A 69,688-nucleotide genomic window follows, 5' to 3' on the forward strand; every position below is an offset into this window, starting at 1 on the left:
GAGCCTAGTCCCACTACTATATACTGCAAAGGCTATCAAACATCCGACACGAGAGCATTACACAAGTACGCTCTAATTGTCTGTGAAACTCAGATTCAAGTAGTACGTAATTTGCTTCAAGAAAGAGTCTGGTTGTCCATTTGTGAAAACTATAATGTTAAAACGGCTAAATGATGAAAGCTAAATTTCCTATTTTAGTATGCTAGCTTAATCAGATGAGGTAAATTTTGTGCCATGGAACTGAGTTGATTAGCAACTGATCTTTGCACTCGGCTATACAAGAGATCTTGTGGAGTTTAACAGAGAGAAGAACAAAAATATCACAATCGGGTTTCCTAACATGATGACAGTCCCACTAAATCAGCCAACCGGCTGAGGAAGCGAGCCGACAGGAAGAATAACCATATATAACCCACCTACAATCACTAAAAGGATAATCCTGAATCAGGACGTGATTTACATTTCAAATAAATTTTCTGGATTAATATCTGTAGGCGAGTGTTGCAAATTGCGACAGCAGGTTTATGTCTGTATAGCTTTCTGGGTAAACTTACCGGGGAGAATCAGATATTCTCCAAGTAATTATTCAAATTCTATGGAAGTAATCACCTATAGGTTGTGTTTGATCCATGCCAATGAAGTTAGGTCGTAAATAAGGTTGGAAGTTGCCTTGACCAGAGTCGCAAAAACTGATAGAAACTGGTCACCCTGCACTTGAAAGCACTTGTAGCTAGACATGCTATTGAATTTCAAGCACATGCAGCTGCCAACACTAGTATTGTTAACTATAATTTTCCTATCTTGGCAGCAATATGCCTTTCTCATGATCAAAGGTGGAGCCATTCAGGCTGATAACCTTAACGAACTCATTAAGACTCGACATTCAGAAAATCCTCCAAAATTCGGAGCCATGGCTTTATCTAGATCTTGCAGTTAAAACTATGGCCCCAGTGTACATTAGCCCTCAAGATGGATTGATGGAAGCTGATAATATTGATTCATTGCCAGGGCAGCCTGCAGAAGTTGATTTAAACCAATATTCAAGTTACGTAACAGTGAATCGGGAGGGCAGAAGAGCTTTTTTTTATTATTTTGTGGAATCACCTGAAGATTCTTGATCCAAGCCTCTAGTCTTGTGGCTCAATGGAGGTAAGCGGATTTTTAAACTACTTCTACCATTTGGATCTTCTTTCTGATATTCAGTTTTTTCATTACTGTCCCTTATTCTTATTCCTCCCCCCACAACCCCCTTCTTTCCTTTTAATGTAACTACCAGCCCGTTATTAATCACAAAAAGAAAATGAGGCGTTGTACAAGAGATGAAAATGCTATTCAAACCAATTACAGAGATATCTTATGAGCCTAAAATGTCGGACAGGAATATAAAGCATATAGTAGAGGCCAATAATCCGCAATGGACCACCCCGTTCATCTAAGACTACCTCCCAAGTAACTTAGGCCCCTGAGGCCCAAGATACCGAAACAGATATAGTTTATTATCTGTCCTCTCATTGATGCAGAGCTTACCACAAATATGACAGCATGATATGGCAATGATCAGGGCCAGGATGTTGCTCCCTGGGAATTGGAGCCATGCAAGAGCTTGGACCTTTCAGAGTCAAGAGTGACCGCAAGACCCTCTTATCGAAATGACTACAGCCGAAATAATGTTGCAAATGTCAGATTTCTAAGAGTCCCCAGCTGGTGTTGGCTTCTCATATTCTAATAAATCCCTTGTGCCGGGTGACAAAATCACAGCTTCAGATTCTTATGCATTTCTTGTAAACTGGTTTGAGAGATTCCCACAATACAAGAACCACGAGTTCTACATAACTAGGGAGAGCTACGATGGCCATTATGGCCCTCAGCTTGCCCACACCATCCTTGCGATGAATAGAAAATCCCCTAAAACTTTCATTAATCTCAAAGGCATTGCAGCAAGTCACTACTGCATTTTGCATTTTTGTTCCATTGCTCAGTTTTTTCCATGCAAACCCGCAGACGAGCAGTCAGTTCATTCCATCTACGATGACAAAGGGGAGGTACGACTACTTATGGACCCATGCATGCTTTGAGCTCGGACGAAATCCGCATGCAAAAATTGACAATCGAACTGGGAATTATTCACCCGCATGCAAAGCATACATGGAATAAGCAAGGGTAGAACGCGGGGAGATCGGTTTATTTAACATTGCTGCTCCAATTTGCAGGTCTTCAGAGCCAAGCAAACCCTCCGATTCAGTTAGTGTGCACCGTGCATTATTAAGCATTGTACCATGCATGCGTTTATCAACAAAACACTATCATGATTTGTAATCACATCAAATTATTTGAGAGAAATAATGAAGAATCCGGAATCCGTAGAATCTAAAAATTATTATAATTTATTTTTCACTCTCTCTCAAATTTGAAGCATTTGCGCGAAATTTGCACTCAGAAGTCAGAATCGAATCCATTTGGTGGAAACTCTGCATGTTATTTGGCATTTTGAACATCGTATACTCGTAAATGTTATCCAAACATAAACACTGCCGTTGTTGTCTTATCCTTATTAGATTGAAGAGTGGACGAATGCTCTAAGAATTATATAGGGCGGGGCATACCTGAACCGAGTAGAAGTGCAACAAGCTCTTCATGCGCGTCCAACAAGCTGGGATTTTTTGCGGGTATATTTGATATTTCTCCCGTCACTCGATTCAATCCTCAAATGGACAAAACATTTTAAAGACGTTGGCAAAGCAAGAGCCTGACATCTGTTACAAATGTTAATATATATGGCAGCGGACCGTATAATTGGAGCGACAGTCCAGATACCATTCTTCCCTTAATCGAGCAGCTACAATCGCAAATGGCATCAGAATCTGGCTGTATAGGTACATCACCTGCTAATTGTTACAAATTTGCGTGCTCGAGTGCCATACAATAGATTTAATTGAAAATTCACATTCACTTCTCACCAAGCTCATGCTCAACGCACAATACTATTTCGGAAAAGCACAAAAGCAACTGAAAATAAACCTGCTCAAATTGCATCATCCAACAAAATAATAAAATAGAAGCAACCTCTTACTTCATTAACTTCTCATGAAAATAGCAGGTTGGAGGCTACGTAATTTGGCACAGAGGACTGGTTTTACTTACTGTTAGGGACGCAGAGCATGAAGTTCCAAGCCATCAACCAGAGCGTTCGCTAACTATGATCGCATCTTTCCTTCAAGGGAAACTTCCTCCTCCCAAAAAAAAAAAAATTCCTCCTGAACTTCGATAGCACTGCTCATTCGACTGCCAATCCTACAGCAGTAGAGATATATAAAGCAACATGCTGAATCAATGAGAACTGTATCCTCTATTTGCGATTGCACAAACTTAGCTTCAAGGGGAATTAATGGCATATATCCAGCTAATCTCCTCGTCAATGAGACACAACATGCCACGAGACTTGTATACGGAAACTAATAAATTTTTGGGGGACAAGATCGGCCAGCCAAAATATATATTATTTATTGCTCAATTTATTATTAGCAGGAGGATCAATAGTTTATATAAAGTCAAAGCTGAACGCATTGACATATGATTTCAACCCCAAAAAAAAAAAAATTAAAACATTTACACGACAAAAAAAATACTATATACAGTTTTAAGAATTTTTCCAGTCCCCCCCGTGTCTCAGATCTCTAAGCTACACCTTCCTTGTCCCATAGAAAAATGGGCTTGCTCATAAGCAGAACAATCAACATTTTCCCGTTAAATTGTCCACAATCTTCTCGCTCTCTCTCAAGTGTTCCTAGAAGCATACAGTCCATCCTGAATGATGCACTACTTTTACAGTCTTCACCTGCAAAGTTCATGGTCAAATCAAAATCACAGGTTTGAGCTACATATAAGGAGACTATTATATATGTCGTCTTATGTTACCTGGAAAGGTGGAAAAGCCATTCAGAAAGGACTATTAGACTCTCTGGACTTGCTCCTGAACTTTCAAAGCTTCCACAATGCTGTCAACCCAGCTGCAAGGAGGCATGAAATGAGATTGCTTAATGTAGTAGATGTTACTAGTCGATCTCTTGTTTTGAAAATAAAAGATGAAAATATTACGTGGAAGACCACAATCGAAGAGGACTTGAGAATTGGAGAACTGTTTGAAGTTGATAAAAAAAAGAGGAGGAGGATATTAGTGGAAGCCAACTTGCAGACCAATGGATCACTAACACAATGGTGTAGTCCAGGAAAGAGTGAAAAAAGGGGGTCAATACTTGGCATAGATGAGCCTGGAAAGCTTTAAAAGTACTGGCTTCAGACCATTGCATAGCTGAGGCACTGGGGTGACTTGAACCTATATCGGAACATATTTCTGCCTTCATGCCACAATAGATACAGCACCTTCACTCTACTCATAATTAAAGACGTTGCAGAAAGTAAATTCCCTTGAAAAGAAAACTATTACCCATCAAGACCAGGATCTACTGGATAGTATACATTTGTTAACCCTAGTCTTTTTGCAGCCGAAGCAGTTGTCTCGCCAATACAAGCAACAGCATTACCCCACCTCTCCAGTTCTGGAATAAGATTAATCCAAGCCCTATTGCAGAGCAGATGCAAAATGAATATTAATAACAGCAAAAAATGCAGGTAAAAGGTAAAGCACTGACTGCAAAAGTAGATAAGTCTTGCATTCATCTCATGTAATATACGTCATTAAAGTGATATTACCACAAAGCCAGAACTAAATGTTGATCTATTGTCCAGACCATCCAGAGCAGTCAATGCCAGTAATAGAACATTTTTTTTCCTTTTACACACATGAACTGACATACACAACATTGTAAGAGAAAGAACCTCCTGCTCTGCGGTAATTTAAAAGGGCAAAAGTTTTACCGCAGAGCAGAAGGTGATGCCACAGCAACAACAGGAGCCGCAAGTGCCTGTCTCAAAACCATCTGATCAACTTGATCCACAGGTACCTACACATTTGCTAGAGCTCAGAGTCAGCAATATGAAGCAGGCAAACACAAAAAGAAAAGGATATTTGGCATTTGGCATGACTTGAGCAAATGGAGACTACACATGCAATAACCTGCTATTCCCCAGGTAGCAAGGAACTGGGAAGTTATAAACATACTGAATAGCTTCCATGATAAAAATCCTAATTAATATCTATCCAAAACTCATTTCCCCAGACAACAGTTAAATGAACATGGAAATCCAAGCCCTTGGAACCAGCATAGAAAATTATTGTATTATGAAATTTTAAAATCAAAGTGAATGACACAGCCAAACTGAATCCTTAACTCCATAGACATGAACAAGTTGTATCCCTAGTTCCAGGCAACAAAATATTGAGATGCATGCCAATCCCACCCAAAAAAAAAATCATCTAAACAAAAGCACATAAGGAACACAATGCAAAAACAGTAGCAGACAACTGTCACTATTGAATTCCCATCATGATATCTACAAACAGCAAATCATACATTGCCATCAAGGCATGAAAGCAAAGACGAGAATTTATTGATAATTTCACACCATATTTACCGTTGTGTATGTATTAAGCCGAATGACCTCAAATCCACGCTCCGAGAGACCTTCCTCTGGAAATTATTAGAAAACACATCTACTTAGTATTGCTTTTATTATATATAATCACATATGGAAACAAAGAGCAAAAGGAACATGCTCTGCAAGGATGAACGTAACTGCAAAAACAGATAAATGGTATCAAAATGCTGGGAAAGAAAAGCTCAAGGAAATGGCTAAACTCCACCGAAATAGAATCCCTTTATGTAGAGATAACCTTCAGCATCATTCATGATTCGACAGAGAATCACCATATTGCAAAATGAGCCATAACTTGAATACATAAAGTTTCTAAAACTACTTAGTATTGCATCTCTTCATTTATGTTGTCCATCTCTCCATATTCTCCTCTAATAAAACTAGAGAAAAAAATCTTCAGCAATTTATTACACAGCCTCTCATTATCTTCAAAGATGCAGAAGAAATAGAACTGAAGTCGCTACATAAGAAATATCCAACTCCAAATCTTTTCAGTTAATAAGATTAGCTTAATCTTAATTAATATAGATCAGTTCCAGGAAAATGGAAAGTGAAACATAACTTACTGATGATTATGCCTGTAGAGACAGCAAAACGGAAAAACGGCATTACATAGGCCACCAATATGGCAGGTGATGAAGCGATGATTGAGATGAGTTTCTTAAGTGCTTGTAGATGTTATTTATACTAATCTACAATGTGCTTAGATGAAATAGAGTAAGTTTGGTATCCAGTAAGTGGAAAAGAAAACCAAGATGCCTGTTCACTCAAAGCACTTCTAGTGCATACATGTTAACTTATGTGGTGTCTTTTCACTTTCTAGCATATCAAAGGATAATATAATACACCTGTGCATATAGATACTTGTCTGTGTGTATGTGTGTGCACAGAATCTTTATAGATGAAAGTAACACATACCAATATCACTGCTAGCTTTTGCTGAAGCAGGATATAGGACACTACATCTTTCATTTCCATGCTTTGGAAGCTCTGAAGCCAAAATTTTGCCGGTAGCTGAAAATTACAATTGAATTCAAGTTTTCAGGTTTTCAGCAAGCAAAGGTGGCTGCCCATTTTGGTGAGGAAATAGACACACAAGCAACAAGCAGTAACAATATACAGAAAAATATTTTCTGTGGCATACTGTCCAAGGTTGAGAAATACTTTAACCGCAAACCTTTTGATGGTGCAAAAGCAACATGTAGGTACTGTTTTGATTGTTGTGCAGCGTTTTCAAATATACTAGCTGTACCACCACCAACGACACCAACCTTAACATTTGGGGTACCTGCTGCTCTGTAACAGAAATTTGTTACAAGTTTATTGACCAGGTATCTTAAAAGATCACGATCAAGAGTAGCAGAAATAAATGGCTAACTCATGCGCATTACTTAATTTGAAGAGGGTAATTCTTCTGTCAAGTCAATTTTCTAGTGGATTTCCTGTCCACTAGGTGACTTTGTCTTGTTATTATAATTTCCTCTAGCAGAAAACTGACATGCTTGAGTGAAATCTTCACCCTAAAGGCGATTCTAAGATATGCCAACAGAAAATAAGAAGTCTGCTGTAACAAAACTGCGAGTTCTGCTGTGACTGTCTTTTAAAATGCTTCATTTTGGAATAATTCCAATTACCCTCTTTCTCCAGTGGGCATAAAGTTCTGCAGACAAAATCCTGACTCTCATATATTTTAGAATTGGCTATTGGATTCAATTCACATTTATCCCACTATTACTAACCTTATCCAATAGGTTATAAAGCGATCGAGACATATGCATAACCAAACTCTCCTCTGATTCTCAGCTTTAAATTAAAGGGGAACCAAACATAAAAAGTTCAGCATTCAAAAATGCGGTTATAACCTAGGCCAAGGCAAAACTAGCATTGCATAGTCATGAAATGGGATCACAGGACTTCGGAAATGTGGTTAAAACATAATTTTTGCTTATTTACTTTCATAAACTCAAATGGCAAAAAAAAATGTATCATGAGAATCTTCAAATTTCATTTGTCATCAGATACATTCTTTGGAGAACCATCTTTGTAGGTTACCAGATAGGGCCAGAAGCAATACTTTTCCAAAGAATGCAGAAGTACTTATCAATTAAGAGATGGATCATGTTCAAAGATAACCTACGTCTTCCCACTTCAGCTACAGTCAGGAAAAACTTACTTCCAAGCATCAAGGAAAACTGTTCCTGCTTCCGGTGAAGTTACGATGACCCAGTCAAAAGCAGTCTCTGTTGCCACAAGGAATAAGAAAGGCATGGACTTGGGATCAATAAAGAATCAATACTAGATTTTACTCTTTCTTATTATGAAATCAAAGTGTGAAAATAAACTAGGGTGAAGCACACAACGGAAATAAATACCAGAGCAATCAGGCATATCAAACACTATCGAGTATAACAGTTAAGCAATCAACACTCAAGCAGCAGGCTGATGGATGATGCACACAGCTTTAGCTAACACTCCCGTCGCCCTATTTCCAAAATCTTTCCCTCCCTCTCCATTCGTAGTAACCATGATTATCACATGAACAAATAAATTTGATCACGTAGACATTCCCAGTAAACTAGGCAATTGGGTGAGTTTCAAACTAATGCAAACCACGAATGGGGAATGAACTCACCACTTAACAAACACGACAGCCTGTTTGAATCAGGTAACAGCTCATGCTGGATAAGAGGAAGCTCTAGACAATCAATTCCATGTTTCCCCTGCAGCACATGATGAAAATTCCATCTTAATCCCGGGTTTTCTAATTTATGAATCCAATCAGGATACTACCTTCAGCATACTACACTTATGATGGTGTTAGAAAGGCACTAAAGGAATGCCAGTACACTTGCAGTATACATTTGGTGGAAAATGATGCTCGATAGTGTTTTTTTTTTTTCCCAACAAACAGCTGACTTTCAGCTCATTTCTACAGAAGCAACAGTAAGACAGTAAACAAAGCCACATTTCAGCTTAGTATATGATAAAAAACCTAAAATGCATGAAACGACGCCCATAATACAGCATTAAAACTCGTAATTCAGGTCTACATACTTTACACTGAAACCAACGGCCACACTGTTCCTGGAGGCAACCAGAAGATTTACGAGTAACTACATCAAATGCAAAATGCTAATACACATACATTAACATAATTGCTGCTACAGAGAAAGAGAGAGAGAGACAGAGACAGAGAGAGAGTGGTTACATACCAGAGCATTTATGAGTTTCGCGTTTTTGCCACGCTCTCTAGTGACCACGACTTTCGGCTGCGACGTTGAAGAAGCAGACGACGCCGAATTAACTGAAGACGAAGCACGCAGGCACGTTATCCTGCGAAATTGCAGAGAGGACGACGACAACGACGGAGCAAGAGGAGGAGGAAGATGAAGAGAGGAGGAGGTGAGAGAAAGCCAAGGCATTATTGTGCTAAACGTGGAGCTAGGAAAATCGGGCGAAAGAGCCAGCTGCAACCCCCTACCAAATTTTTTATATTTAATACTGCTATTGCCATATTTATCCTAGTCCTGACCCACCTCAGTCTCACTCAATTTAATTCCTAGTGCCTTGACAATTGAAAAACAAACAACTTTGGGCAAATGTCCAATTTGGTCCTAAAACTTCATCTCACCAATATTTATAAGTCTTTCGAAATTTATTTGCTTTTATTTCTGTAACAATCTTCAATCGCTCAATATAGTAGTATTCAATATCAATATAATTAATATGTATGCGTCACACCGTACAATTAGGAATCATAAATATTCTTTTCATCTGTTTTTCTCAATTAATATGTATGCGTCACAAATCATAAATATCATAAATCGCTCAATACTAGTAGAAGTGTTTGGATAGCAATTTTTTTTAAATAATATTTCGTTTACATCAAAACATATTTTTTAATCCATCTTTTTATCTCACATATATCACATCACAAGAAGTATCACAATAATTATTACAAATGATATTTCAAATAACATTCTATCCAAACAAATTATTTGAAATCATAAATATTCTTTTCATTGCTTTTCTCCTACTAGTTGAGTTAAAGTTAAGTTTAGTGGAACGGGTAAATAATTTCTCAGTCGATGACAGAGTAAAATGGTGCAGAAACTTTAAAGTATAGGGGCCAAATGGTTGGGATCAAAAGTTTGGGGACTAAATCTATCTTGGTAAATTAGTGGATGACTGGATTCGCTATTTCCGCAAGAAAAATTGATTAATTAAGCTTGGTTGATTGAATGATGGCCTAATCCAGATATTTTGGAATAAAAGTGGTCTGACTTCGACGTATTAGTGGTAAGTTGGCCCCCCAATGGCTCGAAGGGACACCGCGGCCCACCTCGTGAAATGATGGCTCCTGCTCCTTTATTAGGAAACGAAGTGGAATCGCGATGCTTCCCAGAAGGGTTGATCTGGGCCGTCTATCGGATTGGGAGGATAATAAAAGGAGTTGTTGGGGGAGTGATCTTACGGTGAGATCTGGGACTGGGTTCCCGTCGGGTGCGCGTCAACGTTGCTGATTGATTGTTGTGGTGCAACCCAACTCCCAACATCGCAACCAAGCTCATGCACAATCTGCTGATGTGTGCCCTCTGATGAGGCAGGCTCGTACAAGCTGGAACATGCTTTTGCCTTATGAAAGATGAAATGATATTTGAATTGAGTACGATTCAATAAAATTTAATTCGAAATTGATTCTCTAATTATTCAAATAATAATTAAGATTGAGTAGCATTTCTGTGTTTACCAAATATTTAAATTCCACTTGATTAGCATAAATTAAAATTTATGATATTTTGATAAAATTAATATCTGAAATTTAAAATCTAAAATCTGAAATTTGAATCTATTAAATTATTGAGTCGTTAAACACTAAAACTCTAATATCTGAATTCTTTAAGTTTTGAAACCCTAATATTCAAGCATATTCTGCATTAAGTAGTAAGTGTACCGCTATCACTAATTTTTTTTTTAAAATAAGATGTTATATTTTTTGTTGTCAAACAAGTCTAAAGCTTTTAAACACTAGATTGAATGATCAAACAAGATCTAATACATGTAAAAACTTCGGTTGTGTTTGGATTGCATTTTCCGTGATTTTTCATGGAAAAATTACTGTAGCGATTTGATATATGTGAGGAAAAAATGTAATAGGGAAATGTGATCACGGAAAGCGACGTAATTTTTCTACGGAAACCGGCAATCCAAACAAGGTCAAGTTACACGAACTCGAATCGAGTTTAGTTCAATAAAAAAAACTCATTTAAACTTGGATTAGTAAATTAATTAATTAATTAAATTTAAATACAATTTTAACCTTATTAAACTAGGCGACTTGAGTGTTCGATTTGATTTAACTTATTTATACACCCACTTGTAGTTCCATTTTTGGTAAAATTCATACTCTCTACTTAAACGAGAAGATTATCCGATTTGGCATTATAGTCTTCCAAAATGCAACCTTTAAAACGTATTTTTGTGCTTGATCTCCTAATGGAGCTCACACTTCGACAATGGTGCATGAGAAATGGGGCCTTTATCAAATCTCAAGAGCCCTGAAATTTCACCTCACATGAAGATATGGGCTGTCAACAAATGCTTAACAAGAATGTCTAGTACACTAGTTGTCACTCAATGGAAATGGGGCAGTGACAACCGTTCCTGAAGGTTCACGGCCACGATGTGACCTCAAAAATTTGTGCGACTCAGATTATACCATGTAACTCGATTTTCACGTCATGTGTGGGACCCAAAAAAAGTGTTATAAAATTATGTCGTGTGCAAAGTAAGTTACATAATGTACAATGGAAGTTACGCACCGTGAAAAATGAATACAACCCTGCAACCGTTTGTGCCCCTTGTCCCTCACTCAATTGGGCCTGACAACATTGTACCACTAGCCTTGACACCAACGTGGTATGTGCATCAATAGTAATCGACCATCACTTCTTGCACATTTATTATTTTTTCCTTTTCCTCCAGTCCACAGAACGCCGACCTCGGCCGGAGTTAACTTTTCCGAATGGGAGGAGCATTCTGCGAGCCATTAAGGTTTTTATAACTTATAGTAAGTGTGGCACATTTATCAGAAGGAACTGAACACTACTCCAATTCATAATTGACCAAACTCCTCAACGAATGTATAAAGTATATAGCAACGTGAACACCACAGAATTCGAATACATCCCTGCCTCTTTATCGTCATCATCAGAGGTGCCAGAGCAGCAAGTGCTCGGATGAGCAGGCTAATAACAAATAAAGAATTAAGTGCTCACAATCCATATCAATGTTATTTATTCAAATTAAGAAGTTCCAATATTATGCTCACACTTCTAAACAAATGTTTAATCAAGCCCCTAGAGAACAACTACCTGATTTCTAGTCAAAATTCAGTTCCCCTCTCAGATTTCGGAGGGAATAACAGGGTTCCAAATTCCCACAAGCTCAACAGAGAGACAAAAGCACCCATGTGCCTCATCTGCTGAATCGCTGTGAGCTCGGCCGTCTAGCTTACTTGTTGCTGGTGGGTTCCGTACATGGGATAGGCTCCATAAGCAGCTGCTGCATACATCCCTGGGTCATGAGGTGGTGGCATCGCATACCCATAGCCATCGTAAAAGTGACCTCCATAGTATGCCCCCGTCCACTGGTTTCCAAATTCAGCTCTTAACTGCAAAATAACAATTCATCAATTATGAAATAGTTGCAGCCAACAACAAAGCAGATGAAACAGCATTCAGACTGCCAACTACTCAAGATGCAGCCTAACAGAATATTTCTCCACCAGTACAAGTTAGTAATGGCAGGAACCAAAAGGAGAAAACGAAAGGAGAAAACAAAAATGAGCAAATGGCTAATCGAGGGCATTTCATATACACAATTGTAGAACTGTTACTAGCCGACCTTTTGCTGCCACTAAATCACTCCAATGACGACATATTAGAAGCAGATGACACACTAGGAAAACAGTTAAGCATGCATATCCTGATTGTCTGGATTTTTTCACAAATTTTTCATGAAAAGCGAAGGTGACCTGTAATAGAAGGAATTAATTTTTTCAATCTCAATTATTGAAAGAAACAATGTGCACAGGAATGAACTGATATAAGAGAAAGTTGCTACCTGCTTATTTGCTGGATTACGCCCCCAAGAGAGCCTCACAGTTTGCTTTCCAATCGTGGTACCATTCAACTTCTGCAGTGCCTCCTCGGCATCATTTCTGTCCAAAAAATGGCCACATTCATTCCGTTGTAACTGAACTACCAGCGGAAAATCTCTGTATAAAATTTGAAATATAATGAATTAGATTGGACCAGAAACATACCGATTAGCAAATTGTACAAATCCACATCCTTTTCCAACTGGAATCTTCACCGAAACTATTTCCCCATACTGCAAGAACGGTTGCCTCAGATCCTCATCACTGACATTTGGATCAAGCCCTCCAACGAATATCTACAACCATAATATATTAGCCAAAGGAAGTGGGGGAAAAGAAAAGGAAAAGTATAAAGGCTGAAATCAACTGTTGTATTAGGAGAATCTCCATCAGATTGAGAGCCCTGGCCTGATGAACTATTAATGTATCCACCTGTCAAAACCAATCCAAAACAATTAGAACTTCTTGAGCAAAAATTTCAGAGCCGATGCAACTGTAATAGATCAAAAATGTCCATGGTCAAACTAGAAAACAAAAGGGTTTGAGATATCCCATTACACAAGCATCTGTCTCATTTCAAACTAAACCAATCACCCAAGAACTCGATGTAGAATGATATCTAATTGATCAAGCCATGTATTAAGGCTTTGAAATGAGAAGACAGGCAAAATCACTTGGCATAAAATCTTTCATCCTAGGGCGGCTTCACAAGCAAAAAAGACATCAAATGTTCTCTTTGATTCCAAATTTCATGGTCGTATAAAGTCACATGCTTCTGCCACTTAAGTTGCAGGTTGTCGTGCATCTATTTGCATAATGGAATAGGAAAAAGTAACCTTAACAGAATTCCCTTCTGTATCTTTGTCTGTATCTGTAATTTAACATAAAGGTAATCATTGTAGGCTGAGATAAACATATAAGTTCTTATCAATAGTTACTTCAACCTTGGATCAACATAAATGTAATCCGTAACCCAAACGCATTGTAGAAGAGCACAATAAATAGAAAACACCTGACAGGAAAAGCTTGAATATCTAGTCAACAAACTTGATCGCATTGATACACAGCATCAAATCCAATCATCAGCAAAATCAATGGAAGTTACCTTGTGAAGAATACTGCTGTTGGTATCCAGATGATTTCCTGGGGGTTGCAGCACCAATACGCATGGGCCTGCTTGAACAATAGATGCCATTCATTTCAGTCATAGCCTGTGATCTCTCATTATCATCTCCAAACCTTACAAAACCATAACCCTTTGAACGTCCAGTATTTGCATCAATGACAACTTTAGCAGCTTTAACAGAAGGATATCTACTGGCAAAAGTATCATGCAATAAGCTATCAGTAACATCTGCAGCTAAATCTCCTACAAAGATAGAAAGATCAGAACCATTATTCGAACGCTTGTCGCCCGTGCTAAATGTAGCCCAATTCAGACGAAAAGGTTGTTCTGTGTTAGGCATGATAATGCATGGATATGCTTGCAGGACTTTCTCAGCTGCAGCATGCGAAAAGAACTCCACAAATCCATATCCCTCAGAGAAACCGGTTTGCTTATTGCGAATGACCTTTATAGAGGCAACCTGCAAGAAGATTACGTAAATTGGGGGAAGATGTACAACAATTATAGATGTAAGCACATGAACAAGTTACTAATGATGAAACATCAAGAATATATTTTGCATACCCTAAAGCCATATTTTAGTTGTAGAATTGGAAACATGTTTGAAGATGATAACAAACTATGCGAAGCAAAATCACAAATTTAATGTTCCTGACACGATTGCATCTTAAACTCTCCAGGAGCAACGTCACACAAATATGCTGGATTCTAACAAAATTTGGACAAGACAAGTGCTTTGGAAAGAGATATTCTATCACATTTTCGCTCACATGCTTCATGCATGGTGATTGCTATATTCATTTAAATTACTGAATGCTTAATTATCACCATTCTTAATTTGTCTGTCTGAATAAGTAAATCTTGTAAAATTTGCCAGTTTTAGAGGGGCCTAAGCCTTTACTTCCACAGCACTTTGTTCAAACACACTGAACCATCTAGCTGGACAATTAAAGCAATTAATGAAAAGTAATTCACCACTAAAAAATGTGATATGAAATATTTTATCTCAGTATATAGATGTACAAAACTAAAATTGCTACCTAAAAATGTATACTTAAAAAAAATGCCAGCTTGGCACGGAAAAACGGAGCTCTGGTAAAGATTTGATTTGGTCAATTGAATGAACTTTCCTTGTTTGAAGAAAAATCCCAGCTTCGAACCAAGAAAGAAACCTATAGTTAAAAAATCATCTAGTCATTCAATCTGACAAACTTAGAAACTACATTACATATTACCTCAAAAATTTTAGTTTCTCTAAGAAATAATACCAAACATGGGCACTAATATCCAGCTGTGCGCATCAAATCATCAGCATTCAATTCTCCTTTCTCATAAGAACTAAGCTGTTTCTCGCCACAAACTACATCACCATGGATTCATACTCTCTTTCAAAATAAGATTTAGTGTAAAAAACAAATAACGAAGACGAAAATCATTCTTTAAATTCATCGACAAAAAAATCTACCGACCGACATTATAGACGTAACGCGTGTGAAATCTCAATCCATGTTTACCAAACAAACGTTCAAAACAATTAAAGCCCAGAAAAGGCATGTGAATGTTGAACAAGGTAATGTTCAGATTAGACCTCGCCAGTGGAAGCAAAGCAGCTGCGAAGATAGTCCTCGTCCATCCAATTATGGAGGTCGCCGACCCAGATCGTTCTATTCTCACCATTAGATCCTCCACCTCCTCCTCCTTGCTGCTGCTGTTGCTGCTGAGGAGGCCCTTGAGGCTGCGGAGGAGGAGGATGGTGGAGGTGGTGATGATGGTACGGCATGTAGTGCGGCGGGTAATGTGGGGCTGGCATCATATGATGCGGCATTACCATCGCGGCCGCTGGATACTGCATCGCCACCCACTGCTGCTGGGGTGCAGCCGCCACCGCTGGTGTCACCGCCGCAGGAGTAGCAGCCACCCCCTGCTGCGGCGGCTGGCTATTGCTGTTATTATTATTGTTGATATTACTATTATTAGTATTTTGTGATTCCGAACCGCTGTTGGCTTGCATCTTCTTCTGCAGTGGAAGAAAAAGAACACAAACACACGCACTAAAAAACACACTTTCTTCCTCCTCTATTCAAACCCTAATACTGTATTACTACCCCGAAAAAAAAAAAGAATAGTGTGTATGAAAATAGATGCTTTTTAATTTATTTCAGATTGACGGAGAGATAAGCTTCGAATACGTACAGGATGAATCTGGGCTCTGAGAGAAAAAACACAAGAAGAGGGTGGAGGCTAAAGAGAAGATTTTAAGTGAGGACGGCGGATCCGTGGGAGAAGCCTTGGAGCAACGCGTATGGTACGATAGCCGTTGGATGAAACGGTGGATTTTAATTAGATCCGTTAGATTATTGGATGATGTGGATACTTGATAGGGTAGGGGGTACCAAAAAAAAAAGAGAGAGAGAGAGAAAGAAAGAACCCGGATGGGATAGATATGTACGAGTAGTTAAAAAGTGGGGGTATGCTGCTGTTTTTGGGCTTGGTCGGCGGTCGGCCGCCAGATTTGGGAGAAGTTAGAGAGAGAAAGGGAATGAGAGATTTTCTCAGGGCTTTTTGGTTAGTGTGGATGATTATTGTTGGTTATTGTTTGTTTTTTGTTGGGGTAGGAATAGGTTACCCTTTTAGGTCTGGGTTTGGGCTTTCGGATTTTGGAAATTGGGGAATGCTGATGTATGATAGGTAACAGAGCTGATACGGCCTGCGCTACCGTATTCGTAGTACTGCTTAATTCCACTACTATAAAGGGGAGTGACTTATTATTGTGTCTTTACCTTGGTTTTTGGTGTTGCTAATGATAACATGGCACCTTCTAGTCCAACCAAAACAAAAAAAAATATATGTCCATCGGAGACTATATGGGCCTGTTTGGAACCTGAGTTTTTTGGGAGTTTGTCTAAAACTTTACTGTAGTACACTGTAGAAGTTTTTGAAAAAATTTGTGTAAAATTTTTTGTAAGGTGAAAATTTTTTTTGTAGAAGTTTTTAAGAGGAAAAACTTTTTTTTTTCTTTTTCTCTTTCTCTTTTTCTTTTTCTTTCTTTTCTTTCTTCTCTTCTTCTTCTTCTTCCTTCCCTTCCCCCTTCCCCGTTACCAGCCCCCCTCCCCGCAGCAACGCAGCACCCCCTACCCCTCCCCCTCTCCCTCCCTCTGCCGTCACCCTCCCTCTCCCCTTCCCCCTCCCTTCCTTTCCCCTTCCCCTTCTTTCCCCTGCCACTCCTCTTCTCCCTCTCCCGCCACCCCCCTCTGCTCTCCACCCCTTTTCCTCCACTCTCCTTGCCACCCGCCACCCATATTCCTCCCCTCTCCCCCGCCACCCGCCACCCCTTTTTCTCTCCCGTCTCCTCCACCCGTCACCTCTTCTCCTCCCCTCTCCGCCGCCGCCCCTCTTCTCCCTCTGCCCCGCCAACCCCCTCTGCTAGTCACCTTCTTTTTCTCCTCCCCTCATCTATCCCCGTCACCCTCAGCAGCCCCGTCACCCTCGCGCGAACAGATCGCAGCTCCCCTCCCCTCCACTTTTGCGATCTGGTAATGGGACCAGATCTGGTCGCGGGAGGGGGAGGGTTGCGGGGGACACACAAAAAAAAAAGAGGAAGGCAGTCAAATTGGGTAAAGGAGGAGGATGGCAGGGAGAGGGAGAAAGGCAAAAATAAAAAAAAAAAGAAAATGGCGCCAGAGGTGGTGGTGGTCGGCGACGGAGGTGGTGGACTGGGTTGGGATGGTAGAGGAAGAAGAAAGCCAAAGGGAAGGGAATTTTTTTTATGTGTGTTTTGTGTATTGGGTTGGGATGGTGGAGGAATTTGTGTGTGTTTTGTGTATTTTGAAGTGTGTAGGTAAAAAATTTTGAGAAGTTTTTTGGGTTCCTGTAGCAAAAGTTGTTAAAAAACTTGTAGGTAAAAAACTTGCCCAAAAAACTAGCTTCCAAACAGGGCCTATATTTGTGCCCGTTACTCATTAGACACCTGTTAAAAAAATTCAAAATATTTATTTTTGTCCTTTCTACATTATCATACAAGTGAAAATGTTCTGCCTGCCATGCACTTCATAGTTCATACAAGGAAACAATACCTAGATTAATCCAATCTAAGACTTGTAAAATGATGCAATAATTAGTACCTAATGACCAATCAAGTTATTTTCAAGCAATAAAAGATATTTTCTTGGAGAGGGTACTGTAAGGAAATGACATCTTACAGTAGGTGAAGAAATTTATAATTGTATAGTGCGTATTTTAGTTTTTCAATATGTTTTTCAATATGTTTTAGCGCTAGATTATATGTTCAGCGGTGATAGAAATGGGGTAATGAAACTTATAAAACCATGGTAACTATGTCATGTATAGAAGTCAGGTCCGAGGATCACTAGAGTGGCATACAAATTAAACTTTAAACTTTAAGAATGTGCCTACACACTCTATTATTGTGAATCGAATAAAATTAGATCATGATTATAAAATATTTTTGTCTATAGTTAAAACATGTTAGTACTATTTTTGGGCATGTATTGGTTATACGTTTATAAAGATTAAAAAGAAAAGTGCTATATTATGTAAATAATGACTGGGGTTCCGTATGAATTAAGTATTTTTAGAGGTATTTTTCAAATACTATATTGTAGTATTGAATATCAAAAACTTGACACTACTATATATTTTAGGGGATTTTTAAAATTTTAAAATTTTATTAAAAAAATCTTACCACAACCATCCATCAAACTTCTTCTCCTCCCTCCATCACTGCCATCACCCCTTCCTATCCTCTCTTCTCCACCGCCATCATCCCTTCCCACCTCTCTTTTCTCTCTTCTTATTTATCTTCCCCCTCCTTTTCCTTCTCTTTCGTTTCCCCCCAACCCCTCCCTTGCTTCCACAATCTTCTAGTAGCCTACGACCAACTAGATCATAGGGAATTGGGAAAAGAGGAAGAAGGAGAGAGGAAAGGAGAGAAGGGATAGAGGAGAGAGAAGGAGGGGGTGGTAATGAAGGGAGAAAGAGAAGAGGAGGTGGGTGATGATGGTAAGAATTATTTTATTTTTTTAATTCTTTAAATTTTTATTAGGTGTATTCGAGTTTGGTATGCATGACTTTTTCTACTTACATACATACCTATATACATATATTTTAGGTTTAACTTAATATGATTTTTTTAAAAAACTTCAAAAACAAAAACAACCAAATCCAAGCAGACCCTACATGTATTAAGTTACAATTTGATGAGTGTAGTTTGTTATGCATGACTTCTTCTACTTACATACATATCTTTTAGGTTTAATTTAATATAATTTTTTAAAAAAAATCACATTTAGCACAATTTTTGAATTTAACTAAAGTTGATTTATTGAAATCACATTTAAGAGAAAATCTAAATTTTAATTGGATGTAATTTTTTGAAAGTAAAATTTACAACAAAATCTTGATTTAATTGAATGTGATTTCTTGAAGGTCACATTCATAACAAATTCATAATTTTAACTGAACTTAATAATTTGAAAGTCATATTCAGTAAAATTTTTTAGACTTAACTTAATTTGATTTTTTAAAGTTATATTTAGTGCAAAATTTTGAATTTAATTTGAGTTGTTCAAAGTCACCTTTACAACAAAATCTTCATTTTAACTGAATGAAATTTCTTGAACATCCCATTCAGTACAAATTCATGAATTTTACTTAATTTGATACTTTAAAAATTACATCAAGTAAAGCCTTTTAGGTTTACTTTAATTTGATTTTTTAAGGTTGCTTTTATGTTATTAATTATTTTGTTTCGTCCTATCTTTTTTATCAAAGTTTTGTTCATAAAGGTTAATATACATATTTACTGAAAAAGCCTTGGTCTAATGACTAAGGTTAAGGCTGGAAAATATAGAAAACCTAGGTTTTAATCCCCCCACTATCCCATCCTTCCCACTTCTTAAATTTTACCCTTTTTGTAGTAGAAAAAAAAATAAAAAAAAGGAGTTAATATACATATTTAATCAAAAACACATTTTGATGAGGGGAAAAAAAGAAGAGTACGAGCTTGAGGTTGCAGAGTGAACAAAAGTCTCCTTTCCAATGAAAGTGAGCCCTGGCCCCTATAGCTGTTAATGAGCCGAGCCAAGCTCGAGCATGTGATAATCGAGCTCGACTCGAACACCTAATCGAGCCAGCTCGAGCTCGCTCGATTAGTAATTCGAGCTTCACAAATTATTCGAGATCAACTCAATGTGATCGGTAGAAAACTCGAACTCGAGTTCAAAATCGAGTCGAGCTTATCGAGCTCGAACTCGAGTCTGTCGAGCCTGTAGAGTATCAAATACACAATAAAAATGACGCTAATACCCCTACTATTTATAGTAGTTTCGAGTTCGAACTCGAGCCTGTCGAGCCTATCGACCTGTAGAGTATCAAATATACAATGAAATGACGCTAATACCCCTACTATTCTAGCCTGTCGAGTTTAAACGAGTCAAGTATAGCTCGGCTCGTCTATTAAACGAGCGTCAAGTTGAACTCGAGCTCGGCTCGTTTATCTTAATAAACGAGCCGAGTCGAGCCCTTATCGAGTCGGGTCGAGCTCGGCTCACGAGTTACCCGATTCGATTAACAGCTCTACTGGTCCTGTCCTTTCTAGCCGAAGGAATGTTGAGCAGATGCGGGACTTGCGCAAATGAGCTAGAAATTTGCCCAATTTGTGTACGCCCAAAGTCTATCTCTCATCGTAGAGCTGTGGCCCGGTTGGCTTGGGTGGGACGGGACGGTGTCTGTATATGATTTGCTTTAGTCCAAGTTAAACGAATTCACGTCTTATTCCAAGTGATTCATATCTAAAGCCGAACGTGTAATTATATCTAAGGGCAAACGTGTTTAAAATGAAACTTGTGAAGCCCCATGCACCAAGATTTTACAAGAAGGATGTGAAGTTTGGCATTGTTTTAGAGCATGAAACGACAGCGAAATTGAAGAAGAAATATCATCAATTCATGCATGTAAAATTATTCTATTTCTACGGAGTTGGATTTGCCAAGTTGACTTGTTGCTTGAGATCTGTCAAATTATCACAAGGGTTATAATTGCAGATCAACCAAATGACAAATAACCGACCATGCAAAGCAACTGCCCATTGGAGAGTGTCTAGTGGTCCCAAGGTGATTTGGACTTCAGTGATTTATGTTTGTGCTTTATGCATAGATTTGAATTGTATCAAATAATGGGTAGACATAGAACTGATCAAAATAAGAAACTCTATAATACATCAGAATCAGCTTAATGGGTTACCAAACATGTAGTGTTAATTTGCTCATCAACACATTCTGACATGATATTAATATCAAGTTTCTGTTTTCAAAAGTCTAAGTGAAGACTGCTTGTTATCATCCCATTTGAAATACTCAAAAAGAAAAATAGATAAATTATCAAAACTATGGCCGTCAGATAGATGTTACTTTGTAGATATACAAGCAACCACGAAAATATGATACCAAAAAAGATTGTTGTAAAATTCAAGAATTTTTAGCAAACTAAGTAGGGCTATGCAGCGTTTGTGTTCACAACTAAAAACAGCTTTTGTATAAGGGAAAGTTCGATTAGGGTTTTAACTGTTGCTTGCTTAAAGGAAAAGGGAAGAAAAAAAATTTTAAAGCAGCCCTTTTTAGTGTGATTAGACCACAAGAAAGGAGAAGGAAGGACAAAAGAAATGCAGTACAAGTAGAACTGTTCTACCAGAACGGTCTTTTGTGCAAATGTTAAAAAAGTGCTAAAAGGGTTATCTCGACTAATAAGACTCGTTTCTAGTTAATAACAATATGTAAGAATCACAAAATGCCGTCAAAATTTAACCCATGGACATAACTTGCAGATATTTATCATGAATTTTGGAATGGGCTAACCTTCACCTCGTAAAACTTTGCAAATGTGAAGAAGGGGTAAATGTGAAGAAGGAAGTAGAAAATTATAAGTCCACATCATAACTTTAGGCTTAAAGTGGAGTATGTGGGTAGAGTTGAAGGCTCCTTCAACATGATTTTTACCTCATTTTAGCAATACCTTGTCTAGCGGCCTACAATTCGCTTCCTGAACGAGCGGATCCCTTAGTCTGCCTTTTCTTCGCCGGAAGCCCGCTCCACCGTTCACGATTCATGGAGTATGGTACGTCTCCACTCTCCAACAAGCCATCTCTTTGAGCACTTTGAATGGTAATGCGATGTAATCCAGCTTAGCCTCCATTTGACCCAACCCCCCCCCCCCCCCACAAAAGTAATGCTTTGCTAAAAGAAAAACTCGATTTTGCAAAATAAATTTTTTCGTTTTTCACTTTTAAAATGTTAACTTTACGTCGCTTACGAATTAAGTTAGCAAAACTTGATTTCAATCTAAGTTTTTTTTTTTATCACTTTTTACTCTGAGGTCATTACATGACCTACATGTAGTCATATTTTATGCACAAAATGTCAGATTCCACTTTTTTTGTGGCAAAAATAGATATGAATTTAGTTTGATCCCACTTTTTTAATAGAAAAATGAATATGGTAGGGGTCAGATCCTACTTTTTTGGATATAAAAATAAAATATGGATTGGATCATTTGTTTAACTAGGAATATAATCCAATCTTTTTAGCTCTAAAAAATAATCATGTGCAGGTCATGCGATGGATTTAGAGTAAAGAGTGATTGAAAATTTAGATTAGAACTTAATTTTGTCAATTTGATTTTACAAGGGATGTAATGTTACTATTTTAAAAGTAAAGGAAGAAAAATTCATTTAGGAAAATTTGATAGACGTTTTGAACGATTTTTCCTTGCTAAAACTGCAGATGACAACAGAGCCCCAGGCTCATTAATTTTGGTTTAATTGAGAGAGAGAGAGAGAGAGATTTTGCTGGAATTACTCGAGGTTACTATAGAATACTAGTTACCAACAACAGGAGCGAAAAATTCCAGCAGAGGGTATGGGAGAGTTTCTTAGGTCTGGATTTTATGAACAATAATCATCATTTGGACCTTAATAAGAAAACATGAACATGATTTTTAGCTTTCAAGAATTATGTACCTTCATTAATTATTTTTTTGCACTAATCCGCTAGCAACTACTCTCCTGTGTCAGTAGTCTGAACTGACATGCACCGAGATTAAGTCAACTATAGCAGATGAGTTGAGCCAAAACTTATTAATTTGATATTTAGTGAAAAAGACACCTGCTGCTAGTAAAAGCAAGTAATAAGGCGCTTCAAAAGGTTATAACTAATGTAGTTCAAGTGTTCGAGTCAACAAAAGGTCGAAAAGTACAACTATTGATCTCCTTAAAATTAAAAAATAAACAGAAAGAGTAAACAATATAATGAGCTTACCAGCACATACTGGTATAATAAGAGTTTCTCCAATTTAGAAAGAAGGGAAAAAAAAAAATAAGAAGAAGCACTTGTTCTATCTAATGCAGAGTAAGCAGGTATATATAATATATATATCAATAAAAGCAAGAGGTACGTAACATTGAAAACCAACGGAAAATGTTTATTACTATTATGTAGGAAGCTGCTGCGTACATAGCATCTGCATCTGCATCTTAATCTTAGATGAGTGGTACAATAATTAATTAAGATTATAACGTCTTGACAAATTTTGAGTGACAGCAACTGCACATTGATCCACATGGATCGCCATTCCACTACCTTTAATTTCACTGGTAATCTGACCAGACCCCCTTCATCAATAATAATAATATCTGCCACCATATATATATTTCTTCACATAACCTATACGACAAACGACTTCATCTTATATACCATATTATTGGCATAATACTACTATAACTTCTGTGGCAGCTGCTAAAACACAGCATGCAGATGTAGTAGCCTTCACGCAATTATACACTCCTCTCTGTGTGCGTGTGTGTGTGTGTTTCCATGCACATGTAGGTACTACACGATCCATGTCCAGCAGGTAGCCACATATATATATATATATATATATATATATATATATATATAGATGGGTGGATTTAAACTTTGTGACCAACACCGGGACTGCGGCCTGGTGTGGTGGAGCGGACATCATCTCCTCCATCCGCTTCATCCAAAGCTTCATTGGCTACGGTAGGGCTAGTCACGTCATTATCTCGTTTGGGAAATGAAACCTGGCTTTGCAAGATGCGGGCGTGCCCGCTGCTGAAGTCTTTTTCATGTAAGCTCCTCTTTCCGTCGGCAGTATTCTTCTCTGGTTTCAACAATTGTCTCGCCTCGCTAGAGACGATTTCGTAAGACAAAATTAGTGCAAGAAGAAAAGCACAACTGAGCAAGACCCTGGCCTTAGTCGTCATTGGCGATTGAATGAATCGCTACAACTAATTAATATAAGAATGAGAGAGCTAAGGATGGTGTAATATGAATAGAAGAAAGGGATTATTTGTGGAGTAAATGAGTGTTTTGATCAAATGTAGTGAGGAGCGAGGTCTCACTTGCTATTTATAGACGAAAGATTTGGAAAGGATGGACCCCGGGATCGAGCATACCAACTTGGAAGCGTTACTTGCACGACTAAGGACCTTACAAATAAATTCTGTGGATGTCAATATCATATTTACTTGCACAAAATCTCCTCCCCCATCCCACCCGGCTCCTTTTGTAAGTGAAAAGTATTTAACTTGAAACTTTACTTTCATCTTATCACTCAATCTAACCCTTCTTCCTTCTTGAATGTACATTTACAAATTTCGAATGTAAATTCACATGGCTGGAATCTAACGACGCATCTTTCTTTGCAACTAAACAGCTGAATCCGAACCATATATTCGTGGCTAGAATATGCATTTATATGTTTGGGACCCCAAATTTACCCATTATATTTGTTCCCAACTCGAGGGAAGCCACTCGATCTACCCCAGTTGGCCAAATCAGTTTTCGTAAGTACACACGGTACAGTAGTGTCAAGTGTGAGAATAAAGCCACACGGCTCTGCGTGAGTGACATTTCTGGTTCAAGCCCATTATCATGACTTGAGCAACTTGGCTTCCTTGATTAATGTCTACGCTCAATAGTTGCTGGGGTAACAGTCTGCAGTTTCTCTCTGAGATTTTCATGTGCGAGTATAGTAGGATTGATCTTTTTTCCGGGATGAGATCCGTCAAAAATGTGGGCGCTAAAGTACCTAATGGTGACCGCACAATATAAAAGAAAAACAGACCTGCAGCGCATGCAAGTATTTAGAAGCCGGCCTTCCAATTACTGATTGAGGTCTGTAATCAGAACACAAAAATTGCAAGTGACAACAAATGAAAAATTTTAAGGCGTATCAAAATTTTAAGTTTGAGTTACTTACCTTGAAAGGCACATGAGAGTTCTCAACCAAAAGGCAAAAAAATTTATATTTCCTGAAGGATAAACTGCAACGCAATCCATAAAGTTGTCAATCCAACTGTACTTTTCTGTATATTACCATATTCTCTGCTGCACGAATTCTCGGATCTCAATTCTCAAACTCTACCACTAGTTACTGTCAGCTCAGTGGCGGATTTAAGGTTGGGGGACTGGGAGTACGGGCTCCACTGCCCCCTTAGGTTTCTATAGTATTAATAGAATTTTGATATAATTTCAAATGTATATCTGGAGTTTTCTTATGAAGGAAGTGAAAGAATTACGTAGTCCTCTAAATTGGTTTATGAACTAATATTTTAAAAGGATATATGGATCACAAAGTTTAATTTGAAATAAGCTAAAAAAAGTTTTTTCATTTCAATTTATTGGTGAATATTTTTTTGCTTAGAAAACTAGAAAAAGAATAAGTAAAAAATTTTAGTATTACTTTTGCTTCCATTGAGAATTTTTTCTGGCTCCCTCACTGTGTCAGTGTCAGCTAATGCTACTTTTAACTGATGTTACAATTGGTACTTATTCTTGATGGGAGAAAAGCTCATATACACAAAGCTTTGAGGTCCATCAAATCCTAAATGCCTTTTTCTAGAAAGGATAGTGAAAGTTTCCCAGTTGTTCTTGCTCCGCTTGTCCAGCCAGAACAAGGAATTTGTCTTGATGTTCTTCACATATAGTTAATGTGCGCCAATGTAGCCTGTAGATCAAATGCACAGTGCAAGTTCATAGTTTTTGCAAGGAGGATATACTAATGTTCGTCCCTCGGATGCAGCTCATCTGATCGTGTCGTCTATCTTTACAGTATCGATCACGATTCGACTTTCCCCGAATTAATGCACTAGGCATCCTAAGGGGCAGCTCAGCTGCAGAGAATTAGTTTAGGTGATTCCAGATATCCCTGTGTCAGACAAATATATATATATATATAATAATAATAATAATAATAATAATAATAATAATGTTCCCTAATGCGATCATTCACTTGAAGAAAAATGGTCGAGCCACGTCCATAGTTTTCTGGTGCATAATTCTGGACAAGTCAAACAAGCAATTTATGTACTCAAAACATTCGCAGTATCTATTTCGTTTCAACTAGATTCGCATCATAAAGATTCCTTTGCCTGGTTGGTTCCCATAATCGAGGAAATTTGACAAAATGTATTTTAACTGTTCAGCCAAAAAGGGGTGGACCGTAATTGAATCAAAAAACTGTTGAGACCAAATTTGAGTTCTGCAATCATGCGTTGGTTGAATGTCTAATGCACTTTCTGAGGGCCGCCACTACCAACTGCTGATTTTTCTTGGGAAGAAAACCATCCATTGCTATACCATGGGTGTTTACCTTGAATGTTAACATTCTTCACTCAGAACACCAGCACTATTCATAGGTGCTTGGAGGAAGTTATCATGGGTTTTGTTTTCAAAAATTACTTGAACAAACTTAAGAAAAGAAGCCCGCACAATGCACGGCTATTTGGTGCCTGTATTAAAATACTGTGGTTTGTCTTTTAGTGATTTGTGAGATAAATAGTAATTTGTAAGTATTTTTATCTTTATAAAAGCATGAAACTCTAGAGATTGCAAGTGCAATTTCTTTTTCTTTTTTTTTTTTTGTGTCGAATCACCTGTGAATTGTCTAAATCCTTGTTCACAACTTTTTTACAAAAAGAAAAAAAGAAAAAGCAAATCACTTAAATACATACCTCATCAAACTTTTTCCTTCTGATATATAATTAACTTCCAAAATTATGCAGTAGCTAATTACACGAAAAAGCTATATAGTCAAAATAAAAAGAAAAATATGAGCAGAAACATTTGCATGGAAGTTGGAAAAATATTTCTCAATGCAAAAAGAGTAAAGCTTTGCCTATGGGATATTCGTCGTATGCTGCAACAATCTCAATCTGTAAGAGAAAACTCAAACACAAAGAAAATTTTTTTTGGAAATTTTAAAGTAGATTCTACAAACCTATTGGTGGTCAACGGTGCAAAAAAAAAAGAATGATGAAAAGCACACTTGCCCAGAGAGTAGAAGGAAGAGATACAGGAGAGTAAAATCAAGGAAGAGATAGCTATAACATCGAGGAGCAAATCCGGTTCTCAGGAACTTAGGAATTCATTGGGCTGCCAAGTTACTTACCAAGTTTAAAAGAATGCATCTCAAGGGCCTGAGATTCATTAAAAAGGGTATGAACAATGCCTTAAAACCAGTTTTTGTAGTTGCAAGTTGTAACAAGCAGCAAAATAATTACTTCCCTAGCAGGCTACTAATCTACATTCTATGTGTTCATAACTTTGAATGATTTGTAATCATATTTATGGGTAAAAATGTCGATGACAAACAACTTAATATAGACCCTTAAAGTCATTTCACAAATAACCCAGCATTATCTACTTGTATGTATGTTCTACTAAATCAATTGGTCTGCCAAAACTCAAATCGATCCTCCAGGAGCAGATGAAATTTTGAGAATTGTACCCTCAACTACTGCTTCTTATCCATGTATAGGAAATTTTAAAATAATAATACTTTAATAAGTTTTATGATGTGATGCATACGAAATAAAAATGAAGGTGTGAAGATAAGAAATTAATTGAAAAACTTGTTTATAATGCATACTAAAAAAGTTTTGATTTGCATATCGAAAGACTTAGGACCAATCTCATTTTTGCACCAGAAAAAAAGTGTGGAACTCCAATATCAGGAGAACTCATCGTATTAATGTGTGAAACATGGAAGAAAAGTCCCGTAACACCCAATGGAAGAAGAGTCTTATGGCACCCAAGAGCTGTCTCGGAAAGCTATGAATAGTTGTTGTTTCAATGAATTTGTTCACTGATAAGGTCACGATTCGACTTTGATTGTTATGGACCAGTACCAAGATCAAGGCCAGGCCTAGACAGGCAGACCTAATTTTAACAACAGGAACGGTAACAATGAAAATGGTCCCTTCTTTAGTGAGATTATATGAACAATTGCTTGAACCAAAATATGTTATTGCTATGGGAGCATGGACAATTACAGGAGGGGTGTTCAGTACCGATTCTTATAATACTATTTAGGGGGTTGATAAGCTAATTCCTATAGATGTCTATTTGTTCGGCTGTCCCCCTGAACCAAGGGCACATATAGATGCTATAACAAAACTTCTAAGAAAATATCTTGAGAAATCTATGAAGATAGAAATACTTCATGTGACGCCTTTCATGCCTCATTTATTTGTAACCTATTAGACTCCATGAAGAAGTAACAAACAAACACACATAAAATTGCTTAATAAAACAAATTCATAAATGAGAAAGAATTAGGGCAAATGTTGGGTTGGGTGTTAAGGTGGGAGTGGTGGTAAATGAGAAGTTTTAGAATCAAATCCCTTCACTTACAATTAAAAAAAAGAATTAATTTTTTATACATTAATTACTAATAGTGAGTACGCTTACTTCAATCAAAGCATTAAAGTTTAAATAGAAAATTTTGGAAACTCAGTTTATTTTGCCGACAAAAACTACCTCACAATTAATTAATACAATAACTTGGCAAATCAAATTCATGAAACCTATTAACTGATGCTTCAGTTCGTGATAATGAGAATTTGTTTTTCAGTTGCATTTTCTTTTGAACAAGTGAACCATTAACTACTTTTAAAATGCCAAAGCACTTGTGTTTCTCATACTTTCAGCTTTAAAAAAGGTGAAAGCAGTGTATATAAGAAATATAGTAGTTAAAGCAAGAGGATAACGTCCAAATAGGGGCTGTCGCCCTTTCTCACCCCCCAAATTTCTGAAAATTTCAATTAGGTATATAAATAACATAATTTTATAAAATTTTCATATGATTCCTTATATTGCCTTCCCAAAAAATTTTATTAAAATTTTCCTCTGCCTCCTCCTAACTCTGGTCATTATAATACATAGTACTGTACCATTGGTACGATTTTTGTACCTTTTTTTCCCTTTGTGCCTAGAAAAGAAAACTCCATTTGACTCAATCAACTTTCATATACAACAATCATTTTGTGGAATGACTTCTCAAATTTACCTCTCTATTTTGAAATTGTAGTTGTCACTAACTGAGAAAATAAGAAAATAACTGTCTTACGTGATCAAAAGCTAAGCTAAGATCCTGTGTTTTAAAATCAGTTGCCCTAATTTTCCTTGGTGATGGGGTCAAAAGCAACTGCTGGATATCGGAATTTCTATATATATTTCTCAAATAAAAATCTTGGGCATAAAACGAAGTTGGAGGCAAGCTTTAGAGGGCAAAAAGTAAATAGCTATTTTACAAGCTGGACCCCCAAAGCAGCTCGCCAACTGCATGACACGTGTTGCACGTCGTGCGGTAGTTGCCAATGTAGCGTACACCGACCACGATACCTCGATCCAACGGTCTCAAACTGAGACCCCACACGCTTCCCCAAAACCCGAATAACAAAAAAGAAAGAAAATAATATGCTGCTATTACTACTATATATATAGAAACAAAAGAAATTTTTTAATTCCACAAGCGCGAAAAAGGCCAAGATCGACACAACACTAGTTGTGAATTGCAAGCAATCATTTGCGCAACCTTTGTCCAATCACTTCTCTTATTTATTTTGTACAAACATGTACTTGTAAAACCAAGAAAAAACCCTAATTGTTTTAGCAAATCTTGCAAGTCAATTTTCTTGGCATTTCAGTCATTAATTAATTTTTGGGGGGTTGGGAGAAACGGTTTTGTCTCTGTAAAAAGGAATATGCCATTCTGCCAAACATTGGTTCCTTAGCAGCCATTCGGTTTTACGCTAATTTTTATTCCATTTGATATATTTACTCAGTACAGGGCACAAGCTGGCTTTCCCTTCTCCCTCTCTGCATTTTCCCTCTTTTCCCATTCAGGTACTATCTCTCTGTATCCCAATGTATATAATTTTTTTTGAAATTTAGGTCTTCCCCTTTTTTCTTTGTAAAAAGAAGTCATATATTAAGGTCTGTTTGCAATTACAAATTGTTGATGTTAAAGTTTGGAGCTCAAAGCCTTCTATTCGTATGAAGGTGCTATTTTTCTTTTCTTTTTTCCCCTGGAACCCTTGATGTATTGTGCTGTGTAGATTGTGGTTTTGTGCATTTTTGAGTGAACAAGTGAAGAATTTTGTTATTTGCGCGAAGTGGGTACTGGGAACTGAGGAGTTGGCTTTGGTGATTAGTTGCCGAATTTATTTAAGTTTTTGCAAGAAAGGAAATGGCTTTGGTGTTGTTGTTAGTATCTAGTTTGCTAAATTTGTTTCTTTTTCTGCTGATTTGCTTTCTAATGTAAGGCGGAGTATATTATTAGTACGACTCAATCGGTTTGATGTTTCTTTTCAGTGTACTTCTGAGCGTCTTTCATGCTTGTTTCAGTTTGTCATGAATGACTGAAGAAACTATTAATTCATAATTTTGTGATGAATCAAGTTGGCTTATTTTCACCGCAGAATTGACTATCTGCAGAACTTCTTTTCCAAGTTTGTTTAAATAGCCACTTTAAAAAGTTTTATCTGAGATTAGTAGTGAGTAAGCTAATAGTGATTTCTTTCTATTTACTTTGTGAGTGTGGGGTTTGCATTCTTTATTGCCCAGTTGCCCTTGTTTGTTGCGCTTTGGTGCTTATTTGTGCAAATTATTGACGGTATGATGTCAAGATTCACTCATTTGAATTCTTTTTTCAGGATCCGGGGGCTGGTCTTTGTTCTGCAGTTGGTGGTAAGGAGCTGGCATGCGTGCAAGATTTTGAGTCAAGTGAAGTAGCTTGGATTTGAGATTGTTTAATGGGTTCTAATAGGCAGTCTGTTGGTTTCTTGGATACTCTCAATATGGAGACGGTTAGGACTATTTTGACTCACACATCCCCTTATCCGCATGAGCATTCCCGTCATGCAGTTATTGCCGTGGTTGTGGGCTGCTTGTTTTTCATATCATCAGATAATATGCACACTCTTATCCAGAAATTAGACACCAATATTAAATGGTGGTCTATGTATGCTTGTTTGTTCGGATTCTTCTATTTCTTTTCATCTCCTTTCATAGGGAAAACAATTAAACCCAGTTATTCAAATTTCAGTCGATGGTAAGCTTCTTTCTTTTCCTAACTTTAGCTACGAGGCAATCTTTTTGCTACGATGCATTCTCATAGATCAGAGTAAGTTGAACTTTTATTTGCATTTGCTTTGCAGGTATATTGCATGGATATTAGTAGCTGCTGTATATCATCTTCCCAGTTTTCAATCAATGGGAGTGGATATGAGGATGAATCTTTCTTTGTTCTTGACAATTTTTGTCTCATCAATTTTGTTTCTTCTGGTCTTCCACATTGTATTTCTTGGACTCTGGTATATTGGCCTTGTCGCTCGTGTAGCTGGAAAGAGGCCTGAAATTCTGGCCATTTTGCAAAATTGTGCTGTAAGTCCTCAGAACACATCTTTTTGTCAAGCTAAGCCTTGGTTCTTATTTTATGGCTTTATCTTTGTGTAGGTTTTAAGTATTGCCTGCTGTGTCTTTTATAGCCATTGTGGCAACAATACTGTGTTGACCAAAAAATCATTTGAAAGGAGAAGTTCTGGTTGGTTCACACTGTGGAATAAGGAAGAGCGTAATACCTGGCTTGCAAAGTTTGTCAGGATGAATGAATTCAAGAATGAAATTTGCTCGTCTTGGTTTGCTCCTGTGGGATCTGCTAGCGATTACCCGCTCCTCTCCAAGTGGGTTATTTACGGAGAGGTATGATTTTCGGCTGTCAAGTTCATCTGATATTCTTAGTCAGTCTTCCAGTGTTTAGAAACTTATGCTTTTATGCCCTTTGTTGTCCCGCTTTACTTTTATCAGTCAAACTGCAGCAACGGTTCATGTTCAGGATCATCAGGTGATATTTCTCCCATATATTCATTATGGGCCACTTTTATAGGGCTCTACATTGCCAACTATGTTGTCGAAAGATCAACCGGGTGAGGTGCTAGCTGGTGCTTATTTTCAAATCTATAAATGTAGTTCTTTCACTTTTCTTGGTGATTGTCTGTTTGTCGTTTGGGTCTTCTTGTTGCTGAAATTTCCTTTTATAGTCATCCTTTCATGGTCAAGAATCCATCTTAGGGCCATGAAATAGAGGCTACCATCATCCCTCATAGTTTAAGGTTCTATCCATTGTCTTCTTCAACTTATTCAGATGGAATTATTTTGGTCAATGCCTTGATAGAAGTATATGACACATGGTGCATGTCAACTGAAAGTGTGCTGGTGCAGCTTTAATTTTTTTTTTTTTTTAAATCAAGTTTCTCATCTTTGGTAGCCTAACTTCCTTTTTATTTTGTCATGTGTGGTCAATAGATGGGCCCTTAGTCATCCTATGTCACTAAAAGAATTTGAGAAGTTGAAGGAAAAGCAAATGAAGCCCGAGTTTTTGGATATGGTTCCTTGGTACTCCGGGTACATGCTCTCTCTCTCTCTCTCTACACACACAAACAAAACATTGGGAACATTAGGGATTGAAAGGTCCTTTTTGCTTTTTTATGATCTCAATGATTGATTGTTGCAGGACATCCGCTGACTTATTTAAAACAGCTTTTGATCTACTGGTATCAGTAACTGTATTCGTTGGACGCTTCGATATGCGTATGCTGCAGGTACTGTTGTGTAATTGAACTCATTGGTTGGAAATTGATGTTGCATTGTAGAATGTGTCTCCCATTCTTCATGTTTAAGTACCTCCATCCCAATAATTTTGTCACTCTTATAAGGACTCATGCTTTCTATAAAATAGTGTTGGCAAATGTTGTGCAATCTTATTTGTTTATTTTTTGCCCTTTTTCTTACATGCAATAATTTTTTGAACATTGTTGATAATGGGAATGGAAACAAGAAGTGGGGCCATAGTTTTTTCGAAAGGTCCAAGCAAAAATGTGTTGCATGACTTCAGAGTTCACATTCTGACAACTTTTTTATGTCAAGCTGGATTTTGAAGTTGATAAGCATTTTGTATAACAATTGTTGACCCCCATGGTTTGGATTTAAACATCATTCTCACAAGGGGTAAGAACAAAAAACCAGTTGACACATATTTCCTATTTTTGGTAGGGGTGACAAAAGGGTCAAACCAAAAAGCAAAGTATGTCACTTTCGTTGGGAGAGAGTAAATGTTAATAAAAATTACTAAGCACTGAAAGTAATTTTTAGGCAATCTTATACCATATCTGTTTGAAATAAAAGATTTTTGCTCTGTAGAAGGTCTAAACAAGTACATGGCAGGATGGCAGCGTTCTGCTTGCCTTTCATTTTCCTTCTATACAAAGAAGATGGAGTTGGTGGTTAATTGGTGAATTTGGGAATGGGTCATGGGTTTTCTCATGCTATTATCATCAATCTCAGTCTGGTTTCACAGTGGTAGCTTCTTAGATTTCTTGTCCTCATTCTCAGGCAGCAATGAGCAGCGTTCAAGATGGAGCTAAACAGGAGGATCTGCTGTATGATCAGTTTACTGAGAAAGATGAGCTGTGGTTTGATTTTATGGCTGATACTGGTGACGGTGGAAATTCTTCCTACTCTATAGCTCGCCTTCTAGCTCAGCCTTTACTCAGGGTCCGAGAGAATGGTTCTGTGGTTACGCTGCCTCGTGGTAACCTGCTCCTTATTGGGGGTGATCTTGCGTAAGCAATATTACTTACATTTACTCCATTTGTGATGCAAAAGGTTTCTAATGGTTCCAAAGATTGAACCCCATCATGAGGTTCTGCCTTGTACAGTCAACATATATGCAAGATTTCCTTGTATAATAGAGGATAAAGAACACTGTATAAAACATTCTGAATGTTGAAGGACAAATGTTTTCATTTTTATTTTTTTAATTTCCTTTATGTATTTTTCAAATCTGGAGGTTCAGGACGAAATGAAACATATTGCTACACTGAGGAACTTGCTTTTTAGGAAGGAATTTTAACTTTCCTGAGTTGAATTAATCCTCTTATGGTTTTCTTGTTATTTAGATGTTTTCCTCTCCTAGTTAGATCTTCCAATGCAAAACGGGTTTTCAAACTAGTACACAATTTCTTTGCAAAATATTCATCAAGTTAAGAGCAATTTTCTTGGTAACGTGAATAAAAACCTTTTTCTTTTGGTTGAACAAACTAGACTGGTCGAATATTATTCCTCTTGGGTATACGAGATGCAACCTTGAACTAATGTTGAATGTGGTCCAAATGAATATAGAGCTTATCATTTAACTGATTCAAAAATGTAGTCCATGTCCTTTTTTTTTCAGAAAAAAATGATTAGATATGCCTACTACTAAACTAAACTGTAAATCATTCTATAGATGCTTTTTGGTGAAATTACATGACATTGACTCTCAAATGGTCACGTCAGTTGCATCTGATTCTGTTTTATTTTTAACAGATATCCCAATCCATCAGAATTCTCCTATGAGAAGCGGCTCTTTCGCCCCTTTGAATATGCGCTTCAGCCTCCAGCGTGGTATAAAGAAGAGCATATAGCTGTTAATAAGCCAGAATTGCCTTGTGGGGAGACTCAATTGAAGCAGTACAATGGGCCTCAGTGTTTTCTTATCCCTGGAAATCATGGTTGGTCTTGATCATGGTCTTGGGATGGCTTCCTCTTAATTCTTATTTTTAAGTCAACCAAAGATAAATTTCTGCGACCATTAATGCTATTTCTGTTAAGTTTAATCAACCATTGCTTTAAACCTGGGCGTTTATCTGTTGCTAGCAAATGATTCATATCCTGCTGATTTTTCCCTTTTGCAGACTGGTTTGATGGCCTTCAAACTTTTATGAGATACATCTGTCATAAAAGTTGGTTGGGTGGCTGGTTTATGCCTCAGAAGAAAAGTTATTTTGCTTTGCAGCTACCAAAAGGGTGGTGGATATTTGGTCTTGATCTCGCTCTTCTTTGTGATATTGATGTATACCAGTTCAAGTTCTTCTCAGAGTTAATAAAGGAAAAGGTATCTCCTACGTTACTCTTAATTCTATTAGTATATTTCATTTTACTTGTTGGAGAAATTTGTATACGTTGCCTTTATTCCTTCACACACATGCTTTCAAGTGGCAAATGACTTGGCTTAAGTCTAAGAGATAGATCTAAAAACGACGAATGTTCCTTACTTTGCTATGAAGTATCATAAAACTAATCAGAGTCTCTTCCAAAACAAGATCTAGAACATTTATAAAGACCAAATTTTGGATTTATGGTGCTATGGACTTGTCTGGAATCACGTGTCATATATTGCTTATCCATCCCTACATCGTTATTGAGCATGCCTTTATGCTACCACTCCGTTAGCTATACCTTCATTTGACCCATTCTTGGGATTTGTTCTGGCTTTTTCCATCTAAAATATTCGTATTTGGAAAAAAAAGTCATTTTTCTTGAAAGGGTTGAGTAGTTTAACCTGGTTTTGCTATTTTGATAAGTAATCAAACTTGGTTGAGCGTTGTCACCATTTCTTTTGGTTGAGTTCTTTTTCTCTTCTCACCTCTGTTTCTAGTAGTCCTGAATCAAGTGGATGATTTTTGTAGGTTGGGGAAAATGATTCAGTGATCATTATGACTCACGAACCCAATTGGCTTCTTGATTGGTACTGGAATGATGTGACTGGAAAAAATGTCTCACATCTGATTCGTGACCATTTAAATGGGAGATGCAGACTCCGAATGGCTGGGGATTTGCATCACTACATGCGCCATTCATATGTTCCATCAGATAAGCCGGTTCATGTGCAGCATTTGCTTGTAAATGGTTGTGGTGGGGCTTTTTTACACCCCACACACGTGTTCAATAATTTCAATGAACTGTATGGGACATCATTCGAATGCAAGTCTGCTTATCCTTCTCTTGAAGATTCAAGCAGGGTAAGAAACCTGGACTCCTCAACTTTCAGTTAGATTTATTGTGTATTTTGGCTTCTAAAAGAGCTGGATCTTTCGGTGCAGATTGCTTTGGGAAATATATTGAAATTTCGCAAGAAGAATTGGCAGTTTGATTTCATTGGTGGGATTATATACTTTATCTTGGCATTTTCCATGTTCCCTCAGGTAGTTAAATTTCTTTGATGTTATTGACAAGTTCTGTAGATGTGTAGGCTGTTGCAATCTGAATGTTACATTTGATTGCCTCCTGCTCCCTCTATAAGAATAGTATCTACTGCATTTCCAACCTCTTCAAGGCTATGTTTCCTTGTTGCCGAACAGTTTTTCACTTTAGACTATACTAACAAGAAGTTATGCTTTGGATCTAGAGACTGTTGCACAATTATTTCTGCAAACCATATAACAGAAATTTAAGTTACATCGTCTAAAGTTATGCTTTTTTGCTACTCCACAAGTAAATGACTTGTTATTGTTCTTCGTGTAGTGTAAGCTAGATCACATCTTACAGGATGATACCTTTTCTGGTCACTTGAGGAGCTTTTTTATCACAGTCTGGGATGCTTTTATGTACTTGTTGGGACGCTCCTATGTGTCCTCAGTCAGTGCTTTTCTGCTGCTAGTAGCTTCAGTTATTTTTGTCCCCAGCAAAGTTTGTCGCAAGAGAAGGGTTCTAATTGGGATTCTTCACGCGTCTGCACACTTGGCTTCAGCATTGATTCTCATGTTACTGTTGGAATTGGGTGTAGAGACTTGTATCAGACACAAGTTATTGGCTACTGCAGGTGAGTTGTTTGTTCAAATTGGTTATACTGTCACGAGAGTAGAGCTAGAATAATGCATATTTTTCTGGCCCTGCATACGTGCATTTTTAAATGTTGAAATTCTTGATTTTGAAAGATCATCATGTTAGGGTTTCAATGTTTCTGATGTTTTCACTGACGTATGACTCAATCTTTTATTTAGGTTATCACACTTTATATGAATGGTACCGATCTGTGGAGAGCGAGCATTTTCCAGACCCAACTGGCCTTAGGGCACGTATAGAACAATGGACATTTGGCCTTTATCCAGCATGCATCAAGTATCTAATGTCTGCTTTTGATGTGCCGGAGGTGAGTATGCTTCCTTAAAAAATGGTAAAAGGAAAAGCATTAAAAAAATCATTTTTCCTGTTTGGTCTTTTTCCTTGCAATACTTTCTATAATATACCTTCTCTGTGCAAGTCTAGGTCATGGCTGTCTCAAGGAATTACATCTGCAAGAAGGGGATAGAGTCACTCTCCCGGCAGGGTGCTGCTATATATTATGCTTCTGTCTTCCTTTACTTCTGGGTCTTTTCAACCCCAGTGGTTTCATTGGTTTTTGGAAGCTATCTGTACATCTGCATAAACTGGCTCCATCTACACTTTGATGAAGCCTTTTCATCGCTACGAATTGCTAATTACAAGTCCTTCACACGATTCCATATTGACCGCAAAGGCGATCTTGAAGTTTTCACCCTTGCCGTGGACAAGGTAAGCTATCAAATTTGCTCAAATGGTAACCAGAAATCTCCATATCATGTTAGGGTGGCATTTTTTTATGGATCTGTTTGGGTTATGCTGCCGACTTACTCTAAGTCATTTGTTTTAACCCTCATATTGGTCTGGATTTATATTTTGGTGTGTGTGTGTGTGTGTGTGTGGGGTGGGGGGGGGGTAGACCTGAATTTTGGTGCACATTTGGTGATGCAAATGTTAACCCAACAAATAATTTCTTCTGCTCCATTGTTAAGGCCACTCTAGAAGAAGGGTCACATATATGATGACTGACCTTTTAGAAAAGTGATGCTTTTCTTTTTCATTTTTCCCCGGTCCGTTCTGCCATCACCACTTTCTTAACATCTACCTACTTCATTGTTGTGCAGGTTCCAAAGGAATGGAAGCTGGATCCTAACTGGGACGCGGAACCAAAACAGCATTTGAGCCACCAGCGGAAGTTCCCCAGCAAATGGCGAGCAACTTCCTCTCAGCAGGATCCCGTAAGCGCTGTCCGAATCATCGACCATTTTGTTATTCAACAAACACAGAAAGAAAACTGACACGTGATCATTGAGAATCATCAATTGGTTGGTCATTGATATTCTTTTCAGGCAGGACAATTGGCTGGTAGTGTAACAAAGCTGGTAGTGTAGTTACCTTAGGAAGTTGTATCACAGGGAATTGAAATATAGGGGGAGAGAATGCTGCTGCTGGTAATCAACAAGTACCTTAGATCAGTGAAAAATTAAGAAAAGGAGAAAAAAAAAAAAAAGAGAGAGAAGAAATTTTGTTTATTCTTAAATTTTGTTGTTTATTCTTCGGTTGAGGGTTGCATGACATGTCTTCTTCCTCGATGCTAGTGGCTGCAACTAGTTTAGATGAGTTTGTCACATCACCGTCTCATACTGCAAAATGTGACCGAGGATTTAATTTTGCAAAATCTGCTGTGGAATTTAATTTTGCACTGCTACGATGGATGGAGTAGTTATAATTAGACCGAGGATTTCGATGAAACTCCATGAATGAATATTGAATACTATACTAGTAGTATAAAATCAAGAAAGAGCGAGCAGCCGTTTCTCGTTCCTTTGCAGCGAAGAGTTCAGAATTAATCAGAGACATCTGCAAATTCACCGCACCGTCATGGACTCCAGCCAAATAATTCACAATAATGATTGACCTAACGCGATTAAGAGCATCGTTCTATTGTTTTGTTCAGTCAGGCTTCATCTCTGCAATAGTATGCATAGGTTCTTCCTTCTTGGGTTGAAGAATGAATTAGACCGTATCCGCGTTGGAATTAAGTACTAGAAGTGGGACCAAGGTGGTCTCACTCCTTTCAAGCACATGGAGTTCGTGTGGCTTTTTTTTTTTTTTTTTTTTTGGTTATGTTAAGGTTGACTAATACCTTTTTGTGATAAAATTAAAGATGCAACGCAATCCCTTTTCTTGGTTCTCAAGCCATTCACTAAAGATTTTGATTATAATTAATCTTCTAAGGTTATACCCATTTTTCATTTTATCCTCTAACCTTTAATATTTTTTATCACTTAAACTTCATGTAAGACAAAATTACCCTTCTATTATTTTGACTTTTCCCTTTTTCCTCTTCTGTATTTCTTCTTCTCTCTTCCATTCTTCCCAACAGAAAAATTCATTTTAACAAAAAAAAAAATTATTTGGAGTTTGTAATTGCGTTTTTGAGGGAAGTTTTTAAAAAACATCAAAAAGCTAATTTCAATCTTTTTGTACAATGTCATGTGTTGCAAATTACAATTAATGATTATTAATCAGGTCTCAAACTCATCTTATGATATTTTATTGAGAATAAAAGTAGAAACCGGAAGGAGAAGGGGAATAGGCAAAAGAATTGAAAGCTTAAAAAATGGTACTTTCGTAGAAGTGGTTTGAATATTTTGTAATCATTTGAGGAGAAGATAGATCTTTACAATCCCTCTTTTTTAGTTTCAATCACTAAGATGAAGTTTCTTGTAGAAAAGAGGAAGAATTAAAGAAAGAAGAAAGTGACAAAGAAAATAAAGGAGGAAAAAAAGGGAAAGAAGAAAATACAAAAGGGAGAAAAAAAATAAGATTTTAGAATAATAAAGGCGTAATTTTGTTAAGAACAGTACAGTATACTTGTTTCTTATTCTTTTGTAAAGATTACAAAGAAAATATGGTTCCATTAACAAAACGAACAGCCATCCTCAAATTAGCAACAAGCAGTAAAAAAAAAAAATGAAAATTCGCTTTGCAAGGCTTTAATTGGGTCAAATCAAACGTGACCCAAAATGAACCATGAAGTATACATATCGCGCCATTTGCCCGAGTTCCCGAAGCTCGAATTGGGAGTAGGGCATGTACCATTAGGTTTATCGTACAATCGTCTGATTTTTGTACATTTTACTTGATTTAGTGTATATTTATATTTCTTTATTATACACATAATTTTATTCTTGTACACTAATTTAATAGCATCACAATTACAAACATACAATACCCATAATTGTAAATTGTAAATGTACAACACCTTCCGAAATAGAACAATCAATAACTTTATCATTTGTACCACAGTTTCAATGTATCGCCCCTTTGCCCCCAAATTGCATCTCTTCCTCATGATATTAACATTTTGTTTTTCTCTTGCTCAAAATGTAAATTTTTTTTTTTTGTATTTTTTGGGATTTGAATCACTCGAATTAACAATTTAATATAAATAATATCCTCTATAGTTTTTTTTTTCTTTTTTTGGTTTCTTGTTGGTCAAGGTACCGCAAGTAGCAAATCATCAGCTTCACTTTCTCAAACGTTGCAGTATAGTAACTTCCGGAGTAGGGTTAGCACTTAGCAGCAGTTTAATTGAAGCATTTACTTTTGTCCAAAACTCCAAACTTGGTGCAACCACTGATCATCAGCCATCATCCCACAATGAATAAATCATCATATCATCACTTCACTTTTTAATAGATTTCTCAATTTTTACTTTAAAAGAGTCAGAGGACAAAGATAAAAGATAAAGATGAAAGGGATAATTTCAGAAACCTCCCCGGAGGTTTTCGTCCTATTTTTTTAGAACGAGTTGAAGGTGTAGGCATTATTGGCGGACAATAAATCGATAGACGGAACTGCCATGAAACGACTTATTAGTTGATTAATAGATCACTTCGGAATGGCATATACATCACACACTAGAAATCAAACCTGAATGTTTTTATATAGGAAGTAATTGTTTTTCAAAAATTGAGAAATCCAAACAGAGCCTTTGGTAATACCAAAGGCTGGAATAACCTGCGAAGAAATCAAAAATTGTTCTAGACTAGAAGTTCCACCATCCATCATCTATGCCACTGGAAGCGCCATCAGCCATGCCTCTGGCATCATCCCTACACAAATGAAAGGAAAAGCAAGCAATAAGTTTATTGACGCGACACGGTTCTCTCACACAAAAGGCTGCTGAAATGAATAGCCATTTAGGAGTTGGGCTTTTAGTGCAAAATGAGTTTCAGAATCCGTTCTCAAAATAACTGAAATGAACACCATTCTTCTCTCTCAAGGGCAATAAGGCAGAAAGTACATAATTCAAACAAGATGCACACAAAGTTTAGGCAAGATGATGAAGCATAAATATACCATTCTCTACAAGATCAATTATATAACCTGCACTGTGAGGCAGATGTTATTATTCCACAATATACTGAAAACCAATAATCTCACCATCAGCTAAGAGGTCATATTATATTTAACATTGAATTACTTACCGATTTCAACCATGCAGATACCAAACTCCACTTTAACCTTGCAGGGGCATTAGTCTAGTATTCAGAGAGAACATCAAGCATGTCTAACGTATATATACAACTGTTGACAACATGCACAGAGTCACCACTTCATGCAAATACTATAGAGTTTAGGAGAAGTCTTTCTGGCTACAAGCCTACACCATAAACCAATATCTTCTTGAAGTCCATTAATATCAGTGCATCACTTTCATCCTCGACGAACAGAACTCAAAATGCTCACACCGGATTTTTTAACAAAATCTAAGAAGCTCATTTACAATTCCCTGATTGGAATTTATAAAAATCATTCTTAGGTAAAAAACAAGGACCTCCCTTATTACAGAGACCTCCCTTATTGTGATGAAAACACAATAATGCCCTTTATTAATTGTCAACTCATTGAAAAACTCTATCAAATATTAAAACTCTCTCATCGATTATTAACCAATAATTCAAACCACAATTTTTTCTATTTAACTATCTTTTCTTTTTCTCATATATCTATTTTTCTTTCAAACTCATTTATCTATTATTATCAACCAAATGCGTACTATCGCTACTAATATAATCACCATACACGCTAAACCACCAATACTTGTATATCTTACTATCTATTCCCAATCCTCGATTTTCTGTTATTAGTAAATAGTTTCCTCGCACCTATTTTTTTCCCATTTTTTGATAGGTATTAGCAAATTGAAATTGTCAAATGACAAATTGAGTGCTAATTTCATTATCAAATTAGATGGAATGAAGATAGTGATAGTGATAAAAAATAAAATTAAGGACAAGAAGTGGAATAGAAACTAAATATAAGTTATACTATTATGGTTATCATGAAAAAAAGTGTTCTTGGTATATATTTATAACTACATTGTGTTTCTATTTTTGATTTACAATTATTGATATTATTCCTATAGAGAGAATTTGATTGATTTTGAACTCTGTGCCAATGGAATATATTGAATATTGATATTAGTAGTGATTGTTTAGATTATTTTGTATTAAAAAGGTGGCAGTCATGGAATTGAAATTTAGGAATATTGATGAATATTATAGTATATTAAGTAAAATCTAATATTGTTATGAAATTGTAAGTAAGTTTTTGGATATATGATGTAGCGTTTATAGTTGATACAATGGTCTGCATCGAAAATTTTTAGGTAAAAGAGGAACAATAGAACAAAGATAAGTGCTTATTTAATGATAATTTGGATGTTAATAAGTAGGTAATAGTGGTAAAAAATAAAGATAAATGAAAGAGAGACTGTAAACCATTTTTTCCTTTACATTTTTGTTGTTAATTATAACTCAAAGGTATTATAGAAAATTGGGGGAAATTATAGCCTTTTGGATCTAGAATATTACTTAAATAGTGAAAATAGGGGAGTTAAGTATAATTTTTAGAACTTGAGATGAGCTTTCTGCAATTGTTAAAAACCTCAGGAGAGGTATGTGAAATTAACCCAAGATGAAAAGCTCCCACCATAACCGAAACATATAACTACCCAACTCCCCCATCTCTTACGCCAACATCAGTAACTTCCTCCCTCTCTCGTGTCTTTTCAGTTGTTGCCCATAATGCCTTTTTATAGCCATTAACCCCATTTCTTTGCTCTTTTTTTTTTTCTTTTTTTTTTCCCCTCTCTTCCTACCTACCTGCTGAAGAAGATGGAAAACGACCAGAGCAACATTGACGACAAGGGTACCACTTTTGTGGTTGACGCCAGCACTTCAGATTCCCCGACACCTTTAATGACTTGCCCTGACGGTCAAGAAATCTCGCCACCAACCCCTACACCGCCATTTCTTGATTCTGCTCCAGGCACTAGTGGGACCAAAAACGTCACCTTTCCAAGCCTGAAGTACCACCAAAAACCCAGGAAAAAACGAACCAAGTTGGTCAATATTGCCGAGCATGGGGTTAAGTCTGGTGGGAATATTTCCAAGCCTAAATGTGCCAGAAAGCCTGACCCTAATGCACCCAAGATCACCAGGCCCTGCACTGAATGTGGCAAGAAATTTTGGTCATGGAAGGCTCTTTTCGGGCACATGAGATGCCACCCGGAGCGCGAGTGGCGCGGCATTAACCCTCCTCCCAATTTCAGCAGGCACCACCACAATGATGCCTCGACATCAGGAACCAAGGAGAATTCTTACTGGATGTCCGAGGAGGATCACGAGGTCGCCGTGTATTTGTTGATGCTGGCTAATGGCCGTGGTCCTGATGCTGCTGCTGCTGCTGCTCATGAGTCCCCAACTGTGACTACTGCTTGTAATAATGTGGCAGTTCAAGGAACATCGGAGTCTGATAACGCTGCTGCTTTGATGGGCTGTGGAGATGTTGATGAAAATACTGCTGCTGCTGGTCCTTCTTCCGGCTTGTTGAATTGTACGCGATTTGAGTGCTCAAGCTGCAAGAAAGTCTTCGGTTCTCACCAGGCTTTAGGGGGTCATAGGGCTAGTCACAAGAATGTCAAGGGTTGTTTTGCTATTACTAAAAATGACGGCGAGGAGGAAGACAGGACGGGAGAAGGGGAGGTGGTAAAAGATGGCACTGTAGAAGAGGACAAGATGTTGATGGTATTTGGGCATAAATGTACCATCTGTTTGAGGGTTTTCTCAAGTGGTCAAGCTTTGGGCGGCCATAAAAGGTGCCACTGGGAGAGAGGGGATGAACCATCAGGACTCACTCAGGACCTCAATCCCTTTTCCTCAGGAAAGGAGGGTTCTTCTGGTTTGGACTTGAATTTGCCTGCCCCTGCAGAAGATGATGATTCTTCTTCGTCCTATTATTCAGGCCTGGCATTAGATTTGCGATTGGGACTCAAGCCCTGATTAAAGGTCTTTGATTTGCTTTAGTTGATTGCTCTATTTTAGGCATTTGTGATACTAATTTGTACGACTTATATTACTATTAGATAGTTGAAAAGAGTTTCTTCATGGCTGCAAATTGGAAGCCAAAGAACTCCACTGAATGTATTACTAATTCATCGAAGCTATACTTCTCAGAACTACTAGTTCCTAATACACACAGTGTTACCAAGTAGTGGTGGTGCAATTGCTGAAGCATTTAAACAGACATTCATACACTGTTCTCAGTATATAATGTTTCTTATGGTTGGTCGTTATTGAACCCTCGGTCCTTTATATACATCTAGTTGATGATATAGTGCATAATGTTTCTTATGTTTGGTCGTTATTGAATCCTCAGCCCTTTATATACATCTAGTTGACGATATAGTGCATAATGGGCCCTGTTTGACATGTCTTGTTTTTATGTTAATGCTTTTTAGGTTCTTTCCTTTTCTGTTATGACAACTTACTGTAGCTGCCAATATTTATTGGAATACAGGGGAACAAAATCCTGTTCCTAGACATTTCTTCCCTAGCATGTTCACCTAATTAGCTACTGATGATTGGATTGTTTGACTTCATTTTAGAGGGAATTGCCAATTTGCTACTCGACATGGTTAAGGTTCTTTAATACTTACAGTTCTTGCCTGTTTAGCTGTGTGTCTTCTTGAATCTCTTTCTGTTATGTCTCTCCAAGCTCTTACATAGCACACTATTGGAGAGCCATATGATTGAATTCCAGCATGGTTTAGGTGACATTTGAGAGATTGATTAAGCAGAAATCAGCTGGATTCATAAAAAGATTATAGACAATTTATAGTCAATAGTGCTGGCTCAACCTGACGTAAAATAAAAAGGCAATTTTTGAATATAAATCCTAGAACAATATGCCAAATTGCAGAGAGTTATAGCTATTAGCATGAGAAATAAGTGGTGTAGGGTGAATGTCCTACTGTAGATTAGCTTTCAGATTTAGTAGGCCAAAAAAAATCTGATGAAATGGTTCACTTCACTTGGTGAGTATGTCGTCAGCCTATTAGAAAATCAGCAGTTTCCTTTGTTTGAGCATACTTTTGTTAAATAACATAGAAAATTGACCTGCCTTATTATACAAGTTAGTGAAACCCAATAGTGCTTGAGATTTTTGTTTTCCACTTTTTTAAGCAATAGTGTGTTAGATTTACATTGAAGGAGTTTATAGATGATCATACGCCAACATGTGACAACGGCTGTCTCCATGTCAGAGGATATAGATCAGAAACAAAATGAATCAAATAATCAAGTCTCCCTGTTAAAAAAAAAATTTGGTTTTTTCTTTTTATGTTAAAAAAATTGGTTATACTTCTTTTAGACAAACAAACTTTAATCTCGGCGCTACTTATAAAAAAATTGGATTTAAACCACAATCAGTAATCTGAATTCAGGAAGCGTTCATATGGTGTTCCCTTTAAAGCTCTCTGCACATCTTCTCCATTCTTGATCTGCGTTGATAATGAGCCAGAGTGTATCTTAACCTGATGGCTACTCAGGTTTCTGTGTGGTAGCTTCAGGAAGTCCTGAACATCTATTAGTTTCTGTGAAAGCCATTTATGACAAGCTCATTAGGCACATTACTAGTTTCATAGGTCGAAAGCTTTTAAGAGATGCTCTTACCGTGTGGTTTCTGACAACATCCTCATAGTAGAGGACAATGTGTCTAGTGGTTTTGAAATATTCCAGAGCCCTGGCGGTAGTCTGTTCTTCTTTCTTGAGATTAGGTACAAGTCGTGTGGTATTGATTGAAGGCTTGTAACTCGCAAGTACTTGAGCCTTGTTGAAGAATTAAAATCAGAAAGCTAGGAGGTAAGGCAGAAACCAGCATAACTTAGTTAAAAGCTAGGAGAATTTAAGAGGAAGGAAGGAAGGAATCTGGACCTCTTGTGGTGAATGCACATGAGATTTGTGCGTTCCGTTCAACAATTTAGCATCTTTGTCATAGACATTTGCAATCAGGGATATCATTCTGCGCAGATGATTTCTTCTGAAGAGATATATTGCATGTACACCTCTCTTCTTGAAGTATTCTGCTATCCCTTCATGGTACTCTGTCAATCCCTTCAAAAGGTTCACAGTTTGTAAAGTTCAAATGGCACAGAACTTTCACGAATTGTTTTCAGAAATTGACAGGCCTACATTTGACAAAAGGAACTACTGTAATTTCACTTCACAGCAGCAAATTTCCACTGACAAATCAAGTCAAGAACATTCTGCTTCAGGAACTATATCAAAATCTCTTTAATGACATTTTTTGAGTTTGTGTGATTCAAGCTTTACAGCATGTTCCCTCCTTTTAGCTGGTACTGCACTAAAAGCTTGTGCTGGCTTCATTTGAAAATATCTGATAATAAGAAGGAATTTTCTTTGTGCACTTATTGGCCATTGGCAAGAAGTACTTTGCAGTAATCAGTTCCAATGGGAGCAGACATTCACAAAAATTGCTGGTATTGATGAGCTTCTCATTGTGGTGGAAATGGAATACGTCGATGTAGATAATTAACCTCTAATGGCCATCACGGCTAGCAATGCCTCCTTAATAGATGAACTAAAGACAAGTTTTTGTCATAGTTCCAGTTAAATGTAGTCTGAAGATGAAGACTGAAATAATGCAGATTATCATATTTATCGAGGGCTCAAAACTTGCAATTAAGACCTCAAGCTATTGATGAAGAAAGAGAAAACTATGCAACAACATTGGCAAAAAAGGGTAAAATGCAGCATTTTCACTACGTCAACCAGAGCTTGGTTGTGAGCTACTAACCTGGTTAAGCATCCATTTAAACCCGACTGCAGCTGAACACTCATTCTTTGATGCGCTGCTGTACCAGTCCAGATTGTATACCTTATCCATAATCCCATATATCACAGATAAGTTCCTCCTCCTATCTCTTGCCCCAAAGATTTCACCATTTGAGCTGACATTCTCATGGCTATTTAACAATGTCTCAAACCATCCACTGCCAGATCTCTGCATCGATATGATAGCAAAAAATTTTACTGGATTGCAGGCACATTCTTGCCTACATTGAGATCAGACCAATTAATTGTGAACAATCCAGATCTTTTCAGAAACTAAAATGAGTTTCCTATTTACCTGCTAAAGGTTTTGGGTTCTGGAAAATGTAGATATGCAGTTTCACTTATTTCAATTCCAGAAGCTGGGCATTGTTTTTGAATCTGTTTGAGTTTTAGCAAATTACTATCCCTGAAATAAGCCATTTGCGTTGTACAAATTGAGAAAATGTACACTCCACAAACCATACTGAAGAGTAAGACCGCCATTCTCAATAGCAATGGAGATTTCTTTGGTGTCTTTATCACCAGTCTATCCTGTATTCATTAAAGATTAAAGATTTGTTAGTTCTTCTGGAATGCCAAAAAGGGCCGCCTATTATAGTATGAATCTGGTTTAATATAACATGAAAGTATTAAAGGGACGCTGCATCTGTAGAAAGCATACCATGTAAAAGACACAAGCTAAACTGAAGCTTCCACCTAAAATTTTCCATTAAACTGTGAAGGGCAGAATCAGAAGAAGAATATAGAAACAAAAGTAATTTGTTTATTTTCTTTTATTTTTTTTTTACTGGTTATTTTTTCACTTACGCAAGAACAGTTAGAGAAATGAGGAAAAAGAAATGGTCAGCGTGAGGCTACTAGGACAAGATCAAATCTGACCATGAGCAAAATCCACTCTCCTCATGAGGTTCAACAACTCCCATGAGTAGTCAAGAAGAATAAAAGCCCTTAGAGTGCGTGATCCGGGTTTTTTCTGGCCGGATTACAAGTTGACAAATGAACTTATTTCCCATAAATCTAGGTCCAAAAGAACTGAACTTGACCGTTAAAGCTGGAAATAGACATGAAACTGAGAATAGAAAAAGCAAGTGGCACTTGTACCTCAAAGACCTTAATCAACAAGGATATTTCCTGAGCCGTCTTTCAGGAAATGTGGAAGAACATAAAGACGCTTTAAAAAGAAAAGAAAAGAAAAGAAAATGGTGGGGTATAGCTTGTTTTTCTTCCTCAAACTTCACCACTGGTATAGTTATGTTGGTTGAACACTGGAGATGACAATTTGAACACTCGTCATTTCAATTGTTTCATACTATTCCACAAGTGGAGCTCTTTTCCGAGTATTTCAATGGTTTTGGTTTGTTTTTTGTTTACATCTTAATCTAAACACCTATAATTATAAATGCAGGTTCCAAGAATGGCAATGTTAATGGCCAAAGTTTTGCGATCGAGTGATGGAATAACTACAACCGACCGAATTTGTGTCTAGTTTTCCAATTCTTGTGTACAATGGATTTGGTAAAAGCACAAAATTTTTGTTGATAACATAACTCAAATGCATAAAAATTTCAGGTGTAGACTTCACATTTATAGCTACGAACGTCCATCAATTGCGAATAGCATCAGGCAAAAATAGTTTATAAGGCAGACTATACTATTCTTGGGCATGTGTAAGGAAAGAATCATGAGCCAGTAATATACTAAGCTTATCCAGCAATTGTTAAATTACAACTTGCTTTTCTTGCAGATGAGTTTGCAAACCAGTTGGTCCAACTTTCTTGTAAATTTCGTCAATTTTATGTCGCCAGGAGAAAACCATTCACATAAAACCATCCTAACTTCCACTCAACTTTCTTGAAGAATTTCTGAAGCAGAAAAATTCAACGTCAGTTGTCTGTGAGTCTTCTTCTTGTCGACTTAATCAACAATGGCTTCCTTGCAGGATTTTTGTCCTCCGGGGTCCAAGTCAAACACCTCAGTTCCAAAGTGAACTACTGCCCACAGTCCGGCGTCCAAATTTGACGGCTATAAGGCCCATGACCACAATGAGATATTAGTACTAATATTTATATACACTCTGACGGCCAAATTTGACGGCCACGAGGCCCACCAGCCACAAGTACATTTCTTGGCAATGTTTTAATCTGATTTCTGGATTTCAATGCAGAAGTTTTTCATCCATACAAATTGATTAATGAAGCCTACAATGCCTTAACAAGTCCTAGAATCTAACACACACACACACACACACATAAGCGTATAAAATCTGGAATTTTTTACTATTTTTTTAGAGCAAATTTTATATGCATTGATAATGTATGCATTATCACCGTCGTTGAATTCATGATATATGTGTAAAAGTTGAATTTTAAATTTAAATTTTATATAATTATGATTCATTCAACGCAGTAGACAGTGTATAAACTGCCGGTATGTATAAAAGATTATTTGCATTCTTTTATGGCACTGAATACTAGAAGCTCAAAAGGGCCAAGAGCAATTGGGAGAGTGGGTGGAATTCTAAAAGGAGTGAGAGTGTTGAAAATAATGAATGTCTTCATATGTTACTAATTAATCTTTGTTATGTGTGGAGAATTATTATTATATTATAATGATAATGATACTACTCAAAGTCCAGATTTGTTTAGGCTGAAATATGTCATTGCCAAAGTGCATTCCATGTCTCAATTTTCAGTAATTAATAGCACACCATGCTGACCTGAAAACTGTGACGTGTTTTTTGGTACTTATATGGGAGTGTCACCATTGAATTCACTAATTAGTGCCAAATGCATCTTCTTAAAATATGAAATGGGCATTGATTTGAGTTAGTAGAACAGTGTATGCAGTAGCATATGATAAACAGAAAAATAATTAATGTTGTTTTGGGATGAACATTTTTAAAAAAAAAAATTATGTCTGATTTTAGTCACCATGCTAGCTGGTGCCTACTCCTAAATCCCAACTTCCAAGTGCAATCAAGCTGTGTAGTGTCGGTGGAACTTTTCAAGGGCTTCTGCAATTGTCTACGACATGTTAAAAAAAAAAACACAATCTAAAATTTAATAATGTCTTCCGTCTAAATTCAAGTACATCAATCTCTCAACCTTGACCTGTTCTTTGTGGGATGGTACAAAATTAACACCTGTCTATTTCAGCGGAAATGGGGCAGGAACGCTTGTCAGTGACAACCGTTCCTGAAGGTTCACGACCACGATGTGGCCTCAAAAATTTGTGCGGCTCAGATTACACCATGTAACTCGATTTTCACGCCATGTGTGGGACCCACAAAAAAGTGTTGTAAAATTACGTCGTGTGCAAAGTAAGTTACATCGTGTACAATGGAAGTTACGCACCGTGAAAAATAAATACAACTCGCAGGTGCAACCGTGTCCCTATTTCAGTTGTTCCATCCATACAACTTGCAGCATGGATCCTGAGGAATTTGACACTTCCTTAGAAATCCTAACTCAGAATTTTCAACCATTGGGGCTTGTTGTGCATTTAATAAGAATGAAGTGCCATCGATGATAAAAAAAAAAAAAAAAAGTTTGATGTTTGTTGGGCCAAGAAGTCTTTGCCATTAAATATACACAAGACTATTCCGGTGTATAATCGTCCAGTTGATAAAAGAAAAAGACGTAAAAAAAAAATCTATATTTGGATGCAGTTGGGCCAATTTCTTGGATCTTGTATATAAAATTGATGTTAATGGGGAGAAAAATATCACAAGCTTATTCCAATTCCAAATTATTGGAAGCATTTAAGTTCACTTGGATATTTTCTGGGATGGCTTCATATGACCGCTAATGTAATATGGCAGAAATTCTACAGCTGCAGAAGAATTCAAGGATCAGTTGTCTATTTTGCTGTCTGTCGACTTAATCCACAATAAGCTTTTCTGCAAGATTTCTGCGATTCTTCATACTTTTCTGCGATTTCTGGAAGAGATGGTCAAACAGCTCACTCCAAAGAGAACCTGCTTTCTGCTGTCCGACGTCCAAATTTGACTGCCCAAAGGCCAAAGGCCACCGTGACATCTGCGTCGTTCCCCCATGCATATTTTGGTACTCTTTTTTAAGCAAATGCGCATCCTAGATACATGTTCTCAAAAGAATAAAGAACAATGAATGAATTAGTAGGATGAAGAACAAAAAAGCAATAAGATGCTACTCACGTACCACGATTAAGTGCTCTCCACTCTATTTATCAATATTTTTCTGTACATGAATTTGATGTTTTCCTGGACAGATGGTATCCCTTTTCTGATATACTAAAGTGACATTGAACAATTTCTACTCTTAACTGAATACTATTACTTGTGTCTTGCAAATATTTTAGAAGTTGACTATTTCGGTTTTTTTATTGCACAACTGTAATTTTGACACAAACTATTTATGTAGTTTACGATCCAATTGCCCAGAAACAAGACAAGAAATCGAATAAATTAACTCGTATGATCAACTACTAACTTCGAACGCTTCAACACTCCTAAAAACTAACGACCGATCTCACACCATTGCCCCCACGCTTCCCCCTTCCCCTGGCTCTCCTTGAAATTTGAAGCGTTTCTGCTACCTCCAAAATTGTTCAAATTTTACAGTTACTCACAAAAAAAAAAAATTTATTATAAGTGAAAGAATTTGAACTCGAAATCTCTTACTTATACTCCTTTCTCCCTGCCTCCAACATTTAGACAATAGAATTTGGAAATAAAAAAAAATTAGACCATGCTATTGTTATTTTCTTTCTTTAAAAAAAAAAATTTTTTAACAGCGGAAAGGTAGGATTTAAGAAGAGGAGAGGAGACAGAGGAATTTGATTCTAAGACATTTAATTCTTGAGATCTCAATCTTAGCTATTAGACTAAAACATTCTCGGCTATTCTTATTTTCTTTCTTATAAATATTAATTTACTTAATATTTAACCTTTTTTCATATGTCAGAGTATTTGGAATACGTGCGAAACAAACATTCACTTGCGAATTTCGCCGTGTGTACTTTTATATACTAGAATCGAATGTAAATTTTGTTACTTTTGCCGCTTTTGGAAAAAAAAAAAAGAATGTAGATTTTGTGGTTTTATGTGGAATATTTCTATTAGGGAAATTTGCCAAATTGGTCCCTAACATTTACCAAAAACACTTTTTTAGTCCTTAACATAAAAAATCAGCCAAAATGATCCTTCACATTTAAATTATGAGCCAATTTGGTCCTATTGCTCGTTTTTGCTCATTTCTCCGGCTAAAAATAGCACCCCCCCTCACGTGGTCATATTTTTAGGGGCAAAACCGGAAAACACATTTCATTGAATATGACCGTCTTCATCGGTCTTCAGCTAAGCCGACGAGGCTGAGGCTGTTTATATTTCTGTTGAATGCCAACCCACCGCCGTCCGTGAGTAGTTTTGAGTCGGATGATTCCAAGGCTGAGAGGCAGTGGTTTGTTGACGCGTTGAATGCTGCGCAGATTAATCAGAATTTGGAGGGCTCTTCTCCGCAGTCTGTGGCGGTTTCTGGGGTGGAGGAGCCGGCGAGGAGCCCTGATTTTTTGTTTGGTTTGGAAAAGGGTCATCCCACGCCGGCGAAGTTGCAGGATCCTCCGCCGGTGGCCCCTACGGTTATGGTTCGGCAGGTGATAGGCGAGCCCGTGGTTCCTCCGGCGGCGGAGATTCAACGGCAGATGCATGAGTTGCAGAAGATGCAAATTTCAGGCCATGATCAAGATATGTACAGGAGGAAAGTCGATGAGTTTTACCAGCAAAAACCTCCACCCCAGGCTCCTCAGGCGGAGCAGGTTGCGCCGGTGACAACTCCGGCGCCGTATTGGCAGGAAAGACAAGGGCCTTTTCCAGCTGGGGTTGGAGTTGGAGTTGGGGTTGGGGGAACCGAGCCTCCTCCTATGTACCTAATTCAAACTCCGGCGGTGATTAGATGAAGGAAAGATGGCTTCTTTTGACCGGTAATGAAATGTGTTTTCCGGTTTTGCCCCTAAAATATGACCACGTGAGGGGGGGTGCTATTTTTAGCCGGAGAAATGAGCAAAAACGAGCAATAGGACCAAATTGGCTCATAATTTAAATGTGAAGGATCATTTTGGCTGATTTTTTATGTTAAGGACTAAAAAAGTGTTTTTGGTAAATGTTAGGGACCAATTTGGCAAATTTCCCTTTCTATTATGTATTTTTATACCATTAAATGCATTGCTAACTACCCCCGTACTAGTCAAGTAACATTTATTATAAATGACAGCTGAAGACAGTTTCTTTTACTTTGCAATATTTAGTGAGTAAATGTTGCACACCTATTAGACACAAACTTCAACAAATAATTAGTTGTACAAAAAATTCAGAATCCACACATTGTAAAAAATATGTTACATTTATTGCACCATCCAACAACAATCCTAAGTAAGGCTGTCAACGGATCGAGTTTAGGCCCAAACCCGATTCATTTTTCTAGATACAGAATAAGTGATAGATCTAGTTACTCGAATATAACCCGAATCCATTTTATCTATAAACTAAATAGATAAGATATAAATTTACATGGTCCGACTCGTTTTGAACCCGAATCTGACTAGTAATTATTTTAATAAAAAATTATATATTTAATTAAAGTTTGCTACTTATTTTTAAATCAAAAAAGATTTTCTATAAATTAAATTATTGTTAGAAGTAAATTAATTATACTGTTAATATTGTATTGATAAATTTTATGTACAAATAAAAATTATAGTACTTAGTTAAATTTTAAAAATGGATATATCTAACTTGGATCCGAATCTGACCGAGTCCAAATATAAACCTATATATTGAGACTCGTCCTGATCTTTTTCAAAAAAAAAAAAGAATCGTCCGGATCTAGATCTGAATTCAAATCTTTTCATTACATATTAATCTAGGTCTGAAATTATCAATTTTGACTCGAATTCAACCCCGTTAACACCTTTAGTCCTAAGCTCCTAGCTTCGCTGGGAGTGGCAACCATAACTAAAATTTTAGATGTAGAAGTACTTTTGAGCCTTTTGCTTGATACTAAGTTCACTACTGAAAAACAATTTAAAATAAAACATATGCATCATTTTCACTAATAATTGAAACAACTTGAGGAAACAATTATGACGACATTGACGAGAATACGATATTTGATTTTTTTTTTTTTTATGGACACGATAGATTCTAATCTATACTTACTCCTACTCTATACTAGGGGGAGAAGATGATCCAAAGGGGTCGAGAAGAAAACTCGAGGAGACTGAGCTATCACCGATCCAAACGAGTACCACGCACCCTCTAGTGAAATTTTTCAAAAAATTTTGAATTTTTTAGAATGCATGCCAAGGGATTTGATCCCTTGACTTATATTCAAGTAGAGTTTTAAAGCTCTCTTGATGGTCAATTACTAGAATAGTTGATTATACGATATTTGATTTAATCGGGGGTTCTTTTACTTTGATATAGTACATTTGACCTTTGGCATAAGCTATTGAATTTCGCCATTTTCTCGCCCCCTTATCCAATTTTTTTAAAAAAATTGAGAACTTCATTAGTTAGGTAACTACGGTATGGGACAGGCAACTGGAGTCTTATAATGACTAGAACTGTCAATGGGGCTGGGCCAGCCCGAGCTCGGCTCGCTTGGCCCGACAGAAAGCCCGATGAACCCGATCATTTAGTGAGCCGGTCTGAGCCTGAGCCTAAAAATTAGGCCCGAATTAAATGTGAGCCGAGATTGGGCCTTATTAGGCTCAAACCCGATATAGGCCCGGCCCTTTAATTACCTATATATATAATATTTATATTTTGATATTATGTATAATTATATATCCAAATATATTATTACTAAATACTAAATATATACATAAATTACAAAACACAAAAATACATCTAAAAACTCTTTCATGAGCTTTCTTGAGAGCCAATATTGGTAATGCATAACTAAATCTCTAATTTTTCTTATTGGTTGAGTAAATTTTTGTATTGGCATAATATTGGTTAATTTTTTTTTGGTCTACAAACACAAAAATCATCAAGCATATTTGGATTTAAATCACAAGATTATAAAAAAAGTTTCAACTTTTAAAGATGTATTGGCTGATGATCGCATGTTTTATTACAATTTTTCATGCATTTTGAATGGATTAAATATAAATATTGTTGAAAAATTTTTGGTTTATATACGTTTTAAGAACTATTATTTGTTCATGTTTAGTTTTAATATTATAGTCTTGTAAATATTAAATTAGTTTTACAACTTAATAGTTATAGTAATTATATTAAGAAAATTAAGGAGTAATAAGTGAGCTTGGACTAAACCCGATTAAGGCTCACAACCCGAATATTATGTGAGTTGAGTATGAACTTTACATTTACGAACCCGAAACTCATAGCCCGAATCCTGAAAATGATTCAAATTAAATGAGCTGAGCTTGACCTCATCAAAGCCCGGCTCATTAGGCCTGATTGACAGGCCTAATAATGACAGCTAGCAAGGGAATGACGTGCATAACTGGTAACCGTAACTAGACTTATTTGACAAGGACCGAATTTTGTTTCGCCTGCAACTCTGCAAGGCAGCAGCTATCAATGGGAATCAACCAAATTTGGCAACTGCATATTAAAACCTTAGAATTCTCCCCTTTTTTTTAAAAAAAACTTTTTCTCCTTTTTTTTTATAACTTATATGAGTACAAGATTAGATGATTACAAACTACAACTGAAACCCACAACAAGGGATCAATACAAATGAAGCATATCAAATCAATACTACATATACAAATAGTGAGAACAACAACTCATACGGTAAGAAAAATAATAAATTACCTGTCAAAGTTTGAGATTCTAACTTTTGAACTCGGCAGCAAGGGTACCTTAAGGTGACCTTCTTCTTAAAGTATGGTACAATAGTGCTCCTAATGTAAGCTAATTATGCAGCGGTTACACCATTTCAGATTATGCAATTAGAATCATTTATTGGATGAAATCCCAAATTTTTCCAGAATTGCAGAAGCGTCTCGTCTGGACCGTCGTTTCTTGAAGTTTTTGTAGAAAAATATATTACAGGCACGGCACACTCATAATTGATAAGTTTAATGTTTTAACCTTTTTGAGTCATGAAAACAGCCAATGCTAACACCTATCTTCGGATTATTATCCTATAAATTGTTGGGGTCTTGACTAACAATGGGCAATAGAACTATATAGCGTCTTTTCATGGACAACAAATTCAATTTTGTCTGCAGCCGTTTGTTTGCAGTCCTAGAAAAGTGATAAAAATTAAATGGAAATTCGATGATGCTACTAGTACGTACAGTACTATTTTTCTCTCTGCGTGCCCCAGATGACTCATTCCCTCCCCAAACGTCTTTGACCGGTTGCATCCCTTAGCTGGTGCAGTATTTCGTTTCCTTCTCCATAAATAGTCCAGATTGCCGTCAGTTTACAAGTTCCCTGCAATTTGCAATATTCAAAATTGGCTTCTCTTGAATACATCTTCTTGCTATTGGCTCAATGTGGAATACGAGAATAGATGACTGAACCTGAATTCCTCATGCAAATTAAGTCCTTGAATTGATTGGTATTGCCATAAGGAGTAGTATTAATTTTGGAAAGGAATAGGAAATTCGTCCTCATTTATTATGAGCTTTTGACTAGATGAAACCTTTTAAGTCAACAAACAATCAGTCTGCTGTTAATTTTTACAGCTTTGCAGCTGTCGCTGACAAAGTTGTTTCTTTGGTGACTCGTAAATTTCGAAAACTCGGTAGACAATCGGCAAAGCTGAAAATTTTGGTAGGGATTAAATTCTTATTTGTCTAATTCTTTGCCAAATACACGGTTCTTTAAGACCTAAACCTAGAAGCCAATTAAAGAACTCGTAATCTAGAAAAGTAAGAAGTTAGGACCAGATCAATCTTGCTCTACTATGGTTGAATTAATCTCAAGTTATATATTTAAATTTCCGGTTTCTGCACACCAAAAGCTTTAATATTTATGCCATAAAATGGGGTCATCTAGAATCATGAGAGGTTGGTACTTGGTACTCTCTAGCATCCCAAATAAAAATTAAGATCTTAATTTGTCCAAAAATTGCATCTACCCTTTACTCATCTTTTAACTTTTAGAAGAATTTTTGTAACAAGTGTAGTTAATTTAACTTTACAAACACTTATATTTAGAGACTTACTAGATTTAATAACATTTTTTTTTTCTAAAGACTTACTGTAACGAGCACTTATTAGACACGCCTCTTTTACAAATATATACTCCTATCATTTATACAGTCCCGCCAATTAAAAAAAAAATGCTTGATTCATACTCGTTGCTCTCTTGCTCTAATATGGCTCAAGAAATAAAATTTACCAACAACTCTGATCTATCCTCCATAAAAAATGGGGTGATCAAGAATGGTAATCTCAAGAAGTAAAAAATTATCAAGAACTCTAATATTCACCCTATAAAGAATATGATGATCTAGAATGGTAAAAGGTTAGCGCTAGATCAAATCTAGTTTTAATATAGTTTAATTACTCTGACGAATAAACGTTATCAAAATCACACACCTGTATATTGAAAGTCAGTAGTGCTTTTGTAACCCCAAAGAAATTCGAATTGGTCTCCACAAGGGACATGCTTTTGACTGAATGAACTACATGGGTCAAAAATGAATGAATATAATGCTATAATAACGTCAAGAAAGCTGCTGTGTATCTACTTTGGTGCTCGTGAGTTTGGTGCGACTTTAATATAAATAAATATAAACGCGGGTTTCAGGTTATACAGCACTCAACACTTAAAAGTCGTGCTCAGAGCAGTGGATTGACTCTCGTAAGTTTCACCAAGAGCACGACTTATAAATCCTGTCAAAAACAAAAAAAATCTTTTTTTTTTAGTCCACGCGACTTTAAATCCCCGCGTTCCTAAACGACGGTACTCCCTCCATCCCACTTTGATAGTCCTGTTTCTTTTTTCACACAGTTTAAAAAAAATAGTTAACTTTATTGAAAAAATAAATTTAGATTGCTATTTTCCTAAAATACCCTCACATTAAATAGAGTACAACTTTATAGGAACTTGAATTGATAGTAAAAAAAGAATCGACTCTCATTAAATGCGATAGGTTCATAGTAACAACAACTTACATTGAATAAGGGCATTTTAGGAAAATTAAAATACAACTACATTCTTCAATTGGAAAGTGGACTACAATTTGTGACAGACGAAAAAGGAAAACAGGACTATCAAAGTGAGACGGAGGGACTAGAAGAATTCCTGAAATCTAGGAGATGATTTTGTTTTTATCGATTGAATCTTATGTCGTTCAGTATACAATTTTTTTTAAAAGTAGTCTGTTATATAAGAAAATTAATAAGAGCTATGATATACCATGAGAAATTTGAAACATATTGCACCGGGTGACTTTGTATTATTCTTAGGGTACTATATGTTGTTGGTTTAATATAAACATACTATTGATTTAATATGATGCAGCCGACAGTTTATTTTGAATTAATTAAGGATGAGATACCCTCGTAACACAGTAAATTAAACTCCAGGATTTTTTTTTAATAAAAATTAGTCAACCAAAATAATGATGGCAACCTTAGAGCAATTTTACGGAAAAAAAAAAATTAGCTGAATCCAAATAAAACCGGGTGCTAGATTAGCTTTTCTAAAAATAAACCAGGTGCTGGAGCACTCGGAGGAAAGATAAGAGTGCTACACAAATCAAAGTAGGCATCACCGTTGAGGCCGTAGTTGATGCTACTATTGTACTCTAGCATAATAGTCGTTTTTTTTTTTTTTTTTTCTGTTTTTAATAAAAGCAAATTTCATTCATCAATCAATTGATGGAAATCGTTCAACGCGATTAAATATGTTATGTATTAGAAACAACAGATCAAATCTATATATGATTTAACAGATATAATAGAACTGAAAATTTTTTGAACTGATCTGAAATATGTAAGAGAAATTTCGTGGATAAAAAGAGTTTTCGATGATGATATCGTTGAGATTAAATTGAAGATTATAAAGTAGGAAAATATTGCGGAGACCCTTGATAAACAAATAAATGTGAACAAACAAATATGCGCGAACCAAAGTTTATCTCTGCCTGTGACTAGAAAGCTCCTTTGTCAAGAAATCAAGACCGGTTAAAAACCACGACAGCACCCACGCTCTATTAGTTGAGTCCCCATGTCAATAACGGGGCGGCCTCTATATAAACGTCCCTGCCAAACTACAGACTCCAAGCGCATCAGCAAATATCAAGAAAACTGCAACAAATTAAGTTGCAAACAAGAGACACTAGGCACTAGCGCCCCTTGATCAATTCATCTTTGTGAGAGGAAAAGACACTAGAGGAGAATCATCATGGCCTCGTCCATCGATGTTTTGATTACTAAGCTGAACAATTACATTGGTTTCATGGGTTTTATGGGAATAGGCATTGCCTTCCTGTTGTGTTTTGCTGTGCTTTTATTGGACTACCTGAGTTTTGCTGCAAAAAAGAAGATTAAGGATGAAACCCGGCTGAAGGAGGAAATTGAACCACGCATCAACAACTCTGTCACCGACGAGGGTCCTATTTCCCAAGGCAGGGCAGCTGGAGATCCCGAAATCATTATAGTTGGAGCTGGTGTAGCTGGTGCTGCTCTTGCTTGCTCTCTTGGGAAGGTAAACATTTCTCCACTTTCATATCTGGTTTGTGGATGAGTAATACTTGTAACAGAACTCGGTTAGATTTTGTGTCAAAGCCATGCCACAAATGTCGCTCTAGCTTTTTCAAATCTTTAACAAGATAAGAGGAGCCCGGGGTGAGAAGAAAGAAGGTGAATTCTTACTGAACCAACAACAAAGACTTTTAACCACTGAGCTATTTTCGTTATCCGACAAATGTTGCTTCAGAATATATATTAGTACATGCACAAATGAATGGACATAGAAAACAATGAGCACCTTTCTTCTTTCTTTGGGATTTCCTAAAATTTTTGCAAAAATCTGTGTGGGTTTTGGGGGGGAAAAAACACTTTTTATACTACTTCATCTCTTTCTGATTTGTTCTACTTTTGCTGTGACAAAATTGATTCCTGTCCATAATTTTTTCACCAGCTTGTTTGCTTAAAAGGAAGCAGATTAATTCTTATGGAACACCAAGAAGTTATAGAGAGAAACTTGTTGCTATGCACCGGATGTCGTTTAACGTGTGTTGTAAAAGGCAAAAATCAGAGTGCAACCAAGCACAGTTCTCCGGCCACTTCAACTAGCATGCAACATGGAATCCGGATTGCTTAACTGGCTTTTTAGCTTCTTGTTTATACCGTCCGAGATTTGTTTATCTCTTATATTATCTGTACTCGAATTAATTATAAACCTATGTAACCCGAAAAGAATATACGCAGGCCGGCTTTCTTGCCTTTTTTTTTTTTTGGGTTAATTAGCCACATAGGCACATACCATACTGTCTGTCGCATGCAAGATTATTCTAAAGATTGTCACCACATCTTACCGTTTTTCAGCCCTTTTGGAAGACAAAGTCACAAAGTGCATGCTTATAGTCAATTTCGTATTAACATGCTACAATATCTTGTCCTGCTTTACAGGATGGCCGTCGTGTACTTGTAATCGAGAGGGATTTGTCTGAGCCCGACAGAATTGTGGGTGAATTGCTTCAGCCAGGCGGCTATCTTAAGCTAGTTGAGCTTGGTCTTGAGGGTAATTAAGCATCAAAAGAACTTCAAAACTAATTGCTCTGATAAAAACAATAAAAGAAAATGATGTTTTATAGAATCGTATGTAAATTCAAGCTTCTTTCTACGATCAAGATGATGCTCATGACTTACTGAGCATATTCTTGCGATGACAGATTGTGTAGAAGGCATCGATGCTCAACGAGTTTACGGTTATGGGCTCTTCAAAGATGATAAAAGGACCAAAGTTTCGTACCCCTTGGAAAACTACCGTTCTGATGTTTCAGGAAGAAGTTTTCACAACGGCCGCTTCATTCAGAGGATGAGAGTAAAGGCAGCCAAAACGCCCAAGTATTTCTCTCCTTCCCTTTGCGTCTCAGATGCGCCTACTCAAATAGGATATAATAACGTTGGATTCTTCGAATATTGAAAAATTAGAACCATTTTACAATTTCGAACTTTGGTCTTGGTAAAACATTACTTAATTACTAGTGCTCGCTTTTTCACCCTTTTGCTTTAATTGGATTTTCTAGTGTAAGGCTGGAACAAGGGACGGTGACATCTTTGATTGAAGAGAACGGAACTGTCAAAGGTGTGAATTATAAGACTAAGGTGGGGAAACAAATTACAGCTGATGCTCCTCTTACCATTGTCTGTGATGGATGCTGTTCAAACCTGAGACGTTCTCTCTGCAACCCCAAGGTCATTGATCCTAACTATGTTAATGACTAAAATCCACAACCTAGGAATAAGCATTTTGATCAGTATTGATTTTTTCCTTTTTGCCAATTGAACTAGTCTAATTCAGATTTTACTGCTGCAGGTGGATATCCCTTCTTCTTTTGTTGCCTTGGTCCTAAAGAACTGCCAGCTACCATACCCAAATCATGGACACGTCATCTTGGCAAACCCTTCACCCATTCTGATGTATCCCATCAGTAGCTTTGAGACTAGGTGCCTTGTGGATATTCCTGGTGGTCAGAAAGTCCCTTCCATTCCCTGTGGAGAAATGGCTCAATATTTGAAGACTGTGGTGCTTCCACAGCTCCCTCCCGAGGTCCATAGCGCATTCATATCAGCAATTGAGGAAGGAGACATCAAAGTAGCAACAAACAGAAGCATGCCAGCCACCCCTTGTTCCACCCCAGGTGCAATTTTGTTAGGGGATGCATTTAACATGAGGCATCCTTTAACAGGAGGAGGAATGACAGTGGCTTTGTCCGACATTGTTGTTCTTAGAAAGCTATTGAAGCCTCTGGACGATTTGAATGATGCTGCTGGACTGAACGAGTACCTTGAGGTCTTCTACAGCTTGCGCAAAGTGAGTACTTGAGAATTTTTCTGTACGATCCAGTAGTATTGCTGGTTTTTAGTTCAATCACTTTTCATAAGCCTCATTTGCAGTGAAAACATAGAATAAACATGTTAAGACTGACAAAATTGATTGTTATTTTCTTGCAGCCAGTGGCTTCTACCATCAATACTTTGGCTGGTGCATTATATAAAGTATTCACTGCATCAGATGATCAAGCAAGAGCAGAGTTGCGCCAAGCATGCTTCGATTACTTGAGCCTTGGAGGGGTTTTCTCAAATGGACCAGTGGCTCTGCTATCCGGTCTCAACCCAAAGCCATTGACCCTGGTGATGCATTTCTTTGCTGTGGCTATCTATGGCGTTGGCCGCCTTTTACTTCCATTCCCTTCACTCAAACGTGCATTTATTGGAGGAAAACTGATTATGGTACAAACCCATCTCTCAGAACTCTCTGCTGATGCATTTTAGCTAGTAATGTGCTATCATTAGTCTAAAATCATCTGCCTGATTTTTTTTTTTTTCCTTTCAGGATGCAACGGGTATTATTTTCCCAATTGTGAAGGCTGAAGGAATCAAACAGATGGTGTTCCCTGTTTCCATTGACAGCATATTGTAGAGCTCTTAACTGAACAAGACAGTGAATTGTCTAAAACAATTCTTTCATTGTAAATTTTTGTGAATCATTTCCTTCATGCCTCCGGGGAAACCAAATTGTAGATGGCAAAGTTTGTTTCTTCTTGCTGTATACCAACCAGTAATTACAATACTCAGCTCCAGAGGATGCTAATGACGCATCACTCACTCTTTTTGTTTGTACAAACATAAGTCGTTTAACATGGATTACTTTTGTACTCTCACTTACTATCCATGAATGAAATAATCTAATTTCAGATCTTCCCCTGCCGTCTTTTAATTAGAATCTGGTCTTGCCTTAGTTTAATATCCTCAGACTACAAGCCCTCCTCCTCCTTCCTTTCTACTTTCTCTGTTACTATGACAAAGAAATGAGAAGCAGGAAGTTGTTCATTGGCCTCCAAAAATTAAAAAGAACGCTAAAGAGTTGGAATCAACATATGAGCATCAAAAGGAGAAAAAAGAAGTATTTACCAGAAAAATAAAGAAAACAGAAGTAACAAGTATAATCCATCTACTGGTTTGATTGAGTATGTAAAGAACATGTTATGCTGTTTTATCATGACTCTAGCCATCAGAATCTATCTACTGGCTTATTAATTAGCTTTCTTTGATACGTAGTTGAAAATCTTAAAAGAACTTTAGCAGTTTCTTTGGATGATTTTGATGTTAAATGGTAAAGAAAGTTGGAACCAAGGGCCAAACTTGAACCAAATTTCTTGTTTAGAGGGTTAAAATGAAATTTTCTATTTTCACTTCCAAGCCTTCAATTGAAATTCGTTTTCCAATATATTAATCCAAAGTTTGCAATAAAAGTTTTCTAAAAATTAATTAAACAGGATTAAACTTTAGTACTATCTCTTACGCCCCACACTCCCCAGCTCAAATAAATAACTAAAAAAATAAACAATAGAAGAAACAAAAAAATAATACAGTACCTTTAAAAAAAAAAAAAGGAAGAACAAAAAAGAATATATACTTTGTGAAGACAGCCAAAGGGGTCGTTTGTGGAAGAAGACTTGAGAAGCTGCTGCTCCGCCGCATAGCGGCAGAAGTAGACCCAATTACCACCGGAGAAGGAAACCCTTTTGTGTATATAGCTTCCCAGACAGATTAGATTCGACTTTAATTCTTTCTCCAACCAAAAAATGGACACTGCAATGGGGGAAGCTGAAGCAGGTGAAATACTCCCGGAGAGGACAATAGACATGTCGGCGGCCTACGAACTGCTGCACAAAAGCAAAGCTTCTGTTGAAGAGATCGTCGCCCAGATGCTCTCCTTCAAGAAAGATTCTCAACCCAAATCTCAACTCCGCGAGCTTGTCACTCGGATTTTCCTCAACTTTGTTGCTCTCCGCCAGGTGTCTTCCTTTTCTCGCCCCTCTTCCTAGTTTCTACTACTATAATTGATGTGGGATTTTGAAATTTGAGCGGCAAAGCTGTTTTTTTTTTTTTGGGTAATTGAGGGGTAAAGTTGTTGGATGAAAGGATTGGACCAGCCCCCATCAGGAAATAGGAAAAGAAAGAAAATGGAAAGTTAAAAAAATTTAGCTATTTGGGGGCAACTTACACTATGTTGGGTGTGATTAATTTGGTTCTTTCTTGTATACTGGTATCTTTGAACTCTTCTCAGTGGCTTATTTTGATAATTTTACGGAGTAATTAAGTGGTAGAATTTTCTTCGTGAGAACTCTGAAAATCAAAGATTGTACATTGAATCAGTGGAGTGACATTATGTTGTGGACATAACACCTTTGGCTACATTGTCTACTGTACTGCTAATTCAAGTTGACAAGTTTTTGTTTTCCACTTTGTTTTACAATATTAATGTTTGTGGAGATGCTGTTTTAGATTTCTAAAGCAACTCACCCCCCCCCCCCCCTCTCCTTAAGAGGGTGGAGAATCACTTGGATATTTTGTTGAACAATTTTACTGTTTAATGGAGTTATTTTGCTTCTCCTAACAGGCAAATAGGTCCATCTTGATTGAAGAAGATCGTTTTAAAGCAGAAACAGAACGAGCTAAAGCACCCGTAGACTTCACGACCCTGCAGCTCCATAATTTGATGTATGAGAAAAATCACTATGTTAAAGCAATAAAGGCATGCAAAGACTTCAAGTCCAAGTATCCTGATATTGAACTTGTGCCGGAGGAAGAGTTCTTTAGAGATGCACCCGAGGATATAAAATCCTCTGTCATATCTAATGATACTGCTCACAATTTGATGCTCAAGAGGCTCAACTTTGAGCTGGTTCAGGTATGCTTGTCTGAAATATCTCTGCAGCTATGATATCATAAATCCTAAAATTGCAGATATGGGTCTAGCCTGAGCTAAAGTAGAAGTTACTTGTACATTTTCAATGCGCTTTCTTAACTATTATTGCCTCATCTAGGTACACTGTATTTGTACATTTTCAATGCGCTTTCTTAACTATTATTGCCTCATCCGGGTACACTGTATATCCACTTGTTTCATATAGTTTGAACATTGATTAAAGTTTTTTCGGATGATGCAAAAAATTTGAGAATCATACCTGATCCTTTTGTGAACTTCACTAGAATCCCCATAATGATTATGGACTTGTACTATCTAAACAATGCACTTGTTTGGCTTTTTACACGACTTTATGAATACTTGGCAATGTTTGATTGTAAAGTTCGTGCAGCTGTCATGAAAACTGTTCTTCAACATGGTTTTGTCTACACATATTCAGTGTGGCAAATCTCTTATTCAGTTCATTTTCTTTCTGTGTTTTCTTTTGATAGTTTTAACTGTCAGATATTAAGCTAGCCAGCAAATATTTCCAGTATTCATAGGAAAACAGTAGCCGCATGCCACTAAGTATACACTCATCTGATTCTGTCCTTTGCTCATTTTTTTTCCGCAAGAGGATTGATTGTTAACTAATTGTTTGATGCACCAGCGGAAAGAACTCTGTAAACTTCGTGAAAGATTGGAACAACAAAAGAAAGCCCTCCAGGAGACCATTTCCAACAGGAAGAAATTCTTATCCAGTCTCCCCTCTCACCTCAAATCCCTGAAGAAGGCATCCTTGCCTGTCCAACACCAACTAGGTATTCTGCATACCAAGAAACTGAAGCAGCAGCAGTCAGCTGAGTTACTTCCACCTCCTCTGTATGTGGTTTACTCGCAGTTAGTTGCACAAAAGGATGCTTTTGGAGAGAATATTGATCTTGAGATTGTAGGAAGTTTGAAGGATGCTCAAGCATTTGCTCGTCAGAAAGCAACTAAAGACTCTGGTAACTAACTTCATGGTTTATGTCATACTTATCAAGTAGTCACTGTGGTGATCAGTTAAAATGATATTGCAATGTGTCAAACATAGCATTAAACAATTATGTCCCTTGGATTATCTCCAACACTGCCATTTATACTCTTGTGACTTTTTCTGATGTAACACTTGTTGGGCTTGAGGAATCCTTTGTGGGAAAAATGCTTTTAAATGTTCATCAGAAGGACAAATGCTTTGGGCTATTGCTTGATCCTAATTGTAGCGCTTAGTGCACTGTTATTGACCTTTAGAGACATTGATAAAGAGGAATTAAGTACAATTATCCTACGAGTTAATTTGATTCTTAACTTGATTTGAACTTTTATCCATTATTGTTTGTTATAGTGCCTTTGTGCCCTTGTTGATGGTTAATTGTAAGTGGTACAAATTTTCTGATCTAAAGCCTTTTGGCATACACCCCCATGCTTTTACTAAAAAGAAGAACAAAAGGAAGAAAGAAAAAGATAATTGTTTGGATCCACATAATCCTTGGGAGTATGCCTCTTGTGGATTAAGTGTTGGTTCATCTCTTATGTAACTTGTTCTGGTGACCCAGGCATTTCTACCAACTTGGAGACCTCTAGGTTGGATGATGATGTACCTGATGAGGAAGATGATGGACAGAGAAGGAGAAAGCGACCAAGAAAGGTGGTGAGCAAGGACAATCTTGACCAAGCAGGACTATATCATAGTCATCCACTTAAACTTCTCCTTCATGTACATGATGATGATGCTTCAGACTCGAACTCTCCCAAACTTATCTCTTTGAAGTTTGAATATTTAATGAAATTGAACATCGTGTGTGTTGGAATAGAAGGTTCACAAGAAGGACCAGAGAATAGCATCTTATGCAACTTATTTCCTGATGACTCTGGCCTTGAGCTTCCTCACCAGGTATGACATTTCTGTGCACGGTATGGAATTATTCTCAATGCATATGGATTTCACTTTCTGACTGGTAACATGTTCTGCATACTTAATAGTCGGCCAAACTTCGCTTGGGTGATTCTTTTAAGCTCGATCCAAATAGAACTTCACGCCCTTATAAATGGGCACAGCACTTGGCGGGCATTGATTTCCTTCCAGAGTTGTCACCACTTCTTACGAGTCATGAAGCTTCAAATGAGGAGACAGCTAAACATGCTGCTGTTCTATCTGGCCTGTCACTATATCGTCAGCAAAATCGGGTGCAGACAGTTGTGCAAAGGCTTCGCGCTCGGAAAAAGGCTCAGCTGGCTCTTGCGTGAGTCACTGCATTGCATGTCTAGAGTCACGAACCATAGGAACAACTAGCTTAGATTGATGAATCTATAATGTAGTCTAGCAGAACAGAGCCTGAAAAGTTTTCTTTTTTTTTTTTTTTTTTTCAATGTCCAAAGATATCTCAAAATCTGTACCAAGTTTCTGATTTATGTTTTCTTCAGGCACTGATAGCTTGCCTTATTCTGCTTTTCAATCTCTTTTCTGCTGCTTCAATTTTATGTTTGTTTCTGGGTGCCATTTATGCTGTGTGCAATTTAATCTTTTTAAGGCACATCTTTTTCTCTTCAAAATGTTGAACATGGTGGGCCTATTCTGTTGATCTGATTCTTTGTCATGAGATTGACTAAGCATCAAAATATGGAAAACTTTGGTTGACTTACAGGGAGCAGCTTGACTCGTTGGTGAAATCTAAGTGGCCAGCTCTAACATGTGGAAGTGTTCCATGGGCTTCACATTCCCCCCAGTGCAGTTTGCATGACTGGTCACTCATTGGCTCTTCACCTAATCATACACCATCATTGCCCGTCTCTGATGTGGAACAAGTTCAGGGTCCTGATGCCGAGATAGGTGGAAAATCTGGTGTTTCAAACAGAGTAGTAGAGAACTTACAGGAAGATGGGGAACTTCCATCATTAATGTCAATTACTGCTGTAATTAATGATGTTAAGCTTACCCCTTCTAAAGGTTCTGATCTCGATCTTCCCAGAAGACTGCCTTTGATTTCAAAAAGTATTCTATCTCCAGCTAACAAGGGGAAATCACCAAGTTTTAAGAGACATGATGAGGATATAGATCTAATTTTGGACTCCGAATCTGAGCTGGATGAGCCTGCTGTAGTTGAGCCAGAAACTGACAATGCACCTGTTAGCAGGGCAATTGATATGGTTGAAAGCTCATGGGCTGATTGTGGCATTCAGGTGTATCGTCTTACTTTGCTAAGAACGCTCAATAATGGTCAAAAGAACTTCAAGTTAGAAGCCAAGGTAGAGCAGCTTGTTTAGTTCCCTTTACTTCATCCTTTGCTGTGTTTGTGATTACTTATTTGGTGCTTTCAACAATTTTTCTGGCAGATTAAGATTGGCATGGAGTATCCACTTAGGCCTCCACTTTTTGCGCTGAAACTTTACTGTAAATTACATGAAGCAAACTATTGTGAGGTAGATCTTTCAGAGTGGTTTAATGAACTTCGTGCTATGGAGACAGAGGTATGGAATAGAATTTCTTTGTTGATTTATTTCATAGTTCTATCTGGTGTAGATACTAGCATTAGCTTCCCTGCATAAATTTGAGAATACAAACTTTGTGATTATACAAGCTTTGGAAAAGTGTTGTCTTAACACATCATTAATCTTGTTTGAGCAGTTATCTGAAACTTAAGAAATGTTTTACTTGATTTTTGAGGATATCCACCTTACGTACTTGGTTGCCTGCAATTCTAACAAAAGTTGTCCTTATTTACTTCCAAGTATTGCCTTTAGTTTGAGCGTTCCTTTACTGGCTTGTCGATGAAGAAGTCCATTAATGTTTTGCAGGTCAATGTTCACATAATCAAGTCAATACCATTAGATCAAGAAAACTTAGTCTTAGCTCATCAGGTGCATTGTCTTGCAATGCTGTTTGACTTTTATATGGAAGATGGAGATTCGTCAGTTAAGAAGAGAGAGAGCACTTCTGTAATTGATGTTGGCTTGTGCAAGCCTGTGAGTGGTGCACTGGTTGCCCGATCCTTTCGGGGTAGGGATAGGAGGAAAATGATTTCGTGGAAGGATAATATTTGTACACCGGGCTATCCTTACTAGTATCTTGTTTGGGATTACAAGTATGTTTCAATTTCTGCTGGTTGCTTTTTTTGTGGTCTTAATTTCCAACCCTTTGCGCATGCTTACTTACGCATTGGCTTTGGAGGTACCTCCTGAGATGCAATATGCAACTCCGAGGCAATAAAGGCTAGGAAGTTCTAATTGTGTGTTTCAGCAGCATTTTATTTTTCATTATTGTTTTTAATTTCTGCGGGAAAATGAACCATGACGAGCAAGATCTGGTTCGCTTGCTCATTGTGCTTGGTGGCTCGTTATTGCTATTGAGAAGCTGAGAATCTTATTTCCATTGAAAGGAGGTTTCAGAAGTACTACAAGACTTGTTTGAATTTGCTTTACACTACCGTTATGCTGGATGGAACAAGATAGCAACTTCAGCACCCCTTGCGGGCTTTGTATCATAAATGTTGATCGTTTCCAGAAAACAGACATTCCAAAATTTTCTCAACCCAAACTCTTGTACCAAGCAACTTTTGCAGAAAAAATTGGGATTGTGCTGAGTCTGTGCCAATTAGTTGAAATTGAACAGGGTACTTCTTGGTCTAGGCTTCTGACTGTGGTAACGCTAATTGCCTTAAAAAAGGGTCACATCACATGTTTAACTATAATTAG

General features: G+C 37.2%; 7 protein-coding genes and 1 pseudogene across 9 annotated transcripts; 5 read left to right on the forward strand and 3 right to left on the reverse strand.

The window, feature by feature from the left end:
* Positions 1-736: 736 nt before the first annotated feature.
* LOC113749254 lies at positions 737-2,154 on the forward strand (annotated as a pseudogene).
* Positions 2,155-3,476: 1,322 nt separating this feature from the next.
* Positions 3,477-9,024, reverse strand: LOC113750867 (uroporphyrinogen-III synthase, chloroplastic). 3 transcript variants are annotated; one of them, XR_003464672.1, is made up of 11 exons: positions 8,766-9,024; positions 8,186-8,273; positions 7,727-7,793; positions 6,731-6,849; positions 6,472-6,567; positions 5,533-5,588; positions 4,876-4,961; positions 4,445-4,579; positions 4,254-4,333; positions 4,096-4,135; positions 3,925-4,007 (listed from the first exon to the last, which is right to left on the reverse strand). XR_003464672.1 is itself a non-coding variant. In XM_027294800.1 (10 exons), the coding sequence occupies exons 1-9, from the start codon at positions 8,973-8,975 to the stop codon at positions 3,950-3,952; spliced, it is 915 nt and encodes a 304-aa protein (XP_027150601.1). In that variant the 5' UTR covers positions 8,976-9,024; the 3' UTR covers positions 3,477-3,835; positions 3,916-3,949. The 3 variants fall into 3 exon arrangements, 2 of the variants coding, with proteins under 2 accessions (XP_027150601.1, XP_027150602.1); XM_027294800.1 differs by lacking the exons at positions 4,096-4,135; positions 4,254-4,333 and adding an exon at positions 3,477-3,835 and having other exon boundaries at positions 3,916-4,007; XM_027294801.1 differs by lacking the exon at positions 4,096-4,135 and having other exon boundaries at positions 3,931-4,007.
* A 2,706-nt stretch (positions 9,025-11,730) lies between these two features.
* Positions 11,731-16,355, reverse strand: LOC113749166 (polyadenylate-binding protein RBP47-like). The gene is made up of 7 exons (XM_027292838.1): positions 16,035-16,355; positions 15,430-15,858; positions 13,821-14,301; positions 13,083-13,147; positions 12,881-13,011; positions 12,679-12,775; positions 11,731-12,226 (listed from the first exon to the last, which is right to left on the reverse strand). Exons 2-7 carry the CDS (start codon positions 15,850-15,852, stop codon positions 12,062-12,064), a joined length of 1,362 nt encoding a protein of 453 aa, XP_027148639.1. The 5' UTR covers positions 15,853-15,858; positions 16,035-16,355; the 3' UTR covers positions 11,731-12,061.
* A 13,360-nt stretch (positions 16,356-29,715) lies between these two features.
* LOC113748952 lies at positions 29,716-38,561 on the forward strand. Its single transcript, XM_027292560.1, has 16 exons — positions 29,716-30,064; positions 30,874-31,271; positions 31,378-31,603; positions 31,676-31,921; positions 32,027-32,145; positions 32,525-32,623; positions 32,733-32,820; positions 33,611-33,840; positions 34,586-34,770; positions 34,954-35,153; positions 35,728-36,060; positions 36,142-36,243; positions 36,563-36,860; positions 37,042-37,190; positions 37,307-37,591; positions 37,984-38,561. Exons 2-16 carry the CDS (start codon positions 30,973-30,975, stop codon positions 38,155-38,157), a joined length of 3,033 nt encoding a protein of 1,010 aa, XP_027148361.1. The 5' UTR covers positions 29,716-30,064; positions 30,874-30,972; the 3' UTR covers positions 38,158-38,561.
* Positions 38,562-43,047: 4,486 nt separating this feature from the next.
* Positions 43,048-44,422, forward strand: LOC113749255 (zinc finger protein ZAT3-like). The gene has a single exon (XM_027292943.1). The coding sequence runs from the start codon at positions 43,048-43,050 to the stop codon at positions 44,212-44,214; it is 1,167 nt and encodes a 388-aa protein (XP_027148744.1). The 3' UTR covers positions 44,215-44,422.
* A 1,216-nt stretch (positions 44,423-45,638) lies between these two features.
* LOC113748623 lies at positions 45,639-47,586 on the reverse strand. The gene is made up of 5 exons (XM_027292112.1): positions 47,363-47,586; positions 47,030-47,288; positions 46,147-46,326; positions 45,886-46,041; positions 45,639-45,806 (listed from the first exon to the last, which is right to left on the reverse strand). The coding sequence occupies exons 1-5, from the start codon at positions 47,548-47,550 to the stop codon at positions 45,639-45,641; spliced, it is 951 nt and encodes a 316-aa protein (XP_027147913.1). The 5' UTR covers positions 47,551-47,586.
* An 11,748-nt stretch (positions 47,587-59,334) lies between these two features.
* Positions 59,335-62,964, forward strand: LOC113748790 (squalene epoxidase 3-like). Its single transcript, XM_027292339.1, has 7 exons — positions 59,335-59,743; positions 60,670-60,781; positions 60,933-61,107; positions 61,290-61,458; positions 61,580-62,077; positions 62,218-62,496; positions 62,600-62,964. Exons 1-7 carry the CDS (start codon positions 59,441-59,443, stop codon positions 62,684-62,686), a joined length of 1,623 nt encoding a protein of 540 aa, XP_027148140.1. The 5' UTR covers positions 59,335-59,440; the 3' UTR covers positions 62,687-62,964.
* A 720-nt stretch (positions 62,965-63,684) lies between these two features.
* LOC113749015 (THO complex subunit 5B) lies at positions 63,685-69,232 on the forward strand. Its single transcript, XM_027292641.1, has 8 exons — positions 63,685-64,064; positions 64,670-64,960; positions 65,628-65,964; positions 66,553-66,890; positions 66,980-67,239; positions 67,642-68,242; positions 68,330-68,464; positions 68,792-69,232. The coding sequence occupies exons 1-8, from the start codon at positions 63,852-63,854 to the stop codon at positions 69,056-69,058; spliced, it is 2,442 nt and encodes an 813-aa protein (XP_027148442.1). The 5' UTR covers positions 63,685-63,851; the 3' UTR covers positions 69,059-69,232.
* Positions 69,233-69,688: the final 456 nt, after the last annotated feature.

The sequence above is a fragment of the Coffea eugenioides genome, chromosome 10, assembly GCF_003713205.1.
Source record: "Coffea eugenioides isolate CCC68of chromosome 10, Ceug_1.0, whole genome shotgun sequence".
NCBI lineage: Eukaryota > Viridiplantae > Streptophyta > Magnoliopsida > Gentianales > Rubiaceae > Coffea > Coffea eugenioides.

Bases quoted from the DNA above. Each gene is read 5' to 3' on its own strand.
- LOC113750867 (XM_027294800.1), bottom strand. From the start codon at position 8,975: ATGCCTTGGCTTTCTCTCACCTCCTCCTCTCTTCATCTTCCTCCTCCT. The intron at 4,962-5,532 runs GTAAATATGGTG...GCAAATGTGTAG, and splicing joins GGCTTAATACATACACAACG to GTACCTGTGGATCAAGTTGA. The intron at 4,580-4,875 runs GTAAAACTTTTG...GCTCTGCAATAG, and splicing joins GCATCACCTTCTGCTCTGCG to GGCTTGGATTAATCTTATTC.
- LOC113749166 (XM_027292838.1), bottom strand. From the start codon at position 15,852: ATGCAAGCCAACAGCGGTTCGGAATCACAAAATACTAATAATAGTAAT. The intron at 13,148-13,820 runs GTAACTTCCATT...TGGTTTTGACAG, and splicing joins ACAGCAGTATTCTTCACAAG to GTGGATACATTAATAGTTCA. The intron at 13,012-13,082 runs GTTGATTTCAGC...TTATGGTTGTAG, and splicing joins GAGATTCTCCTAATACAACA to ATATTCGTTGGAGGGCTTGA.
- LOC113748952 (XM_027292560.1), top strand. From the start codon at position 30,973: ATGGGTTCTAATAGGCAGTCTGTTGGTTTCTTGGATACTCTCAATATG. The intron at 32,624-32,732 runs GTACATGCTCTC...TGATTGTTGCAG, and splicing joins ATGGTTCCTTGGTACTCCGG to GACATCCGCTGACTTATTTA. The intron at 32,821-33,610 runs GTACTGTTGTGT...CCTCATTCTCAG, and splicing joins TCGATATGCGTATGCTGCAG to GCAGCAATGAGCAGCGTTCA.
- LOC113749255 (XM_027292943.1), top strand. From the start codon at position 43,048: ATGGAAAACGACCAGAGCAACATTGACGACAAGGGTACCACTTTTGTG.
- LOC113748623 (XM_027292112.1), bottom strand. From the start codon at position 47,550: ATGGCGGTCTTACTCTTCAGTATGGTTTGTGGAGTGTACATTTTCTCA. The intron at 46,327-47,029 runs GTTAGTAGCTCA...AACCTTTTGAAG, and splicing joins TTAAATGGATGCTTAACCAG to GGATTGACAGAGTACCATGA. The intron at 46,042-46,146 runs GTCCAGATTCCT...TTCTTCAACAAG, and splicing joins ATGTGCATTCACCACAAGAG to GCTCAAGTACTTGCGAGTTA.
- LOC113748790 (XM_027292339.1), top strand. From the start codon at position 59,441: ATGGCCTCGTCCATCGATGTTTTGATTACTAAGCTGAACAATTACATT. The intron at 62,078-62,217 runs GTGAGTACTTGA...ATTTTCTTGCAG, and splicing joins TCTTCTACAGCTTGCGCAAA to CCAGTGGCTTCTACCATCAA. The intron at 62,497-62,599 runs GTACAAACCCAT...TTTTCCTTTCAG, and splicing joins TTGGAGGAAAACTGATTATG to GATGCAACGGGTATTATTTT.
- LOC113749015 (XM_027292641.1), top strand. From the start codon at position 63,852: ATGGACACTGCAATGGGGGAAGCTGAAGCAGGTGAAATACTCCCGGAG. The intron at 64,065-64,669 runs GTGTCTTCCTTT...TTCTCCTAACAG, and splicing joins ACTTTGTTGCTCTCCGCCAG to GCAAATAGGTCCATCTTGAT. The intron at 66,891-66,979 runs GTATGACATTTC...CATACTTAATAG, and splicing joins GCCTTGAGCTTCCTCACCAG to TCGGCCAAACTTCGCTTGGG.